Source organism: Corylus avellana, chromosome 2 (assembly GCF_965113065.1).
Source record: "Corylus avellana chromosome 2, dhCorAvel1.hap1.2, whole genome shotgun sequence".
NCBI classification, from domain to species: Eukaryota; Viridiplantae; Streptophyta; class Magnoliopsida; order Fagales; family Betulaceae; genus Corylus; species Corylus avellana.
This window is the reverse complement of record NC_142491.1, coordinates 41984736-42055863: the sequence shown is the minus strand read 5'-3', so window position 1 is coordinate 42055863 and position 71128 is coordinate 41984736. Positions and strand designations below refer to the sequence as shown.

Sequence of the window (71128 nt, the reverse complement as noted above, 5' to 3'; positions counted from 1 at the left end):
TACTTGTATTTATAATAATTACACGATATATAATTGGCTGTGAAATACAAATTACAAATATATATAACTTATGTTTTTTTTTTTGTTTTTTTTGTCAGTTTTTAAAAATTACATTTTGAATCTTAGATATGATATCATCTCATACTTCCTTTGACTTGATCTCCGCCCTTTTCTCTATTTGTTTTCGTTTGTTTGGCAAAAAAAAAACCTTTAATGGCATGATACTATTCTTAAAAAATTTAACTTCTAAACATTTTTATTTTTTATATTACATCAATTATTTTTTATTATTATTTAAATAAAAAATTAATATATTTTTATTACATTTTCTTATCAAACATTTTTATTTATTTATTTATTTTTTTCACTAATCAATTTTTACTACAATAAAATGACCCAAAGCGTTTGCCAAACAGATCCTACGACTTGTTTTATCTTTACCGGGCAAATGTATTTGGTGTATTCAGATATGAAAAAGTAATTCCAATAGGTTTCCACCGACATATTGATCACGGGAAAACAGGATATAGAGACGACGTCCAAATGGAAACAAAGACGTACAGACCTACTACACGATGCATTATTGCTACTTACAAAAAACATTCCTACCCGACAAACATGAATAATGCGCACAGGAAAAGGTCAATCATAATTGTGCAGAAATTTGGCTTTGCTGGGAGTAAAAATACTCAAGTACTTCCAATATATATATTAATTTCTTGTACTATACAAATTAATTAATTGATTTTTTATTTATTTATTTTTTTTCATCTAAAACATGCTTAAACAGTCCTAAAATTGCTTCAAATATGCCTGAAAAGGCCTAAAACGCTACAATAAATTCAAAAGGCCCATACCTAAAAGACAGTTTGGGCTACACTAACCACTGTTATATATTTTAAAACTACTAATTAACCGTCTAAAGCAATGAAATTATAGTTACAAAAATCTGATAATAGCATGTACACCATCTACTAGTCGTTGTTGTATGTACATGTGCAACAATGCAAGATTACATTATAGGCAACAATTTTGTCCCAACATTAATCCTTTTGTTCTCGCTTTTGGTATTGATACAATATTATTATTGCTGCCAAGTGCCAAGTACTTAACGCACAACCACTTTTATGACTTATTAATCTACTAAAACTTGAACTTTTGAGAAACTTAAACGTGATTATTTAATCATAGTTGTGCTGTACAATGTAAATATATATCCAGACACAATTTTGTTATTATCCTAATTCCTATATATCAAAAGAGTTACAAATCAGTGAATAAAAAAAAAAAACATTTTATTGAAGATTGATCAGATGACAACATACCTGTTGATTGGATCCAATCAGAGATACACAAAAAAATAAAAACATTTTATTCAAAGGTTGACCAGATGCCAACACACAAAACATGTCATAAGAGAAATGATAGATACAAACTGAATGATAAAAATCATCACTTATTTCAAAAGTTTAAGGTAAATTAACGTAATCTGAATTTGAATTTAAAACCTTTGATTTTGATACCACGGAGAAGATAAAAAAAAATTGGTTTGAGAATGACAGGAAAGCATATATATATATATATATATATATATGGAATGCATGTGTAGATTAAGGAAAAACCTTAATCTACAATGGTACATAGAATTTTGCCGGTATAGAAAATAATGCAACAGTAACATCAGGACTGTCAATCTTCTCTTTGTCTTTGTGTTGGAAGCCTTCAACGGCTAGGAGCCTAGGTCTTTGTGTTGTATAAAAAAATCAAAAAATTTCTTTTATAGTGATTTTTTTATTTGAATAGTAATAAAAAATGATTGATGTGATGTAAAAAATAAGAATGTTGAGGTTGATTTTGAGAAGAATTTTTTAGATTTTTGGGTCCAATCCGGTTTAGCCTTTTGCCAAACACAGCCATGGATTTCAATATCAGGACCAGTTCTATTTGGGCCAAAAACGTCGTTATTTTTGAGTCATTAAATTGAAGAATTTTTGTAGTGTATATTATATAAGGGTCTATAAATGTAACACGTGATATGTTTTGAGTATCATATAAAGGTATTCACTTGAAGCATATGTTGCGAAGTATACATTCAATCCAAAAACCACAGCAAGCTTCATCACTGAAAGCCTTCCATCAATGGATCTTTACCGTCTTGCTTCACTCGGCAATGCCAACTTCACTCGACTGCTCCCACCTAAGACTCCCATCTCATCATTCGTGAAATCCACAAGTTTTCCTCCTACTTTTCTATGCATGGCCACCACCCAAATCTCAACTCCTTCCAATATTGTTCGGCGATCAGCAAATTACCAACCTCCCATTTGGCACTATGATTACATCCAGTCACTGACGAGTGTATATGTGGTATATTTATATTTTTTACCTATTTATTTATTTTGTCTTAATTAGTAGTGCCCAACTAATGAGAAAATTGAATTGCTAGGGGGAGTCACTTACCAGACGGATTGATAAGCTTAAAGGAGAAGTGAGGATGATGTTTAACAAAGTCGTGGATCCTTTGGAGAAACTAGAGTTGATTGATATCTTGCAAAGACTTGGAATATCTTACCACTTTGATGATGAAATACAGAGGACCTTGGAAGGTATATACAATGCCAATCATGGTGGCAAAATGTGCAACAAGGAGAATATATACGCCACAGCTCTTGAATTTAGATTGCTAAGACAGCATGGATATAGTGTGCCTCAAGGTAAACAACTAATTATAGTAATCAATTCCTTGCGTAGGCTTAATATTTAACCCATCATTTTTAGTCATTGACCGGCGGGCTTTGTTGATTGCAGAGATTTTTAATAATTTCAGGAATGAGATGGGGAACTTCAAGGCATGCGTATGTGATGATATCAAGGGAATGCTATGCTTCTATGAAGCCTCATTCCTTTCGGGAGAAGGAGAAAGTATGTTGGAGGAAGCGAGAGATGTTACAACCAAGCAACTCTCAGAGTACGTCAAGCAAAGCAAAGATCAAAATCTTATTTCTATAGTGAACCATGCCCTAGAGCTTCCTCTACATTGGAGGATGTCAAGATTGGAAGCGAGATGGTTCATTGATGTATATAGAAGCGGAGAAGACATGAACCCTATATTGCTTGATCTTGCAGAATTGGATTTCAACATGGTACAAGCAGCCCACCAAGAAGATCTAAAAGAAGCGTCAAGGTAAAACTTGAGGCACTGCATGCATTACTAAGATCTGATTTTAAAAAATAATGATAGAATTTTTTTTAAAAAAGAAAAAAGACATACCATTTTGAATTGAGGCTTTGCTAAGATCCGGTACGTCAAAGAAGTTTTGCTCAATCTATTTGCTACTCTCTTTGCTCCCATGGAAAAACCATAAATACCATAAACTAAATATAAAAAGAAAAACCTAATATACAGTACTATTACTACAAGAAAAAATTGAACTAGAACCTTGCAATTGGAAGTGTGACGAAGACATAATAATCCTTTATCTGGCAAGACGTTTGCTTTGACAATGTGAGTTTGTTTGTTTGTTTCTCTCTTTATTATATTTTTTCCCTTTTTCCTTTACGTATGACACGTTACAATTTTAAACACTTTATTGGAATGCCATTTTACGCAAATTTTGTAATCTTCATAAATATTTAGCCAAAACATAAAAGATTACTTAGTCAAAAATAAAATATTATGTAGTCCAATTTGTGTATTTGTAAATATGGACTTGGCTTGAACGAAAGAGGAAGAATAAAACAGAGAGAGGGAAAGGGAGATGGAGAAGACAAGCTTTGTGTACCATTAATGACAAGCTTTTACCAAAGTGTTCTCAACTATACATTTTAAGCTAAATATTAGTTATAACAGGGAAGGAGAAGTCTGAATCAAGGAGTAACCTAACCAGAGAGCTTCTCTTTACAAAAGTAGTGCTTTTCTCTAAAACAATTCAAACTCAAGGTGCTCTCCGGTAGCTTTACACTCCAAAAACACAGGTAGCTCCGGTGGAATGGTGAAACGTATCAATGCCCAATTCAATCTCAGCAACCCCTTTCTCAGATCCGAACCCATTTGCATTTTGGACTCCTTTTACCAACAGCCCTCTTATGAGATCTCTCGCCTGGCAGCTGACAATTACTGCTTACGATCACTACCATCTATTCTTTCCGTCGACGTTTCGATGCCATCGGAACCGCCAAGGACACTGCTGGTTACCACCTGTCTTCTCTCCCTCTCCCTCTCCCTCTCCCTATCTCTGTTTTTCTCTACCTCTCTTGTCAAGGGCTTGCTCAGTCAAACTCTCTTTCCTGAGTTTTATTTATATATTTTTACGCTATCTATTGTGAGTTTGTTGGGAGTTAAATCTGGGCCACTAAAATTTCTACCACAAATATGGGTAGTTTTTATTTTATTTTTTATTTTTTTACACGTCTACATAAGGAAGAGGGAGGGGGATTCGAATTAGTGACTTTTGCTTCATGAGATGTGGTCTATAGCTGATTGAGCTACCCCTTAGGAACAATATGGATAATTTTCATGCCGCGTAGAATATTATTGAAGAATAACATAATACTATTTTAATCAAACTTTTGTTCTTTCATAATTACTTACCCAAAAATAAATGATAAACGCATGTTTCACTATAAGGATTTTCTATAAGGATTCAGCTATTATATATATATATATATGATTCTTAGTAGATAACGTATATATTGTGTTTCTTAGTAGATAACGTATATATTGTGTGGACCCTATAAAGGGTAATATATATAGAACTTGTGCCACTGCAGTAATGATGAGCACTAAAATAAAAATCAAATCTGGATGCTATATGAAAAAAGTAAATAATTAATAAATTATAGCCAAAAAATTGAGCTAGTATTTAATTGACTTATATTTAATAGTGAACCCTCTTAATTTGTTTCACATGAAGGTGGTGGAGGAGCACAGGCCTTGGCGAAAAGATGAGCTTTGCTAGGGATAGGCTAATGGAGAGTTTCTTATGGACAGTGGGAAAAACATTTCAGCCTCAGTTTGGATCTTGTAGGAGAATGTTAACAAAAGTCAATATGCTAATAGTAGTGGTCGACGATATTTATGATGTATATGGTACTTTGGATGAGCTCGAGCTCTTCACGGATGCTATTGAGAGGTTCGTATTAATGCCATTACACTTGATCAAATGCTTCATAGATATATGGCTATCTTTGACATAAAGAAACTCTACTCTTTGTTATTCCAGATGGGATACCAATGCAATGGATCAACTCCCATATTATATGAAGTTATGTTTTCTTTCTCTCCACAATTCAATCAATGAAATGGCGTTTGACATTCTTAAAGAAAAAGGATTCCACATCATTCAATACCTTAGAAAAGTGGTATGGATTAGACTTCTAAATTCATCCTTATTTATCTTAACATACTTTTTTGTTTCATAAATATGTGATGTGTTATAAATAATTCCACAAATTCATTGTTCTGCTGCTTTAAACGTTTCAGTGGGTAGATCTATCGAGATCTTACTTGTTGGAAGCAAAGTGGTATTACAGCGGATATACACCAAGCCTTCAAGAATACATTGAAAATGCATGCATTTCAATATCAGCACAAGTTATGCTAGTGCATGTTTATTTTTCTATCACAAATCCAATAACAAAAGAAGCTTTGGATTGCTTGGAAGAGTTCCCCAATATAATCCGTTGGTCAGCAATGGTTTTACGACTTGCAGATGATCTTGGAACATCTAAGGTATGCAAACCAAAGTATATATCCTAAGAGTTTCATCAACAATGCTTTTGAACACTTTACATGTACGAAGCCTAACATCCATAAATTTATATATTTCTATGTTCTGAAACTAACCAGGATGAGTTAGAGAGAGGTGATGTTCCAAAATCAATCCAGTGTTACATGAATGAAACTGGTGCAAGTGAAGAAGATGCCCGTGAGCACATAAGGTCTTTGATTAGTGAAACATGGAACAAGATGAATGAAGAAGCTAGAGCTGCGAGTTCTCCATTCTCTCGAACATTTATTGAAATTGTAATGAACCTTGCAAGGACAGCTCAATGCATTTACTTGCACGGGGATGGTCTTGGTGTTGCAGACCGTGAAACTAAGGAGAGTGTATTATCATTATTTATCCATCCCATTCCTCTACACAGAGATCAACATGAAGCAACTAGAGACTCAACCTTAGCGAAGGTCTAGTGTTTAGAGTTATCTTATTTCTCTAAGGTTTAGCACTTTTTTCTTTCATTAGGGTTAGAAGTCTCAAGGTATGTTAGAAGATAACGTCAGGTTTGTTTAGAAGTTGAATTCTATCTTTATTTATCTTGTGTGTGTGTGTGTGTTTTTCTTCTTAAATTAAAGGTGTTAAGTCTAAATAAAAGGGGACGAGACATATTATTCCCAAGCGATTATCTTTTGCATTGAGGTTATGGTTTAGCTCAACACAAAATATGCATGTTATATGTTGAAACTAATTAAATGTCTTGCAACAAAGATGAATTCTACATGTCATTTAGAAAAAAAATTAAAAGCAAAAGTGAGAAGAACGGTTTTATAAATAATAAATATTTGAGCTAAAAATTAAAATTAATATTTAAATATAAAAAAGCCCCACTTAAATTTGTTGCCTTAAGCCTCATAATGTATCAAGCCACCCTGATTAGTGTTGTCGGCATGACCATTTCAACAACAAGGATATATATGATTCAACGAAAAATTATAATAGAATGAAATAATTGAAGAAATTGAAAGTTGGATACCCTTAATTAAGAGTTTATGAACTTCGAGCGAGTACTTTCGAAACGAGTAAATATTCAAGGGGATTTTATGAAGTTTCCCTTTAAATAAATTATAGCCCAAAAATTAAGCTAGTAATTGAATTATACCTAATTCGAAATTTAAGAAAATGAATTGATGTGATTCCAATGTATCTTTTTTTGGTTCATATAAAGGTGGTGGAGTACTAGCATTGCCCTAAGAGGAAAGTTGAGCTTTGCGAGGGATATGCTGATGGAGAATTTCTTATGGACAGTGGGAGTAATTTTCACTTTTCAATATAAAAGATTTAAAATTTTATACCACATCAATTCACGTCGACTACAATAACAAAGGCAAAAGGATTTGCCCAACACCCTAATTATCTCCTACAGTTACAAACTCAACAGTGGTTGCACCTAGAGATTCTGATAATGTCTAATCTCAATCATGAGAATTACTAATAGATCACGGGATTTGGATCCCCTCCATTTACTAAGAAAATGAGATTCTCATTTTTCCTAATTTCAGCCCTTAGATGATCAATCTAAGGGTCCAAAATATTTCAATATTAAAACTAAAAAATAAATACAACCACACTGGATTATATACCAAATTTAAATTAAAAAATTAATTTTTTAATTTTTTAAAAACAAAATGAAAAAAAAAAAAAAAAAACCCAAGGGTGGTGGCATCCCCATGGTCTGTCTTGTTTCCAGTTAATTAGTTATGCGGCAATCATGCATGCATGCATGGTATGGTATATCTATATATACTCATTCATGTCGCACTTGATTTACATGCGTACGTGTCAGTCCAATTTGTACGAAATCTGGCAGATATATTTCCCAATTTCACGAAAGTATCAAATTTGAAAATCATGGCATATATGATTCCTATACATTAATAACCTCTTAAATTATTTACATCTGGCCTAATAAATATTTAGTTAAATTTTAGCTAGATGAGCATTTTTTTTTAGCTATCCACTTTTTAAAGCATTTACATTCGACTTAACATTTTAGCTATTAACTGACATATATATATATATATATATATAGCTATCAACTTTCAATTTTTTATTTAAAATATTATTTATTTATCTACTTTCTATGTTCTTAAAGAAGAAAGAGAAGAAGATTAGATTTTTTTTTTTTTTTTTTTTAGGTATAGATTGTTGAACTACTCAACAAACTCTTAGTCACTTTGGCTAGTAAGATGTAGGGTCTTTTTTCCTGGCATTTATTATGTGACTCCTAGCATTTAAAATATGTCACAAACACACCCTTTTCGAAAATTTAGGCAAAGATTGAAAAAGAAATTCTTGGTATATGATTTCCGAGAGTGTATGGTTGTGAAAGGTCTAAAATTCTGCTATGGTTATTTGTTTTTGTTTTTGGTTTTTTGTTTTTTTTTCTCTCTTTTTGAGAATTAAAGTCAAAGGTTGGAAAATCCATTTCTGGAATCTTGTTCTCTGAAATTCCTATTGCATTTATGGTTGCTAATTAATTAGCAACCACAGGGAGAAAGACAATCACAATATTGTGGATGCTCTGTTTTTTTCTGCTTTAATAGGGAGAAAGACAATCACAGGGAGCTTTGTAGGGAGCATGAAGGAAACAGAGGAGATGCTTGAGTTCTGCGATGGTTAGTGTTAACAAGCCCTTGAATGGTTGGAGAAGAATGATGTAAGATTAATATTAAGAAGAGTAAGGAAGAACATGACTATTGATTTGACAAGTTTAAGAAATGTTCACTGTTTTTCGATATTTTATAGCTCTGGTACTGTATTTTATAGAGAAACGTTTGTTTTCATTTTTTTTACACATTTTTTGTTCATCTCCGTATAAAAAATGTGTAAATCTATCATTGAATCTGTGTGATTCATATGATGGATCTAAAAAAAAGATGGACAAAAGATGCATAGGAAAATAACATTAAACATGTTTCATTTGCATAAATGTTGTAAGCGACAAAGGGTCCTACAAAACAAAAAGAAGGAGGCAGAAGAGCTTGCCAGAGCGGGCCGGTGGAGGATAACTCTTATGCCTAAGTCAGTATTCTATAAGAGAATGAAGAAAAGAACAAGAGAATGCTTGGAAATAACTAAATTAGAACCCCTTACCTATGCGTCCCCTCTCCCCTTTATACTACTAGGCATTTTGGGGAGATTTGATCCCTTGTTTCCGCAAGTTGTGCGGGGAGACACGTTACACTCCCTTGTACTACATGTGGTCATGGTTAGGAGTGGCCAAAACCCACATAATCAACCACGATCCGCCCCGCCCTGCCCAGTTTTCCTCACAAAAAATACAGATCTAGGTCAAATATTAGGATACCCATGCAAGACAGGGGCGGGGCTGGTAGCAATTTTTAAAAATTTCAAGTACCCGCCCCGTAATAACCATAACCCTAAAAACCTAATACCCACAATAACTCATTCATCATCTTATTCTTTCTTCACTCCGCCTCTTCTTCTTCTTTCTTCATGTTCTTTCTTTCATTTTCTTCTCTCCTCTCTCTCTCTCTCTCTCTCTCTCGTCGATGGTTCTCTCCTCTCTCTGGGTGATATAAACCAACCCAAACCCTCATCACTAGCCCAAACCCGCACCATTCACCCTACACAACCCAAAACCCAGCGGATATTTTTCTTTGTAGCCAGGTTGCGGGTCTAATTTTTGATACCCACAACCTGTGGGGCGGGTACCAAAATGCTTAATACCCAACCCGATTCGACTTGTGCCCACCCCTAGTCATGGTGTGTTAGTCGTGAGACCTCCATGTACCTTTAGGTATGGCATTTTTTTTTTTTTTTGAGAAAAATTAGTCACTTCTATTAATGAATCAGAACAGAAAGAGTTGTAAAAACTCCTGCATTACATCACCCCAATTCAGACCAGGAAACACGGTCACTCCCATTGTCCACTCTCTCCCCACCAGATAACAGGCAGCAGTGAGTGCCACCTTAATGGCTACACAAACTGATGCCCCCGATAGGTTCTTCGAAAGTAGAAGCAGGAGCTGCCACTCAACCATGTACGCCAGAAAATTCAGCTACAGCATCTCGAGCTTGGTGGACCAGCTCATTCGGATGCATGAAAGAACCTTCATGAATGAAAGCGTTTCTGCGAAACCACACACGTCGCACTATCCCCGCAAAAAGCCGAAGTTCCTCAGTGTCACACATCTGGAAGATCGCTTCAGCCACCCGGCCAAACGTCGGACCATGTAGCGAACTCTTATGAAACTTCTTGATACTTCCACTCCACACATCCCTTGCCCAAGGGCAGCCCCACAAGATGTGGAAACACGTCTCCTCCTCAAGAGCACAAATAGGACATAATGCATCCTTAGTGATTTTCCTTCTGTACAGGTTCGCTTTAGGTATGGCATTTGCTCTAGCCATTAAAGAATGTCAGCATTTATGTGACATATATTTTCTCTAAAGTGACATACAATTTTCCTAAAGTTTAAGTGCTCTAAGAATTGAGAATAATTATCCCAGGACCCACTAGCCGACTCTTGTCAATCGATCGAAACAAAAAGAGATCGAGTTGGCAATCGAAACAAGAAGGGAGTTGGCGATATCGATTTCACACAGCTTTTCGTGAACCACATGTTGCGAACCGCAGAGATTAGCAATCTCCAAACCACTTTTGAGGCGGGCCCAAGATCCCAAGGCACGCTCCTCGATAAACAATGGAGTCGCTCGGCCATAAAGACCTAGACTGTGAGTGGGCCGTGGCCGGAAGACTAGCAAGCTCACATCCCAACAAATGTAATGGGAAAAGTTTTAAATCTTTCAGTTATTCCAGCTTGTAAAGTGCTTATTATGATGTGTTTCCACCTTGTAATTAAATATTAGTGTGCTTACTAACGTTTCAAGATGTTTTTATTGAAATTATAATTTGGGAGCGTTATAGTTGGTATTAGATTGAATCAACTACATGTAGATCGACCATGCATGGGTGCACCGCGCGTGTATGTAATGCCCCTATATTTCACCATTTTTTTTTTTATTCTTTTATATGTATCCATGAGGCACTAGTACTACACTTGACTTAAAGAATAGCAGCGCAATTTAATTGATAAAGAAGTCTGAGATTTCCTAAATTATCATATCAAGACAAATTAAGCCTGAAAATTACATTTGAGGACCACATGCGCGCAATAGTGACACAAGGATATGCTCCACATGCAATAATATTTTCTATATGGACGAACGTTTCAGCCCGCATGTACTAATGATGTTGGAGATATTTTCCAAACAAAATATAAACATGCATGCATATGTAACACGTGGTCTGTTATGGGTATTATATAAAGGTATTCATTGGAAGCATATTTTTCCCAAGTATATATCCATCCATTCAATCCAAAAACCACGTACAGCAATTAAGCTTCATCACTGAAAGCCTAGCTTCCATGAATGGATCTTTACCGTCTTGCTTCACTCGGCAATGGCAACTTCACTCCACTACTTAATAATCGTCCTGCTTTTACACTTCTTGCTAATACATCAATTCTCTATAAGGATTCAGCTTTTATAGATCGATATGATTTGTAATTTGGAAGTCAATCAGAAATATATGATTCTTAGTAGATAACATATTGTCTGGACCCTATATAAAGGGTAATAGAGCTAGAACTTGTGGCACTGCAGTAATGATGAGCACTAAAATAAAAATTAAATCTGGATGCTATATGAAAACAGTAAATAATTAATAAATTATAGCCAAAAAATTAATCTAGAAATTGACTTATACCTAATAGTGAACCCTGGCCTCTTAATTTGTTTCACATGAAGGTGGTGGAGGAGCATTGGCCTTGGCGAAAAGTTGAGCTTTGCGAGGGATAGGCTAATGGAGAGTTTCTTATGGACAATGGGAAAAACATTTCAGCCTCAATATGGATCTTGTAGGAGAATGTTAACGAAGGTCAATGTACTAATAATAGCAATCGACGATGTATATGGCACTTTGGATGAGCTCGAGCTCTTCACGGATGCTATTGAGAGGTTCGTATTAATGCCATTACACTTGATCAAATGCTTCATATATATATGGCTATCTTTGACATAAAGAAACTCTACTCTTTGTTATTTCAGATGGGATACCGATGCAATGGATCAGCTCCCATATTATATGAAGTTATGTTTTCTTTCTCTCTCCACAATTCAATCAATGAAATGGCATTTGACATTCTTAAAGAAAAAGGATTCCACATCATTCAACACCTTAGAAAAGTGGTGTGGACTGGACTTCTAAAATCATTATCTTTATTTATCTTTAACATACTTTTTTGTTTCCTAAATACGTGATGTGTTATAAATAATTCCACAAATTCATTGCATGTTCTGCTTTAAATGTTTCAGTGGGCTGATCTATTGAAATCTTACTTGTTGGAAGCAAAGCGGTATTACAACGGATATACTCCAAGCCTTCAAAAATACATTGAGAATGCATGCATTTCAATAGCAGCACAAGTTATGCTAGTGCATGTTTATTTTTCTATCACAAATCCAATAACAAAGGAAGTTTGGATTGCTTGGAAGAGTTCCCCAACATAATCCGTTGGTCAACAGTGGTTTTACGACTTGCAAATGATCTTGGAACATCTAATAAGGTACGCAAACCAAAGTACATATCCTAAGAGTTTCATCAAGAATGCATTTGAACACTTTATACAAACAGAGCTTAACATCCATAATATATATATTTCTATGTTCTGAAACTGACCCGAATGAGTTAGAGAGAGGTGATGTTCCAAAATCAATCCAGTGTTACATGATTACATGAATGAAACTGGTGCAACTGAAGAAGATGTCTGTGAGCACATAAGGTCTTTGATTAGTGAAATATGTAACAAGATGAATGAAGAAGCTGAAGCTGCAAGTTCTCCATTCTCTCGAACATTTATTGAAATTGTAATCAACCTTGTAAGGACAGCTCAATGCATATACCTGCACGGGGATGGTCACGGTGTTGAAGACTGTGAAACTAAGGAGAACGTGTTGTCATTAATTATTCATCTCATTCCTCTACACAGAGATCACAATGAAGCGACTAGTGTTTAGAGTTATCTTATTTATCTAAAACTTAGCATTTTTTTCTTTCATTAGGGTTAGAAATCTTAAGGTATGTTAGAAGATAACGTACGTCAGGTTTGTTTTAGGAGAACTGAAGCTATCTTTATTTATCTTGTCTGTATGTTTTTTTTTCTTCTTAAATTAAAGATGTTGAGTCTGAATAAAAGGGGATGAGACATATTATTCCCAAACTGTTGTCTTTTGCATTGAGCTTTTGGTTTAGCTAAACACAAAATATATGGATGCGATCATATATATGTTAAAACTAATTAAATTTCTCATAGCAAAGATGAATTCTACATATCGTTTGTAAAAATATTAAAAGCAAAAGTGATCGAGAAGAACGGTTTATAAATAAGAAATATTTAAATATAAAAAGACCCCACTTAAATTTGTTGCTTTAGCCTTTAGGCCTCAAATATCAAGCTGGCCTGATTAGTGTTGTTGAAGCCGTTGATTCCAGCTCGAGTTTATTCGCTTACACTAGGAGAGTCTGATCGAGGCAGGATCAGATGTGGTAACATGGATATATAATCCATATCTTTGAATTTAAAGCATCAATGTTATTTGAATTTTTTCTCAAGCACTTTTGCAAAGTTATGTAGATTAGTGGTAGAACTTTCTACCCCTAAAAGTCGATCCGCCAATAGCCAAGCTCCCCGGCCAGTAGCGATCGAGAAACATTAATATTGTCCACTTCAATTATTGTAGTGCTTGGATTTTGGTTTTCTGTAATAGAAGATTTTTGCTGTGGGCATACATTTGAGGCCTATGGTCTTAGCTTTGAAGTGCTAATTAAAGTTTTCTCATATGAGAATCGTTCTCAGCTAGCTAATTAAGCTGAAGCCTGAGATAATAGGTGGTGATGGAGAACAAAACTTTGTTTTACACTGAGTTGGAGAGGAATTTCAGGAGCTGACGATCGAGAATTCTGAGATGAAAAGGATTGAATTGCCATTTGCCAATCCTCCGACTTATATGATGGCGACGAAGAAAAGCTGACGATCGATATTACTGAGCCCCCACCACGAATCTGATAGATAGCGATCAATTATAACATGCAGTTCTGCTAACGCGGTGGGTTTCTAGTTTATACGCAACCAAAACGTACGTGGATATCTACAACATTCAAAAATTGACTCTTGCTGGCCTACTAATTATTTCAACTAAAGCTTGGAAGATGAATTAGACATATCATCGTGATTAAAGCTCTAAAGCTTTAATTTGGGCCCTAAAGCTTGTTTAATTTAATAATTTATTCTAAATTAAACCATGAAAAACATACGCAATTAGGTAAGATCTCAGACTTTAGCAGACAAGCCTATCAATTAGATTTTAGTGCCACACTAGCTAGGACACTGTCCACAATATTTTATGAGCAAATCGTTTTAGCTCGCATATTATGTAGTACTGTTGGAGATATTTTATTTATTTTATTTAAGTTCGTATTCTTGAAAAAGTATTTTTTTCTTTTTTGTATTCTTAATTAGATTAGTTACATTATTATGGTAAGCCCTAAAAGGAAATCAGTCTTACATGGGAAAGAGATAAAGAGGAATATGAAAGAATCTGTAATTGCCCATTTGGATTTAACTATATTAAATTATTAATTGTTTGAAAATAATACTTGGGTGATTCACTTGTATTTCTCTCTCAAAATGTTTTAAACTTAATTACTTCTTCTTTTTTATTTTTTATTTTTTATTTAATACATGTTAGATCGATTTTTCATTTTCTTTTGTAAATTGATAAGGATATATGAACGTTATCTTAAAAAAACAACAACAACCATGTAATGTGGCTTAGAACTACGTCTTCTTCCTTCAAAGATGGCAACTTTGCACCAGCATGCGCACTACTCAAAGTGTCCTATCCTTTGGACCTGACTTTGACTTGGTTGAACAATTAATTTCTCTTCTAAAGCTGAGTGGAATATGTAATTAGATATATATGTAATCAATTTTATTTTATTTTTTGTTCTTTGACTTGGGGATGACATCATTTCAACAGTGAATGACGTTGTCCACTGTTGAAACGACGTTGTCCTGATGGGAGACGTCGTTTCAGTAGGGAACGACACCTCTTAGAGACATCGTTCACTGTTTGAACGACACCTCTTGGTGTCGTTTGTACAAAATGACACCTCTTTGATCTACATGGTCTATAAAAACAGCTACGAGCCTATGGCCAAATCCACTCACACACATGCACGTCTACCACTTAGTATTAAGATAAGGGAAATTGTATATAAAATCCTTAGGTAAACGCGCCTTTATTAAAAACTCCCTGAGTTTTTTTTTTTTCCGGAAATTTAGTCCCTGGGTCACTCGAAACTACTAGAAAACTCCCTACCGTCAATTTTTGTTAACTGCCGTTAGTCCACTCAAAACTCACCGTTTCATCTGATTAAAATATTAATTTTTTATTAATTTAATTTAAAAAAATTAAACTTTAAAAAAAAAAAAAAAGAAAAAAAAATTGAAGGGTGGCCGCAAGCCACCCCAGGGCTGGGTTGACCACCCCTGGGGTGGCTTGCGGCCACCCCTTAGGTGGTTTGGGGTGGCCTGCGGGCCACCCCTCCAAGCTAGGGGTGGCTCGCGGCCACCCCAAACCACCCCTGGGGTGGCCGCGAGCCACCCCTGGCCACCAGGGGTGGCCCGCAGGCCACCCCAAACCACCAGGGGTGGCCCGCAGGCCACCCCAAACCACCTAAGGGGTGGCCGCAAGCCACCCCAGGGGTGGTCAACCCACCCCTGGGGTGGCTTGCGGCCACCCTTAGGGGTTGGGGGGTGGCCAGGGGTGGCACGGCCACCCCTGGCCACCATTCAATTTTTTTTTTTTTTTTTTTTAAAGTTTAATTTTTTTAAATTAAATTAATAAAAAATTAATATTTTAATCAGATGAAACGGTGAGTTTTGAGTGGACTAACGGCAGTTACCAAAAATTAACGGTATGGAGTTTCTAGTAGTTTCGAGTGACCGAAGGACTAAATTTCCGAAAAAAAAAACCCATGGAGTTTTTAATAAAGGCGCGTTTACCTAAGGATTTTAAATATAATTTCCCTTAAGATAATGATATAATTGATGAGTTATATCTCAATTTCTCTACTTTTTAATTAGTCTCATTAATCTTCTTAAAGCAAATTAAAGCCTAAAATAAAAATATTTATTAATAAAATCAAGACCTATAAATTAAATTTCATCAATCAAAATATATTTCCATAAATACCCACGTACATTCTCTAGACACCTCCAAGATTATTATTCTATCTAGCTATAAAATATTCTTAAAATTACGTCTTTAATCATAGATTAAAAATTCAGGTCATTACATCAGGATTTTAGATATTGAGATGACATTTAAAAAAAAAAAAAAAAAAAAAAAAAGGTTTAGCTTAAGTAAAATTTGAGCCTAGCTCATTGCAAAAGACAATCGATTGAGAGTAATACGTCTCATCTCCTTTGATTCAGGCTCAACATCTTTAAATAAAATACAAGATAAATAGAGATAGAATAATATATATCCAACATCTCCTAAACAAACCCGACATTAACTTAAAACATTACAGAAATATAAGATAACTCTAGTGGTCTTCATGTTGTTCTCTATGTAGAGGAATGGGATGAATAAGTAATGATAATACGCGGTCCTTAGTTTCACGGTCTTCAATACCATGCCCATCCCCATGCTGGTACATGCACTGAGCCATTCTTGCAAGGTTCATTGCAATTTCAATGAATGTTTGAGAGAAGGGAGAACTAGCAGCTCCTTCCTTATTCATCTTCTTCCACGTTTCACTAATCAAAGACTTTATGTATTCACGCGCATCTACTTCGCTTGCACCCGTTTCATTCATGTAACATTGGATTGATTTTGGAACATCACCTCTCTCTAATTCATCCTGGTTAGTTTTCAGAACATAGAAATATACAAAGGATGTTAGGCTTCGTTCTTGTAAAGTGCTCAAAAGCATTCTTGATGAAACTCTTAGGATATGTACTTCGGTTTGCATACCTTAGATGTTCCAAGATCATCTGCAAGTCTTAAAATCATTGATGACCAACGGATTATGTCGGGGTACTCTTCCAAGCAATCCAAACCTTCATTTGTTATTGGATTTGTGACTAAAAAATAAGCATGCACTAGTATAACTGGTGCTGATATTGAAATCCATGCGTTCTGAATGTATTCCTGAAGGCTTGGTGTATATCCACTGTGGTACCACTTTGCCTCCAACAAATAAGATCTACATATATCTGCCCACTGAAACATTTATAGTGGAACAGTGAATTTGTGGAATTATATATAACACATCACATATTAATGAAAAAATAAAAGAAAGAATGTTAAAGATAAATAAGGATGAATTTAATTAGAAGTCTAGTCCATACCACTTTTCTAAGGTATGGAATGATGTGGAATCCTTGCTCTTTAAGGATGTCAAAAGCCATTTCATTAATTGAATTGTGGAGAGCAAGAAAACATATCTTCATATAATATGGGAGCCGATCCATTGCATTGGTATCCCATCTGCAAAAGTTCTTGTGTTAGAGACGGACATATAAGAAGCATTTGAAGTATATATATTGCACTTGATACGAACCTCTCAACAGCATCCGTAAAGAGCTCAAGTTCATCCAGAGTGCCATATACATCATAAACATCGTCTATTGTTGTTATTAGTACATTGATCTTTGTTGATATTCTCCTACAATATCCAAACTGAGTCTGAAATATAACTCCCACTGTCCATAAGAAATTCTCCATGAGCCTATCCCTCGCAAAGCTCAACTTTCCTCCAAGGTCAGTGCCCTTCCACCACCTTTATATGAACAAAAAAAATTCAGTCTCTGGTATAGAATCATATTGCATTGAGATTTGATTTTTATTTTAGTGCTCATCAATTCATTATTGCATGCAGTGCCTCAAGATCTACCTTGACATTTCTTTTAGATCTTCTTGGTGGGCTGCTTGTACCATGTTGAAATCCAACTCTGCGAGATCAAGCAAGATAGGCTTCATGTCTTCTCTGCTTCTATATACATCAATGAACCACCTCACTTCCAACCTTAACATCCTCCAATGTAGAGGAAGCTCCAGGGCATGGTTCACTCTAGCAGTAATATTTTGATCTTTGCCTTGCTTGACGTACTCTGAGAGTTGGTTGGTAGCGAAATCTCTTGCTTCCTCCAATATACTTTCGCCTTCTATCGAATAGAATGAGGCTTCGTACAAGCATAGCATTCCCTCGATATCATCACATAGGCATGCCTTGAAGTTCCCCATCTCATTCTTGAAACTATTAAAAATCTCTGCAATCAACAAAGCCCGCCAGTCAATAACTAAAAATGATGGGTTAAATATTAAGCCTCCCCAGGAATGGATTACTATAATTAAGTTGTTTACCTTGAGGCACACTATATCCATGTTGTCTTAGCAATCTAAATTCAAGAGCTGTGGCGTATATATTCTCCTTTTTGCACATTTTGCCACTATGATTAGCATTGTGTATACCTTCCAAGGTCCTCTGTATTTCATCATCAAAGTGGTAAGATATTCCAAGTCTCTGTAAGATATCAATCAACTTAAGTTTCTCTAAAGGATCCACGAGTTTGTGAAACATCATCCTTACTTCTCCTTTGAGCTTATCGATCCGTTTGGTGAATGACTCCCCCTAGCAATTCAATTTTCTCATTAGTTGGCCACTACTAATTAAGACAAAAAAATAAAAAATAAAAAACATAAAAAAAGGAGATATATACCACATAAACACTTGTGAGTGACTGGATGTAATCATAGTGCCAAATGGGAGGTTGGTAATTTGCTGATCGCCGAACAATATTGGAAGGAGTTGAGATTTGGGTGGTGGCCATGCATACGAAAGTAGGAGGAACACTTGTGGATTTCACGAATGATGAGATGGGACTTTTAGATGGGAGCACTAGTGGAGTGAAGTTGGCATTGCCGAGTGAAGCAAGACGGTAAAGATCCATTGATGGAAGGCTTTCAGTGATGAAGCTTGCTGTGGGTTTTGGATTGAATGAATGGATACTTGGGAAAAATATGCTTCCAATGAATACCTTTATATAATACCCATACCAGGGGCGGAACTACATAGGTCCTTGGGGCCCCAAAATAGGTCATAACAAACCACGTGTTACATGCATGCATGTATGTATGTATTTTGTTTTGAAAATAACTCCAACATCATCAGTACATGCATGCGGGCTATCGTCCATAAAATATTATTGCATGTGGAGCATATCCTTTTGTCACTATTGCATGTGTGGTCCTCAAATGTAATTTTCAGGCTTAATTTGTCATGATATGATAATTTAGGAAGATCTCAGACTTTAGCCGACAAGCATATTTTTTTCATGGCGGTTTAGAGTAAAAAAAGCTTCAGGGCCCAAATAAAATATGTACAAATGCGGTACACCTAGTCACCTGCTTTAGTACCATTTTAATATATATGTTATAAAAGTAGTCAAATAGAGTCACCTGCTTTATTGATCTTCTCAGCTCCCTTCTTATTGAAGGTCGATCTTTATGGGTAATTATAATCAACATGGTTTTAAATAATTGATGAATTATGTCACATGGGAATATATATATATATTCCGGACAAGAAAGTCGTGTTTGATTCCATTCCACAATGATAAAGTCATCACCAATTGCATGTTGATATTATTCTGACATGTGAGATGAAGTTGGTAAAGGTCGTTATACGGGTATTTACTATTTGGACATTTACTTGTTGTCTTTAATACAAATCACGTGCGACAATATCTAGCAAGAGTCAATTTTTTAATGTTGTAGATATCCACGTTTTGGTTGCGTATAAACTAGAAACCCACCGCGTTAGCTGCACTGCATGTTATAATTGATTGCTAGCTATCAGATTCCTGGTGGGGGCTCAATAATATCGATCATGAACGTCTACTAGCTCGAACATGGCATAATTAAGTTTGCAGGGAGAACGATTAGATTGTGGGGGTGTACGGTGCGGGATATTTTGGAAATTTTTTTAATAAGTCCGTATAAATAAGGTTTAGGGTTTTTTTTTAAAATTTCTTTTTATGTATAATGTAATCCTGAATCATTAAAAGTAAAAATAAAGTCGCTTTTCTGTGGACGTAAGCAAATTGTCGAACCACGTAAATCTGTATGTCGACTCTCTCTTTCTTAATTTCTCTCTTTTCAATTCTATATTGTTCATCAATTATTATGCATAGTAATAACAATTATATAATAGTAATACCCATAATATATCACGTGTTACACTTAAATAGTTCTTTGCAGATATTGGTAGCAATGAATAAGGTAAATGGGTTGAGAAAAGCCTTGGAGAGGTAAAAGAGGTGAGATCTGATACCTCTTTTTTTATAGTATAGGTCAGACTCTAGGAAAGGCACAAGACCGTGAGGGTTATTAGTGAGCAGAGGGTGTAGGTGCAATTAACCACTGTTTCTTTCATGTGATCTGTTGGTAATTCTGTAATTCAAGGTTCATGATTGAGATTAGACATTATTGGAATCTCTAGGTGCAACCACTGTTGAGTCTGTAACTGTAGGGAATAATTAGGGTGTGTGTGGCAAACTTTTTTGCCTTTGTTATTGTAGTCGACGTGTATTGATGTAATATAAAATTTTTAATTTTTTATACTAAAAAGTGAAAAGTTTTGTTTTGTCGTAATTTTTTAATTTGAATAATCATAAAAAGTAAATAATGTGATATAAAAGGTAAAAAATATAATATAAAAAATAAAAATATTTTAATATTAATTTTTTAAAAAAAGAAAGCGTGAAAAGTGTCGAGCAGAAAGGAAGAGATTGCTTAACGGTGCCTTAGGCTTCTCCACCGCGGTGAAGCAAAGCCTTCGTTGGCAGATGAACCCCCATAATAGAATTAAAAATTCCAACTAATTGATGGAGGATCGACCATATCAATGTTGCATATTTTAATGTTAGATTTAATTGCACCGTGGCATGATTGTAGCAGGTTTGAGCAATAATTACTTCAAGGAAGCACCTAGAGGAAGTGATTCCGAAAGGCAAAGAGAAATGCTACTGTGAAAGTGAAGAAAATAAATCTATGTTGCAATATTTGTGTTAATTTGTTGTAATTTTGTTTTAAATTAGACAAAGGTGTACCTAATTAGGTGACTTGCTTTCTTCATCAACCTTACCGTGGGCCATATCCTCAATAATAATAAAACATTGATCTTTTTCAGTAAGAATACTTTGTCAGAAGATAAGAGAGCAATTTTGGAGGCTTCCGGTCTTCCAAATACCCAAAGATATGACACTTATTTGGGGCTACCTGCATTGGTAGGAAAATCCCGAACTGCCGCTTTCAAGAGGATTATTGATCGAGTGTGGAAAAGGCTCAAAGATTGGAAGCTGAAATTTCTATCATAGGCGGGCAAAGAACTTCTACTTCATGCAGTGATTCAAGCCATACCTGCTTATTGCATGAGTGTTTTTCTTCTTCCACGTGCTCTATGCGCGGAGATAAATTCAAAAATGCGTAAGTTTTGGTGGGGTCATCAAGAAAACTAATCTCTAGTGAACTGAATGAGTTGGGGGCGACTAGGTTTGCCAAAAGAGCATGGAGGAATGGGGTTTCGGGATTTTACTTGTTTTAATAAGGCTCTTTTGGCAAAAAAAAGTTGGAGGCTATGGCATCAACTGAATAGTTTGGTTGCTCAGATTATGAAGGCAAAATATTATCCGGGTAGTTCTATTTTGGAGGCTTGTGTTGGAAGGCGGCCTTCTTTTGCATGGAGAAGCATACAGAGTTCTTGTGATTTACTTAGTGAAGGGTTGAATTGGAGGGTGGGTAATGGTTGTAAAATAAGGATTTGGAAGTGAAAATTCTAAAACGACTCCAAACGACACCTATTCAAATGTCTAGGTGATTCACAAATATTAAGCGGAATAAGATCTGACCTAACAATCAATAATCAACCAAATACAGATATGTAATGAAAATCAAGAACACAGATATTTAGTTACGAAGAGGAAACCATTTAGAAAACTCTCTAAATGTAAAACCTCTCCGGGGCAGCCAAATCCAGGAAATCAATTCACTATAAGAAGAATAAGGAATACAAGAAGAATTATAAAACCTTTGCAATTGACTCTTCCTTGTACACGACAAGCGACCCACTTGACTTCTACCGCAGTAGCCATTTCCAGAACATCTGGCACAATTCTTCTATAAGATTTTCTTTCACCGGAACTCCGATTGGCTTCACGTATTTAATCTTTACTCAATGAAACTAGAACAATATCTCACTCTAAGCTATCTATTTTTGCTCTCAAAATACGTACGTATAATAGGCAAAACATATTGTTTAAATAGAAAATAAACTAACAAATCGGCAGCCATGTCCGGACATGGATAAGTTGGTGTCCGGACATGACTAGGGTTACAAATGCGTAACCTAGTGGTGTCTGGACATCCAACTCTTGTGTCCAGACAGCCCATATAAAAAGACTTGCTGGAAATGGGGTCTGGACCCAGCTTCTGGCGGTCCGTATCTCTTCTTCAAAAAGACGTTTCTGGAAATGGGGTCCGGACCCAGCTTCTGGCTGTCCGGACCTCCCCTTCAAAACATGGTTGCTAGATATGCGGTCCGGACCTGGCTTCTAGCTGTTCGGACCGACCCTTCTAGAATCAATTTTTCTAGACATTTTGAGATGCTTCATTTTCACCAACTTTACATGCAAACCGAATGAGCCAAAACATAACCCAACAGGAAGGATAGATGGGTCTCAATCCCAACTTCTTTCAAAGTCATCTCCCCACTGGCTTTATTAAGCCCGGATGCTACGGTTAGTGAACTTATTGATGCAAACACTAAATGGTGGAACTGTCCTCTATTAGAAGTGTTATTTTTTGAAGAGGAGATATAAAAGATACATGAGATCCCAATTAGTTGCACTAACCAAGCGGATACTCTTATATGGAGGGGTACCAAGAACAAGGTTTTCTCGGTTAGGAGTGCCTATCACTTGCAAAAGGAGAGGGAAATTGATGCCATGGCTTTAGGTTCTAATCCTAAGATGGGAGGTGCAGTTTGGAAGAGGTTATGGGCTTTGCCCATGCCTCATCCTGAATTTTTTTTTTTTTATTATTTTTTTTTATGGAGGGCATGTCACAACATTCTCCCGACTAGGAAAAATCTCTATAAAAGGAAGATTATCTCGGATCCTCTCTGTTCGGTGTGTGGTTTAGAAGTTGAGACGGGGTTCTATTTGTGGTAGTGTACATTAGCTATGGATGTGTGGTCTATGGGGCACATAATATTTCAAAACAGCTCTTTCACTGGGCCTGATTTTCTGCAGGTGGTGTGCTTTTTGTTTGAAAGGTGTTCTCAGGAGGAACTTCGTCAATTTGCTGGTTTGGCATGACGAATATGGCTGAGGAGAAATGACTTTGTTCATGGGGGAACTTTCTCACATCCAAAGTTACTCATGGAACAAACTCAAACTTCTATGCAGGAGTTCAGCTTGGCCCAGGATCGGGGATAACAGTGTGCGTCTTCTCGTGAGGAGCTGCATGCGGTTTGTTGGAAAGCTCCTTCGCCGGGTTGGGTAAAAGCTAATTGGGACACTGCTCTGGACAGGAACTTGGGTTGTATGAAGCTGGGTGTAGTGATCCGAGATTTTCATGGCAACATGTTGGTGGCGAGGTGTGCTGTACAGAGGGGTTGTTTTGCCTCCACTTCGAAGGGGATGCAAAATCAGTCATTGATTCTGTTAACTCGGCGAATGCAGATAGTAGTTGGATGGGGCACGTGATAGAGGATATAAAAGTGGAGATCCAAGCTTTCCATCAGTGGCATATTTCTTTTGTTAGATGAGAAGGGAATAAGGTGGCTTAGCTACTTGCAAAGTATGCTGTGAAACATGTTGAGAATAATTCATGGCTTGTATTGCCTCCTGATTGTATTCGTGATGCTTTCTTATTGGAGCAATTTGCTTCGGTTGCTTGATTTTCTTAATGAGAAGCTTATATTTCTTTAAAAAAAAAAAAAAAAAAAAATACCGTGGGCCATATCTTTTTGACTTACTTCTTCCCACATGTTTATTTGTCTCTTCATTCATTGAGCTTCTAAAAAATGCCTTGTTGTAAAATTGAAGCTACATTTTGTCTTGTTAATTAAAAGGAAAAATAGGCAGCAAATTAAAAGGTAGAAAAGAGAGAGACTTGTGCTGCAGAGTAGCAGAAGGAAACGTCTTTTGCGTGACAGATACACCATTTTTCTTCAGTTTGATCTCATGTTTGGAGCAATGAAAAGCTTAGAAAATTTTATAGAATATTTTTATTTTGGGTAAATTTGGGTGTATTGGAGTTTTAGGGTTTAAGTGATTTTTTTTGGTACCACTCTTTGTATTCCATAATTTTGTTAGTGAATTTCTCCTGAATGGTCTCTGTCAGGCTTGTTAAGCCGAACTACTTAAATTTTGGTGTCTTGTGTAGTTGTGTTATTTTCTATTTTGCACTTTTTTGCAACATATAATTTACCAGTTTGAACTAGACAATAAAAGGAGCAATTTCAAGTCAGACAAAATGATGCATTGAGGGAAGTCAAAACCTATATATATTATGACATTCAAAATCGCACCCCACCATGAATGTTCTAAGAACTGTCCACATGAGCAGAGCGATACTGTTTTACTTCAACAATCCCTCCTTAAACATGACGCTCTCGTGACTCAAACCCACGATCCTAACTCTAATACCAAATTGACACAGTACATAAGAGATTTTCAACAAAATAGATAAAGAACAACATAAAATGATGATAAATATTTTGTTAGTCTGGACAGGACATACCCCCTGTCCAGACAAGTAAATAAAAACGAATGGAAAGCAAAATAACATAAGGGTGTCCGGATGGCTAGAGAGCTTGTCTGAACGGGGTTTCCAGAAACCCCAAGATTGCACCCCTATTCGGACACGCTAGAGGGCATGTCCGGGCAGGATTTCTAGAAACCTTTTGATCTGCATCAATATCGAAGCAAAAAGTAATTTTGTTCCTCAAATTTAAGAAAAATCAAATGGAAGATGTTAGTGCTCTGACGTCAATTGTGTCACTTGGGAAATTTGGTGAAATAAAATAAATTATATATAGATAATATCTAATTTTTTTAGGTAAGGAAATAGTGATGGTGTCTATGTGGGGCAGAATAATTTGAGTAACCCTAAGCCTCAATGCAAAAGACAATCATTTAGGGGTAATACATCTCATATATCTCCTTTGATTCAGGCTCAACATCTTTAAATAAAATACAAGATAAATAGAGATAGAATGCAACATCTCCTAAACAAACCCTAATGAAAGATAAAGTGATAAAACATTAGAAAAATATAAGATAACTCTAAGCACTGGACTTTCACTAAGTTTGCATGAGTCTCTAATAATGGTGTTCGTGTTGATCTCTACGTAGAGGAATGGGATGAATAAGTAATGATAATACGTGATCCTTAGTTTCACCGTCTTCAATACCATGCCCATCCCCGTGCTGGTACATGCATTGAGCCATCCTTGCAAGGTTCATTGCAGTTTCAATAAATGTTTGAGAGAAGGGAGAACTTCTAGCTCCTTCCTTATTCATCTTCTTCCACGTTTCACCAATCAAAAACTTTATGTGATCACGCGCATCTTCTTCGCTTGCACCTGTTTCATTCATGTAACACTGGATTGATTTTGGAACATCACCTCTCTCTAACTCATCCTGAGTTTCGAAAGACACACATATATGAGGATGTCAATTAGGCAACCTTAGTGTAAAGTGTTCAAATGCATTCTTTACGAAACTCTTAGGATATGTACTTTAATATTTGGTTTGCATACCTTAGATGTTCCAAGATCATCTACAAGTCGTAAAATCATTGATGACCAACGAATTATGTTGGGGTACTCTTCCAAGCAATCCAAAGCTTCCTTCGTTATTGGATTTGTGACTAAAAAAAAAGCATGCACTAGTATAACTGGTGCTGATATTGAAATCCATGCGTTCTCAATGTATTCTTGAAGGCTTGGTGTATATCCGCTGCGGTACCACTTTGCCTCCAACAAATAAGATCCACATAAATCTGCCCACTGAAACATTTATGGTAGAATAATTAATTTGAGTAATTATATATAATACATCACATATTTATGAGAAAAAAAAAGGGGGAAAATACATTTTACCTCCCTGAACTATTCACCCATTTGTACTTTTAACCCCAATGTTTTAAAAGTGACACTTTATCCCCCCCCCCCACCCCAAACTTCCAATTTTTTTTATTTTTATTTTTTCTTCTGAAAATGCTCCAATCCCAAGTTAAAAAAAAAAATTAAATTAAATTAAATTAAAAAATTAAAAAAAAAATTAAGGGGTGGCCAACCACCTCAGTTGGGCCTAGAAGCCACCGCTTAATTTTTTTTTATTTTTTTATTTTTTTTAACTTGGGATTGAGGTATTTTGGGGAAAAAAAAAAGAAGAAATCAAAATGGTCGAATTGCAACAATTTGAAAGCTTTTGGGGGAGGGTAAAGTGTCACTTTTTAAATATTGGGGTTAAAAGTGCAAATAGGTAGATAGTTCAGCAGGGTAAAGTGTATTTTCTGCCCAAAAAAAGAATGTTAAATAACAATGAATTTAGAAGTCCAGTCCATATATACCACTTTTCTAAGGTACGGAATGATGTGGAATCCTTGCTCTTTAAGGGTGTCAAAAGCCATTTCATTAATTGAATTGTGGAGAGCAAGAAAACATATCTTCATATAATATGGGAGCCGATCCATTGCATCGGTATCCCACCTGGAATCACAAAGAGCCAAAGAGTAAAAGTTCTTGTGTTAGAGATAGACATATAAGAAGCATTTGAGGTATATACATTGCCACTGATACAAACCTCTCAACAGCATTCGTAAAGAGCTCAAGTTCATCCAGAGTGCCATATACATCATAAACATCATCTATTGTTGTTATTAGTACATTGATCTTTGTTGATATTCTCCTACAATATCCAAACTGAGTCTGAAATATAACTCCCACTGTCCAGAAGAAATTCCCCATCAGCCTATCCCTTGCAAAGCTCAACTTGCCTCCAAGGTCAATGCTCTTCCACTACCTTTATATGAACAAAAAAAGTCAGTATCTGCTATAGAATCATATTGCATTGAGATTTGATTTTTATTTTAGTGCTCATCAATTCATGATTGAATGCAATGCCTCAAGCAAGATAGGGTTCATGTCAAGATAGATCTACCTTGACATTTCTTTTAGATCTTCTTGGTGGGCTGCTTGTACTATGTTGAAATCCAACTCCGCGAGATCAAGCAAGATAGGGTTCATTTCTTTTCTACTTCTATATACATCAATGAACCACCTCGCTTCTAACCTTAACATCCTCCAATGCAGAGGAAGTTCTAGGGCATGGTTCACTCTAGCAGTAATATTTTGATCTTTGCTTTGTTTCATGTACTCTGAGAGTTGCTTGGTAGCGAAATCTCTTGCTTCCTCCAATATACTTTCGCCTTCTACCGAATGGAATGAGGCTTCGTAGAAACAGAGCATTCCCTCGATATCATCACACAGGCATGCCTTGAAGCCCCCTATCTCATTTGTGAAACTATTAAAAATCTCTGCAATCAACAAAGCCCACCCGTCAATAACTAAAAATGATGGGTTAAATATTAAGCCTCCCCAGGAATGGATTACTATAATTAGTTGTTTAGTGTTTACCTTGAGGCACACTATATCCATGTTGTCTTAGCAATCTAAATTCAAGAGCTGCGGCGTATATATTCTCTTTGTTGCACATTTCTCCACCATGACTAGCATTGTATATACATTCCAAGGTCCTCCCTATTTCATCATCAAAGTGGTAAGATATTCCAAGTCTCTGCAAGATATCAATCAGCTCAAGTCTCTCTAAAGGATCCACGACTTTGTTAAACATCATCCTCACTTCTCCTTTCAGCTTATCAATCCGTCCGGTGAATGAATCCCCCTAGCAATTTAATTTTTCTCATTAGTTGGGCACTACTAATTAAGACCAACAAATAAAAAAAAAAAATTTATATATACCACATATACACTTGTGAGTGACTGGATGTAATCATAGTGCCAAATGGGAGGCTGGTAATTTGCTGATCGCCGAACAATATTGGAAGGAGTTGAGATTTGGGTGGTGGCCATGCATACGAATGTAAGAGGAACTCTTCTGGATTTCACGAATGATGAGATGGGAGTCTGAGATGGGAGCAGTAGTGGAGTGAAGTTGCCATTACCGAGTGAAGCAAGACAGTAAAGATCCATTTATGGGAGGCTTTTAATGATGAAGCTTGTTGTGGTTTTTGGATTGAATGGATACTTGGCAACATATATGCTTCAAGTGAATACCTTTATATAATACTCAAAACATATCACGTGTTACATTTATATATAGACCTTTATATAATATATAACCCTTGGGTCTTGGCCGGAGGGCGTCATCTTTGCGATAAAGTATAATAGAGCACACACTTTTAGGATATGGGATAATGTCTTTATACCATCAATTAAGATTTTATTTTATTGATGGGTTCCTCTATGTCCTCTCTCCCCCATCCCCCTCCCCCCTTTTTTGGCTTTTATGCACTTTTTTTTTTTTTTTTTTTTTTTTTTTTTGTTTCCTGTTTTGTCTCCTGTTTTTGGTAACCATCACCAATATCAGCAGCAGCCACGCCACTGTCTCCACCTTGTCAACTCGCCGCCTCATCCGGTCTTCGTTTTTTCCTTTGTTCTGGTCACCTTGGAGATTTTAGATCCGGTCTGATCAAAACTAGATCTGTTCCTTTCGGGCATGTCAAGCCAATGACGCGCCTCTCCTCTACCTTCTCCAGCCTCTCTGCCACCTGTTGATCCATGTTGATCATAAAAATATAATATAATATCGTCATATTTTTACTTTATTAGTAATAGGATGACATCACAGACATAGAAAACATTGCAAAACTTTCATCTGAACCGGAGTTCATAATCCAGCTACAAGCTATGCTGCTTGAAGTCTGCATAGTATCACACCATAGATTTAATATTACTTTTGTTCATGACACACCAAATGGAGAAGAAAAAATTTATGTTTTCACTATGAGGAAGTTGAAAAGTAGTATTTATTGGAACTACATTTGACATCAACGAATCTCGTCACATAAAGAAGACAAACAAAAACATTTTTACTATATAGCGTATTAATTTGTCTTCCTATGTTAGTAGATGAAGAACATAACTATATCTTCTCTTTTCTAGTTAAAATATGTATGCGCCATTAAGATTAACTCTAGAGTGTTTTTTGTTTTTTACTCACTTCATCAAATATATTGAGCTTTTAACATTAAATATTATAAAGATACATTTATTATTATTATTATCAAACACACAAAACCGTGCCTCTCCAACTAGTGTTTAGTACCAATTGATGAATTATGTCAACATGGTTTTAAATAATATATATTTGCTGAATTATGCCACATGGGATACCGGACAAAAAAGTCGTGAGTGCTTCCACTATGACAAATATATGATCTTCCATGTGATTCCGCCATGATAGATTCTGGACAAGAAAGTAGTTGTACGTGATGAATTTGTCGTGATACATATGTCTGTGTGTGAATTTAGGAACATCTCAAGAATGTTTTTTCAAGATTCTGAATAAAAAAAAAAAGCTTCACGGCCCAAATTAAAAGCTTCATAGCTAGCTTTAATATGAAGATCTATTATAAAATTAGTAAAATAAAGCATGCTTTATTATCTTCTCAGCTTTAATAAAAGAAAAACAGTGCTACTAGCGTGATATCAGATTTGTGGTGGGGGCTCAATAATTTCATAGTTGAAGCGAGCCACTTTTGGATAGCTAGCTTCAACTATGAAATTATCCTTTTTTTTTGTAGTGGATCCTTTGATCATTTCATCTCATCTCAGAATTAAGCTTTGTTCTGATTTAGAACACCATCACCACCTATCATCTCAGGCTTAATTTCAGCTTATCCAGCTGAGAAGGACAATAGGTGCACCGGGCATTAGTGCCTCAAAAGGATACCGGCCGACAGCAATTATTTTGTACGTGTCAGAAAACCAAATATCCAAGTAGTCCAATAGGACCTGGCTTCTATGCGGTATCAAGCTAGTAGCGCTGTTTTTCTTTGATTAAAGCTGAGAAGATAATAAAGCATGCTTTATTTTACTACTTTTCTATGCGGTAGTAGTCTACTACCGCATAGATGCGGTTATCCAAAACTGCACCGTTTGGATAAAAACGGTGCAGTTTTGAGAAGTGAAAAATAAAATTTTTTTTTATAAAAATAATAAAAAATTATTTACAAATTTAAAAATATAAAAAGCTAATAATTAAAAACTATCAATATTAAAACAATTAAAAAACTAAAAATTAAAAAAATATATAAAAAAGAAAAAGCAAAGGGGTGGCGCCTTGGCCACAATGGGGTGGCCGGCCACCCCATTTTGGCCAAGGGGGTGGCTGGAGCCACCTCCCATGGCCGGTATGGGGGTGGACCGGCCACCCCAAAAGGCCAAAAGGGGAAAAAAAAAAAAAAAACCCTTGCTTTGCTGGTGTCTCCTTCTCCTTCGCTTCTTCACCTAAAGCTCCACTATTTGCTTCTTCTTGTGCTTCTCTTTCTTGCTCTGACTGTACGGATACTAAGGACGAAGAGGGAAACCTTGCTTCTTGGAAATCTTCTGCTTCTTGTTCTTCATTATATTGTGCTTCAGGTTCACCTTCTTGGATTTGCTCATTCTCTTGAACCAGTTTGGGTATGCTTTGTTCCATCTCTTAGTTCTCTAGATCTACAAAAGCTTCAGGTGAAGAACAGCTCAACGGAATTTCTTCTGCCAGTACTTCAGGGTTCACCCCAAAGGCTATGGAGGTGGCCACCCCCATACAGGCCGTGAGAGGTGGCTCTATCCACCCCCTTGGCCAATATGGGGTGGCCGGCCACCCCATTTTGGCCAAGGAGCCAAGCCTTTGCTTTTTTTTTTTTTTTTTTATTATTATATATTTTTAGTTTTTTTAGTTTTTTAGTTGTTTTAATATCGATAGTTTTTAATTATTAGTTTTTTATTAGTTTTATAAAAAAAATTTATTTTTCACTTTCCAAAATTGCACTGTTTTTATCTAAACGGTGCAGTTTTGGATAACCGCATTTATGCGGTAGTAGGCCACTACCGCATAGAAGCCAGGTCCAGTCCAATAATTTAAGTGGTGTCCTTAGATTTGTCAACTTATTCGGAAAAATGATCATCTCTAGTTCATTTTGGATAGGAGAATATCTAATTAATGGCCATAAATAAGACATCTGTCTCATTAATAAAAAAAATAGGGAAAATGTATGATAAATCCTTGAGTCAGCCCTTCAAAATTTTAATATCCTTAAGTTTTTTTTTTTCGAAAACTTAGTCCCTGGGTCAATTGAAATGACAGTAAAATCCCTGCCGTTAAACTTTTTTAACAGATATTAGGAAAACTCAAAACGCACCGTTTTACTCCATTAAAATATTCATTTTTTTATTAATTTAATTAAAAAAATTAAATCTTAAAAAAAAAAAAAAAAAAAATTTGAAGGAACCGACCCCCTGTAGCCACCCCCTGGGTGGCAACCCACCCCAGGGGTGGCTTGCGGCCACCCCCAGGGGGTGGCTGCAGGGGGTCGGTTCCTTCAATTTTTTTTTATTTTTTATTTTTTAAGATTTAATTTTTTTAATTAAATTAATAAAAAAAATAATATTTTAATGGAGTAAAACGGTGCGTTTTGAGTTTTCCTAACATCTGTTAAAAAATTTTAATGGCAGGGATTTTATTGTCATTTCAATTGACCTAGGGACTAAATTTTCGAAAAAAAAAAAAAACTTAAGGATATTAAAATTTTGAAGGGCTGACTTAAGGATTTATCATACATTTTCCCAAAAAAATAAAATATTATATGTTTTTAGAAAATAATTAAAAAACAAAATAATTAAAAATTAAAAAACATATTAAAAAATAAAGGGGTGACCGGCCACCCCATTGGGGCAGGGGTGGCCAGCCACCCCATTGGGGCTGGGGTGGCTTCGGCCACTCCAAAGGCCAAATCAATATATATATATATATTGATTTGGCCTTTCGGGTTGGTCAATCCACCCCTGAGGGCTGGTATGGGGTGTCCGGAGCCACCCTCATGGCCCTTGGGGGTGGATCGGCCACACCTAAAGGCCAAATCAATATATATATATATATATATTTTTTTGATTTGGCCCTTGGGGGTGGCCGGACCAACCCCAATGGAGGTGGCCGGCCATCCCTTTATTTTTTAATATGTTTTTTAATTATTTTTTTTAAAATATACAATATTTTATTAGTTTTTTTTTTTTTTTTTTAATTAATGGGACAGATATCTCATTTATGACCTCAAGTAGAGAGATCCTGACCATTAACTGAATATTCTCCAGTCCAAAATGGACTTGGATTGAAGATGATCCGGATCCAACTTGTTAGTTCTTGTGTTGGCTTAATTCAGTTCCAAAATGCAGATGTTACTGTTCATGGCTCAAACACTGATATAGAATGCTCAGAATCCAATCTCCACCGTTCATAATGTAGATTCATGTATTATGAACGTCCCTGCAAAATTTCAGCTCAATCGGACCACAAACGCCCATCGATCGGAGCTGTTGATGAAGACTGGACAGGCTATGTCCGGACATGCCTTCCCCGGGTCCGGACCTCATTTCCAGAAACTAAAATCTTGCTCCGCGAAGCCGTGTCCGGACCTCCCATTAACATGTCCGGACACCCCGTACGTTTTAGGCCCAAAAACATGATTTTAAGTGGGTTAGGTCTAGGGTTTTGTCGGGGGTATATATACATCATTATAGAAGAGAGAAGCACGAATTTTCACCCCCAAAGAGTTCGTCGGAGGCTGTGCTAAGAGAGATCATATGTGGTGAGCGTTAAAGTGAATCTCTTAGAGTTTTAATTATTCCTTTGATAAATCTACGGTTGAGAAGTCTATCGGAAGGGTCCGGTAAAGGAGAATCACGTTGAAGAAGATTGTGAGCGCGGAGACGAGTTGTAGGCTTGTCGATCTTACAGAGTCAAGGTCTTGCAAAGGGTTGTAAGTGTTCCTAGTGTCTGTAATCTCTAGATAATCTTTTGATAGTGATTTCCTGGGTTTGGCTGCCCCGGAGAGGTTTTACTTTTAGAACGTTTTCTAAAAGGTTTCCTCTTCGTAACCAAAATATCTGTGTCTGCCTTTTTATTGCTTTATATATTTTGGGTGATTGAATTGTTTATTGCTTCATAATATTAATTCCGCATAAATTGTGATAAACAAGTTTTTGGAGTCGGCATAGCGTATTTCAATTGGTATCAAAGCGGGTTCACTCTGTTTGGATTAAATTCTTGAGTGAGATCTGTTGACTCCTGTTTGCTATGAATACTTCTCAAGGGGAATATGATCTTATAAACTCCTTCAACAATTTGTTGGAAAAATTCACTCTTTTGAGACATCAATACACAAATTGTTTGGGGGATTTTCAAGATCTTAAACATGTGAATGAATCTATTGTTAATGAATTGTCTGAATCACATGCTTTAATTGATTCTTTAAAATCTGAAAATTCTGTTTTAGGTTCTAAAGTTGATTTGTTAGAGAATAAATTAAAAGAGTCAGAAACTCAATTGGAAAAATTCTCTAGCAATTCCCTTGAGAATATGTTACATACTCAGAATTCTGATTGTGATAAATCTGAGTTAAGTTTTGATTGTCATGTTGCTTTGTCTTCTAACAATGATTCTATTTCCGAGATAATATTTGTTAAATCAGAAAAAGTAGAAGACTTTTTGGTTAAAAGAAAAACAGCAACTACCTCGACCTCACAAGGTAAGAAAATTAAGAAAATTCATATTGAACCTTGTGTATCTTACCCCAAATATAGAGTCGTCCATCCTCCTAGGAATCTACCTCCTAAAAGGTTTATCCCTACTTGTCATCATTGTGGAAAAGTTGGTCACATTCGACCCAACTGTTTTAAATTGAAACCTCATGTGCATAAAAATAAAAATTCTGTTTCTAGGAAAGATTATGAGGGTTTGGTAATGATGATGGGAGGTGTGTCTAGAGTAGACAAGTTTGAAAATGTTCACGTCTCTACACCTTCATTCAAGAAGGTTTGGGTTAGGAAGGATTATACCATTCACCCATTGAGGGGGAGTGGTAGTGATCTCACCTAAAGTTGGGTGAGTCAATAACATGCCTAGGATTGATTGTTTTGCTTATTTTTGAATATCCTAGAGCGTGTTATTTTTTTTGCATTGCATTTTTTTTTGTTTTTGCTTTATTGTTTATGCACTGCATTGTTTTTGTTGTTACACTTTCTGTATGAAGAGTATATACATGATTGTTTTGAGATTCATGTTTTGAGGCATATTCATAAAGGATTTTTCAAGAAATTCATATATCATGATCTTTGAAAAGCTTATAGATGAGATGTTGTGTGCGGACCACCAAGATTTTTGTCTACTTGCTAATCAAATGTTCAGGAATGTGTAATGTCTTGTGAAGACCTAGAAGTAGTTATTAAACCAAATCATTATTTTGTAGTGGGACCTATAAGATGTGATGAAAGTTTAATGCTAAAGGACATTCATGTCTTACCTGTTGTAATCTCAATTCAAGCATGTTGTTTTGTTTTGCATTGCATTTTTCTTTGTTTTGCATTTGTTTTTTTTTTTGTGTGCATTTCTTTTGTGAAAAATTTCAAAAAGACAAAAATATGTTACTTTGATTGTTTCCTTTTCTTTCTTTTGTCTTATGCACCTAGATAGTCCATTAATTTCTCATGTTGCTTTTTATGGATTTAATTCCTTACGTCTTGGAATGTTCTTAATATGCATGAGATGAAAATTTGTGTCAATGGACTTGTTTTTGTGGTTACCTAAAGCCTGAACTTATGTGGTACATTTTTCCTATGCTTTATCTTTTGTGCACATTTAAGCTTAAATTAAGGTTTTGTTTCACTTTATTCGTGAGGTCTGTTAGGTAACCATATGAGGTTTTTGACTAGTCATATTTTTCAAATTGACCATATGCTAGTTGAACCTAGGGCTTAAAAATTTCTGCTTTCTCTTTTGTGATAAGCACCAAAAGTTTAAGGACACTTTCTCAAAGAGAAAAATAAACAAAATAGTGAAACAAATAAAATCAAAAGATCATATTCCAAAAGGAATTTATTTCACTGTGTCAAACTTGTGCAAAATATTTTACAAAGAGAAATGTATAGGATGAGAGTGGCTAGGCCCTAGTATGATAAGGTTTGACTTTTGATTTGATATACTTGTCAAAACTTCATGGTGGTGAAACTTTCTCCTCATTTTGTAAATTGAAAATTTTTCTCTTTGGATGGCTTACCCACACACCACACAAGCATAGGTTGAATGGAACATTTTCTTGGCTTGGGTTAAGCAATATGAGTTTCTAGCCATTTCTAGTCTCATGTATATTTTGCATATTTGGAGCATGTTTGGATATTCATTGTGCAATACATGAGTCATTGATGTGTTATCATGTGTGTTCATTTAACTTTTAAGGGGGAGAAACATGTTTTGCATTTCCAGTTTCCTGTTGTTAATTGAGTCATACATTGAGGGGGAGTTTTGCTGATGTTTCTTTATAATCACGCATTATACGTCATTTTTTTTCATGGGTTTTATTTATGTCTTCTTGTTCCACATATGCCTTGATGTATTTTGTGAAGTGTTTCAGGAAACATGAAGACCTTTTGTCATTCTGTGACAAAAAGGGGGAGTAAATATGGGGAGATGATGGGATTGGCTCGACATTTTGGTTTTGTCACTGAATTGCCAAAGGGGGAGTTTGTTAGTTCTTGTGTTGGCTTAATTCAGTTCCAAAATGCAGATGTTACTGTTCATGGCTCAAACACTGATATAGAATGCTCAGAATCCAATCTCCACCGTTCATAATGTAGATTCATGTATTATGAACGTCCCTGCAAAATTTCAGCTCAATCGGACCACAAACGCCCATCGATCGGAGCTGTTGATGAAGACTGGACAGGCTATGTCCGGACATGCCTTCCCCGGGTCCGGACCTCATTTCCAGAAACTAAAATCTTGCTCCGCGAAGCCGTGTCCGGACCTCCCATTAACATGTCCGGACACCCCGTACGTTTTAGGCCCAAAAACATGATTTTAAGTGGGTTAGGTCTAGGGTTTTGTCGGGGGTATATATACATCATTATAGAAGAGAGAAGCACGAATTTTCACCCCCAAAGAGTTCGTCGGAGGCTGTGCTAAGAGAGATCATATGTGGTGAGCGTTAAAGTGAATCTCTTAGAGTTTTAATTATTCCTTTGATAAATCTACGGTTGAGAAGTCTATCGGAAGGGTCCGGTAAAGGAGAATCACGTTGAAGAAGATTGTGAGCGCGGAGACGAGTTGTAGGCTTGTCGATCTTACAGAGTCAAGGTCTTGCAAAGGGTTGTAAGTGTTCCTAGTGTCTGTAATCTCTAGATAATCTTTTGATAGTGATTTCCTGGGTTTGGCTGCCCCGGAGAGGTTTTACTTTTAGAACGTTTTCTAAAAGGTTTCCTCTTCGTAACCAAAATATCTGTGTCTGCCTTTTTATTGCTTTATATATTTTGGGTGATTGAATTGTTTATTGCTTCATAATATTAATTCCGCATAAATTGTGATAAACAAGTTTTTGGAGTCGGCATAGCGTATTTCACAACTTATTCTCGCAAAGGCGCACAACATTATAAAATGTTGTGGCAATTAATTAAATGTGGTAATAAATGGAAACATTGAACAATAGACGAAGAAGTGAGAGAGGCTCTAACCTCTCTCTAGAAAAAATTTTAAAGTTTTTTCTTCTTCCATCTTCCTAGCGAGAGTAGCCGCCTCCTTAGTGAGGTTTCTCCGGGTAGGATATATGGAGTTTTTCTCCATTCTCCTCCCTCTTCTCTGCTTTTATTTTTAGGTTTTGTTGTCTTTTTCTTGTTGTTTTTGTTGTTGTGCACTCCGACCAGAACAGGAGCTCTGGCCTCCTACATCTTCTCCGCTCAGCCTTCACTCTATCGCCGTCCATTTACCATTGTGCAGCGCCGCTCCCTCTTTGAAACTGGTTGGGTTTCTAGTTTTTTCAAAACTAGATCTAGCCTCTTCGGGCATTTTCCCCACTTCATGCGTTAGTACACCACGTTCCTTGGCCTCTCAACTTCCCAACGCTGCCTCCTGCGGCCAGATTTGACCACCACGCGCCGGCGAGTGGATCTCACCTTCCAGTGTGTCTATGTCGCGCGCCTGCTAATGTTCGCCAACCTCCGTTCCCCGGCCGTTGCTATTGTTTTATGGTCTTTTTGTTGCTTTTCTGTTGTATTTCTTATGTACTTTCGTATTTTGTTGCTTTTGTGTTTTGTGGGTTACTGTCTCCTACCTTTTTATTGGTTTGATTCTTTAGTGGAGACTTTTGTAACTGAATTTGTGTTGGTACTTCTCTTTACAACAGTCCTGGTTACGGACTTTAACAGTGTTTTTATCGCTTTAGCCTCATTCTGGCGGTTGTTGCTAGTTACAAGTGGGGGTACAGATAGGTTCCCCTTAATCTGTGCCTCTTTTACTTCTGAAACCGCCTTGTGCGGCCCCTTGAGAGGACCGAGTCACTTGTTTGTCCTATTTCATATGTTTTGTAATTATTTCTACACTGTTTTAGTTTGTTTTTGGTATATTGTTGGGGAGCCCACCCCTTTTTTATTTTTAGGATCATTCCCTCCTTCCTTTCGGATCAGAAGTGGAAATGATTCTTTCCTGTAACCCTTTTCTTATTCATTTAGGGGGAAAAAAAAAAAATTAAAAAAAAGTGGTAATAAATGCATGATAAAGATGTCATCAAACATTTGATTAAAATCTCTAAATAGAATCATGATCATAACAATAAAAGTTTTTATACGTAGGCAAATCCTCGATTTTCGATTTTGTGCTTACTACTAATGAACGTCCGGATGGTAGTCATATATGGTGAGCCAGGGGTGCTCCTTCGCAAGTTGGATATTGAGAAGGTCTATGATTATATATATATATATATATATATATATATATATATATATAGTATTTTGGAGAATCTTTTATATTCATTCATTGAAAAAATATCAAAAGTATAAAAGTTCTTACATCAAAGAGCGTAAAAATCTGAAAAATCATAGTCAAAGCTATGCAATTATAACGCCATAAAGACAAATATAAAAATCTTACAATCAAGTTCTATCTATGATTTCAACATTCGCTAACCCATGTTCAAACTTCAATTATAGAATAGATTTACTCTCGTCATACTTAATCTAATACACAGGTACATAGCTCATATTCCCAACTTTTATTTTCTCGGCCATGAGATTAAAACCCTCACATAAAAACTAATATTCCTCAACCCAAAGGCCAGGATAAAAACTTTCACCCAAAGATTGCTCATGAAAGTAAATCTAAGCAGAAGTCAAACATTTATTATAAAAAACAACAAAAATACAATTAAAAAAAGCCAGCAAATAGCTGCAATAGCCGGGGCGAGAGAGGCGAAGCGCACTGGCCGGTGCGTGGTGGACGAGATAAAGTCGTTTTGCGTTGATGAACAGCTGAAGAGCCGAGGAGTACGGTGGGCCAGTGCGTAGCTGAGTGAAACCAGTTGAAGAGACTAGATTTAGATTTGAAAAACTAGATCTAAAGTCCAACTGATTCCGAGAAGGTGTAGAGTAGTGCAGCATGGTGGCGCGGAGGGTGAACGGAGGCAGTGCAACATAAGTAAAGGGATAGCCGGAGCAACTGAACTGATCGGAAAATCCAAAAAAATAAACTTAAAAAAAAAAAAGACAAAAAAAAAAAAAAGACAAAAAAAAAAAAGAAAGAAAAAAAACAAGAAAAAAAAGGGAAAGAGGGAGAAAAGAAGAGGGGGAGTAGGCGGAAGAGGAGCTCCCTCCTCCCCCACAGGTTTTTTCTCTCAAGGTTTTTTCCTAAAGCCTGCTTTATTTTATGGTGTCACATGCACGGTTGGTCAACATATATGCTCAATTATTTTGAGGTGATGGTCTATTTAATTCAAAAGCTAGAATAAGTTAAATAGAAACAATCGTCAATAAAGGCTTTAGAAGAAAAGAGACCTACTCATCAATTTTTTTGCGTGACATGCTGAAATGGGGACAGCAGTGTTATCCAAATTCCTTATCACCTTCGCAATCTGTATGCTTTATTCGTATGCTTTGAAGCTGTCTCGGATTTGAAGATTAAATTGAAATTGGTTATGAGAGACGCGGACATGTGTTTGAACAGGTCGGACATGTGTCAAGTTCAGGCGTCCACTGTGTACGTATAATAGGACTTGCAAGAAGATGACAACTGCAAGTGAAATTGGAGGAATGATGAAGGGCGCACCGCACACTGTGTGGAGGAATGATGAAGGAGCCACAGTTGCATTGCCCAAGTCGGTGGTCGGTAGGATAGCCTTTTCACTGACTCGGCTGTCTCTTCTAACCAAACAACAAAACTCATGAAAGCTCTCTCGTATATATCTTTCAATCATGTGTCGTTATTAGAATATAAATTATTAAAGGATAAGAGACTACATAAAAATTCAAAGTCTATTACACTTTCAACGGTTTTAACTGTTACTAAAGTTTATTCCACTTCAAGTTCTAATAGTTACAGAAAATTTTGGGGAGGCAAACCCGGGTATCGGACCTCATTGATTTAGAAACATGACAATGGAAGGCCGAACTTGTGTCAGAAATTTTCTTTGAGGAGGAAGCGCAGGTGATTAAAAGTATTCCAATCAGCCCGGTAAAAACCAAAGATAGATTTATTTGGCGATGTACAAAAAATGGCACCTTCTTTGTCCAGAGTGCTTACCACCTTGAGATGGAATCAATGGCAAATAGGCGAAGTGGGGGATCCAAAACAACGAAGAGTTTTGAATGGAATGAATCTGGAATTTGTCGGTTCCAAATGTGGTCAAGATGTTTCTATGGGGAGCCCTTAATAATCTGCTCCCTACAAAGGTTAATTTATATAAAAAGGAGTCGTTAAAAGCCCATTGTGCCCTATTTGTGAAGCTGAAAATGAGACGGTGGAACATATTTTGTGGAGCTGCCTGTCGACATCAGATGTGTGGGTAGTGGTCCGATAAAATTACAAAAAGCTGGCAGAATGAGTGGCAGTATCTCCAATATTTTTGGGAATTTGTTGGAGTGCTGTGATAGGACTAAAATGGAGCTTTTTGCTGTTACTACTCGACGCATTTGGCTGCGAAGGAATGCTGTGGTACATGGAGATCCTTTCCTCCATCCAAACCAGCTCCTGCGAGAGGCACAATTTGCTTTGGAAGAGTACCATCGGGTGAATGATGGCAACTCAGCGCAAAGGACTCATGACTTGGAATGTGCCATTGCTAAGTGGCAACCCCCACCAGCAAACATGGTGAAGATGAACTGGGATGCAGCGGTGAACGTGAAGGAAAAGAGAGTTGGGTTGGGTCTCATTGCAAGGGACTCGACGGGGAAATTTTTGGCTGCACGCAGTATAACCCATGAAGCTATAACAGATCCCATTACAGCAGAATCCATGGCTGCTTTTGCATGCCGTCCTCTTTAGCAAAGAAATGGGTTTTAATAATGTTCTCTTTGAAGGTGATGCCATGCAAGTTATCAAGGCGATTGACTCAAAAGGACCGTGTTTTAGTAGCTATGGACAATTTATAGAAGGTATAAATTTAGAGCTACGTGGTGTAGAGAATGCTAGATTTTTACATGTTTTGAGGGATGCCGATAATGCTGCGCATGTGCTTGCAAAATTGGCTACTATATACCCATGTCATTTTCTCTACTTAGTTGGGGGATACCCCTCCAACCGTTGGTGATATTGTAAGAAGGGAACAATCTCTTGTTCTTGTGTGATCTTCTTTGGATATTTTTGAATCAATAAATATCTATATATTCCTTCAAAAACAAAAAACAAAAAACAAAAAAAAAAACAAAAAAAAAAAAGTTACAGAAAATGAATAGCCTCAATTAATGTAGTTTTATTTAATTGTTATTTAATACACATGTAAGAATGTCTCAATTTTTATTTTTATTTTTTTAAAAAAAGAAATTTGGGATTCTTATTAAAAAAACCTCATTAAACGTTCACTCATAGAGATGGAATAAATTCCTCTCTCCTTACAATACTACAGATACTTGGGGGAATTTCTTTCCTCTAAAAATAATCTATGACATGCTTGGTAGCATCTTGTGCTAACCCGTAAGTGGCGTAATTAGCGTCCCGTCGAGTATGCATTTCGCAAGAATTTCCCATAGTCTGTAGACCAGCCTTAATATCTTCCACAAAATGGCCATAGGTGCTTTTGCATGTGTTCATCGAATTGATTGCGCTTATAATTTGCAGCGCATCAATACCCTTCCAATATAATGCCCTCACCACCAAGTTCTTTCCCCAGCAACATGGCATACAGGTTGGCCATGGCTTCAGCAACGGCAGGTTCCAACATCTGTTGTACCGTGGTACTACAAGTTGCATAGACCTTACCCCTACAATCATAATGCCTTTACTAAAATGAATGGAGAAGTCTCCAATGTAATAAAGTGTGAGAGACAATTGTAATCAGAGTTTGTTCAAATTCTATTAATCGTTAACGCCCAAAACCAAAGCTATCACTCACTAATCCACCGACTCGTCATGCTCTAGCTATCACAGTTAATGTTACTTTTTATGCTCGTTTATCATGGCTGATGTGATATGTTATATGTCACATCAGCCGGTAATTAAGAGTGTGATAACGGAATGTGAAGAGTAACATTACTTTTTTAAAATTCATATCTCATGCAAGATTCTTGTAAGTCATTATAATTATGTCAATTTGGAGACTTCTTATAAAATTGGAAAGAAAAAATGGGCACTCTCGTTTACATCTTTTATTTTGAACTCATATTTGTAAGAATTAAGAAGCATATTTGGCAAATACTTAATTGCCTGTAGCTTATTTAAATCACTGAAATAGTGAAATATAAAGAATAAAGAATAAAGATAAAATTAGATTGTACTTCTCATCCCAATCTATACATCTGCTTAGACATGGACGCATTGTCTTTATACAAATCTTAGAACCATCGTATCAACAATTTGTATAGGGTTATATATATACGAGTTAACCCTATATATGCCTCAGTGAAAAACACAATTGTTTGGGAATAATACGTCTCATCTCCTTTTATTCTGGCCCAATATCTCTAATTAAAGTATATGATAAATAAAGATACAATTCAACTTCTCGTAAAGAAACCAAATGGCCATTTGGTATATATATACCTTATTACCCACCGCTTCAGACTTCTAACCCTAATGAAAGATAAAGTGCTCAACATTAGAGAAATATGAGAAATATATAAGATAACCCCAAACATTAGACTTTGTCTAAGGTTGAGTCTCTAGTGGTCTTCATGTTGATCTTTGTGTGTGGGGGGGAATGGGATGAATAAATAATGATAATATGTTGTCCTTAGTTTCACCATCTTGATGAACACCATGCCCATCCCCGTGTAGGTATATGCACTGAGCCATCCTTACAAGGTTCATTGTGATTTCAATAAAAGTTTGAGAGAAGGGAGAACTCGTTGCTACTTCTCCATTCAACTTCTTCCACATTGCACTAATCAAAGACTTTATGTGCTCACGGGCATCTTCTTCACTTGCACCAGTTTCATTCATGTAACACTGAAGGGATTTAGGAACATCACCTCTCTCTAACTCATCCTGAGTTTCAAAACAGACACACGTATATTAATATGAGAATGCTAGGCTATCTTCGTGTAAAGCATTCAAAAAACATTCTTGATGAAACTCTAGTTAGGATAGTTTGGTTTGCATACCTTAGATGTTTCAAGATCATCTGCAAGTCGTAAATTAGTTGATGACCAACGGATTATGTCGGGGTACTCTTCCAAGCATTCCAAGGCTTCCTTTGTTACGGGATTTGTGACAAAAAAATAAGCATGCCCTAGTATAACTGGTCCTGAGGACGAAATCCGTGCGTTTTGAATATATTCTTGAAGGCTTGGTTTATATCCGCTGTGGTACCACTTTGCCTCCAACAAATAAGATTTACATAAATCTGCCCACTGAAACATTTATAGTGGAACAATGAATTTGTGGAATTATAATCTTATTTATTAAAAAAAAAAATTGTGAAAGATAAATAAGGATGAATTTAGAAGTCCAGTCCATGCATACCACTTTTCTAAGGTACCGAACAACGTGGAATCCTTGTTCTTTAAGGATGTCAAACGCCATTTCATTAATTGAATTGTGGAGAGCAAGAAAACATAACTTCATATAATATGGGAGCTGATCCATTGCATTGATATCCCATCTGGAATCACAAAGAGTATAAGTTCTTATGTTAGAAATGGACATATAAAAAGCATTTGAGCTATAGTAGTGCCATTAATATATACGAACCTCTCAACAGCATCCGTAAAGAGCTCAAGTTCATCCATTGTGCCATATACATCATAAATATCATCTATTATTGTTATTAGTACATTGATCTTTGTTAACATTCTCCTGCAATATCCAAACTGAGGCTGAAATGTAAATCCCACTGTCCATAAGAAGTTCACCATGAGCCTATCCCTCGCAAAGCTCAACTTTCCTCCAAGACCAGTGCTCATCCACCACCTTTATATGAACCAAAAAAAATTAATATTGTTATATTAATATAACTTAAATGATTAAATTTACTATTTTTTATTTGCTTAACATAGTATCAGAGCAAAAGTTCAAATTTAGCATATCTCCTCATTTACCTCCCATTTCAATAGGATTAAATTTATCATTTCATATCCGGTGGACAAGTTGTGATTGAACAAATATCTTGTTTGAAATCATATCAATTCATTTTCTTAACTTTCGAATTGGGTATAAGTCAATTACTAGCTTAATTTTTAGGCTATAATTTATTTAGTTATCTATTTTTTTCATGTAGCATGATATTTGATTTAAATTGTACTGCTCATCATTATTGCATGCAGTGCCTTAAGTTTTACCTCGACACTTCTTTTAGATCTTCTTGGTGGGCTGCTTGTACCATATTGAAATCCAGCTCTGCGAGCTCAAGCAAGATAGGGTTCATGTCTTGTCTGCTACTTCTGTATACATCAATGAACCACCTTGCTTCCAACCTTAACATCCTCCAATGAAGAGGAAGCTCCAGGGCATGGTTCACTATAGCAGTAAGATTTTGATCTTTGCTTTCCCTGACATACTTTGAGAGTTGCTTGGTTGCAAAATCTCTTGCTTCCTCCAAGACACCTTCGCCTTCTACCGAAAGGAACGAGGCTTCGTACAAGCATAACATTCCCTCGATATCATCACATAGGCATGCCTTGAAGTTCCCCATCTCATTCTTGAAACTATTAAAAATCTCTGCAATCAACAAAACCCACCAGTCAATAACTAAAATGATAAGTTAATAAAGTTGTACATGAGGGCAGTTATTAACTGCAACTAACCGTTATGTACATATGCGGACACGGTTAATAATCGCATCCATATACCCTTATATATAACAAATTCATCAACTGCACTTTGTAATTTGTATGTTTGTATTTTTTGAATGTACTCTTCCTGAAATGTTTGTATTTTCTTTGTTATTTTTAAGCTAGAACCTGGAATCAAGATATGAATTTCATCTAAAACACTAGGGCTTAAAAAAACACTAAAACTTGCCCAAAACACTAAAAAGAGACTCAAAATTTTTTAAAATAGTTTAAAATATGCCTTAATAGAGGGTCAAAAAAGGCCTAAAAGACTAAAATAGGCTCAAAATGCAATTCACACCTCTAACATGCAAATAGAGGTTAATAACTAAATTCAATATCCGCACTAACGGCATGAATAACGGTTAGTAATTGCGATGTGTATGGAGTTATTGCCACATATGCATGTAAAGCCTTACAAACCCGAGGATTACTATAAGTTGTTTACCTTGAGGCACACTATACCCATGCTGTCTTAGCAATCTAAATTCAAGAGCTGTGTCGTATATATTCTCCTTGTTGCACAATTCACCACCATGATTAGCATTGTTTATACCTTCCAAGGTCCTCTGTATTTCATCATCAAAGTGGTAAGATATTCCAAGTCTTTGCAAGATATCAATCAGCTCAAGTCTCTCTAAAGGATCCACAACTTTGTTAAACATCATCCTCACTTCTCCCTTCAGCTTATCAATTCGTCCGGTGAATGACTCTCCCTACCAATATTTCAATTTTCTCATTAGCTTGGCACTAAGATGTTTACAACCACCTCAATAAGACTAAAGTAAAAAGAAAAAAAAAAAGGTAAAAAAATAAAAATAAAAATAATAAAAATAATATATATATACCACATATACACTTGTGAGTGACTGGATGTAATCATAGTGCCAAATGGGAGGTTGGTAATTTGCTGATCGCCGAACAATATTGGAAGTAGTTGAGATTTGGGTGGTGGCCATGCATACGAAAGTAGGAGGAACACTTGTGGATTTCACGAATGATGAGATGGGACTTTTAGATGGGAGCAGTTGTGGAGTGAAGTTGCAATTGCCGAGTGAAGCAAGACGGTAAAGATCCATTGATGGAAGCTAGGCTTTCAGTGATGAAGCTTAATTGCTGTGGTTTTTGGATTGAATGGATGGAAACTTGGGAAAAATATGCTTCCAATGAATACCTTTATATAATACCCATAACATACCACGTGTTACATATGCATGCATGATTATATTTTGTTTGGGAAATATCTCCAACATCATCAGTTCATGCGGGCTAAAACGATCGTCCATAAAATATAATTTCATGTGGAGCATATCCTTGTGTCACTAATATTGCATGTGCTCCTCAAATGTAATTTTCAGGCTTAATTTGTTGTGATATAATAATATGTATAAATGCGGTAAACCTAGTCACCTGCTTTAGTACCATTTTAATATATATGTTATAAAAGTAGTCAAATAGAGTCACCTGCTTTATTTATCATCTCAGCTCCCTTCTTATTGAAGGTCGATCTTTATGGGTAATTATAATCAACATGGTTTTAAATAATTGATGAATTATGTCACATGGGATTCCGGGCAAGAAAGTCGTGTTTGATTCCATTCCACAATGGTAGATCGAGTCATCACCAATTGCATGTTGATATTATTCTGACATGTGAGATGAAGTTGGGAAACGTCGTTATAAGGGTATTTGGATATTTACTTGTCGTCTTTAATACAAATCACGTGCGGCAATATCTAGCAAGAAATTTCCACACGAGGAAGCTAAACTTTTGTTTCCATTTTTAGTTACCAACTTTTTTTAAAAAAATACTTACATTTCATTTTTTTATTTTATTTTAATTATTAACTTTCACTATTTTATTTAAATATTCATTTTCTTTCAAAGTGCTTGCAACATTTTAAAGTCATGTACGTACATGTCTTATCAAGAGTTAAAAAAACTTTTTTATTTTATTATATTTTTACTTTTATTGATCGAGCTACAATTGTCACCACAACTCATCAATTTTTGGACTAAAATAGTGAGCCGCGCGAATGCAGTTGCATTTTCACCCAAATTTGAGTCTTGATATATTAGTCAAATTATCCTTTGACCAGCGGGGTGTGAATGCTCCAACAAAAAATCCCAACCTTGTCACGATCTCACTACAAAAAAAGAGAAAATTAACAATGCCCTAAAGAGGCCAAGAGGCGTGCGTTGTTCACTATTTGAATGACGCCTCTAAAAAACGAGGCATCGTTCAAATAGTGAACAAAGCCTTTGGGAGGTGTTGTTCCCTCTTGAAACGACGTCGTCCCATTTCAACAATGGACGATGTCATATCATAGACGTCATTCACTGTTGAAATGATGTCGTCGCAAACTCAAAGAATACACAATATATATATATATATATATATATTTGATTACATATTCCATGCACTCAGCTTTAGAAGAGAAATTAATTGTTCAACCAAGTCAAAGTCAGATCCAAAGGATAGGACACTTTGAGGTTCTTAGAGTCCTCCCAAATGTGATGTGACTTTTAAAATCATCAATAGATCAAAGTTCAATACATCACATCTCAAATTCAACGGTAATTTTAAAAGTCACGTCATATCTTAAATTCAACGGTAATTTTAAAAGTCAAATCACATTTGAGAGGACTCTAGGATAACTATAAGAAGACTTATAACATTACTCCACTTTGAGTAGTGTGCATGCTGGTACGAAGTTGCGGTCTTTGAAGGAAGAAGACGTATTCTAACTTCTAAGGCACTAGGATAACTCTATATATACATCACATCTCAAATTCAACGGTAATTTTAAAAGTCACATCACATTTGGGAGGACTTTAAGATAACTCTATGAAGACTTATAACATTACTCCACTTTGAGTAGTGCGCATGCTGGTGCGAAGTTGTGGTCTTTGAAGGAAGAAGACGTATTCTAACTTCTAAGGCACATTACATGGTTGTTGTTGTTTTTCCGGACGACGTTCATCCTTGTCAATTTTACAAAAAATAAAATAAAATAAAATCTAACATGTATTAAATAAAAATAAATAAATAAAAAGAAAAAGAAGAAGTAAGTTTAAAACATTTTGAGAGAGAAATACAAAAGTGCATCACCCAAGTATTATTTTCAATTACAATTAACAGTTAAATCCAAATGGGGCAATTATAGATTCAATTCTTTGATATTCCTCTTTATCTCTTTCCCATGTAAGACTGATCTCTTTTTAGGGCTTACCATAATAATGTAACTAATCTAAGAATACAAAAAAAAATAATAATAAAATAAAAAAGGAAGTCTTTTTCAAGAATATGTTGACAAGAATACCAACTTAAATAAAATAAAATATCTCCAACAGTACTACATTTGGACTAAAACGATTTGTTCATAAAATATTGTGGACAATATCCTAGTGTGGCCCTAAAATCTAATAGATAGGCTTTATCTTGATATATATGTGAATTTAGGTAAGATCTCAGACTTTAGCAGACAAGCATTTTTTTTTCATGGTTAATTGAGAATAAATTATTAAAAAATAAAAAAATAAAAATAAAAGCTTTAGGGCCCAATTATTAAAGCTTTAGAGCTTTAATCACGATGATCTGTCTAATTCATCTTCCAAGCTTTAGTTGAAATAATTGAAATAATTAGTAGGCAAGAATCAATTATTTATGTTGTAGATATCCACGTTTTGGTTGCGTATAAACTAGAATTAAACCCACCGCGTTAGCTGCACTGCATGTAATAGTGGTGGGGGCTCAATAATATCATAGTTGAAAGGCGCGCGGGTCGCTTTTCTTCGTCACCATCAGTCGGAGATAGGGTTGGCAAATGGCAATTCAAAGTTTTGCTCTCCATCACCACCTATTATCTCAGGCTTCAGCTTAATTAGCCAGCTGAGAAGGATTTTCACATGAGAAAACTATAGCACTAGCTTCAAATCTAAGACCATAGGCCTCAAATGTATGCCCACAGCAAAAATCTTCTATTTAAGTGGAGCTTTTTTATATTTAAATATTAATTTTAATTTTTAGTTCAAATATTTATTATTTATAAAACCGTTCTTCTCACTTCGGCTTTTAATTTGTTTCCAAACGACGTGTAGAATTCATCTTTGTTGTGGGACATTTAGTTTCAACATATATATGACATGCATATATTTTGCATGTGTTGAGCTAAACCAAAACCTCAATGCAAAAGACAATCGTTTGGTAATAATATGTCTCATCTCCTTTTATTCAGACTCAACCATCTTTAATTTAAGAAGAAAAAAAAAACACACAGACAAGATAAATAAAAATAGAATTCAACTTCTCCTAAACAAACCTGACGTCATCTTCTAAGATACCTTAAGACTTCTAACCCTAATGAAAGAAAAAAGTGCTAAACATTATAGAAATAAGATAACTCTACACACTAGACCATTGCTAAGGTTGAGTCTCTAGTAGCTTCATGCATGTTGATCTCTATGTAGAGGAATGGGATGAATAATTAATGATAATACGTTGTCCTTAGTTTCACGGTCTTCAACACCATGACCATCCCCGTGCAGGTATATGCACTGAGCTGTCCTTGCAAGGTTCATTATAATTTCAATAAATGTTCGAGAGAATGGAGAACTTGCAGCTCTAGCTTCTTCATTCATCTTGTTCCATGTTTCACTAATCAAAGACCTTATGTGCTCACGGGCATCTTCTTCACTTGCACCAGTTTCATTCATATAACACTGGATTGATTTTGGAACATCACCTCTCTCTAACTCATCCTGGTCAGTTTTAGAACATGGAAATATATAAAGAATGGTTAGGGAAAAGTATTCTTGATGAAACTCTTAGGATATGTACTTTGGTTTGCATACCTTAGATGTTCCAAGATCATCTGCAAGTCGTAAAACCACTGCTGACCAACGGATTATATTGGGGAACTCTTCCAAGCAATCTAAAGCTTCCTTTGTTATTGGATTTGTGATAGAAAAATAAACATGCACTAGCATAACTTGTGCTGCTATTGAAATGCATGCATTCTCAATGTATTCTTGAAGACTTGGTGTATATCCGCTGTAATACCACTTTGCTTCCAGCAAGTAAGATTTCAATAGATCTACCCACTGAAACGTTTAAAGCAGAACAACGAATTTGTGGAATTATTATAACACATCACATTTTTATGAAACAAAAAAGTATTTTAAAGATAAATAATGATGAATTTAGAAGTCCAGTCCATACCACTTTTCTAAGGTATTGAATGATGTGGAATCCTTTTTCTTTAAGAATGTCAAACGCCATTTCATTGATTGAATTGTGGAGAGAAAGAAAACATAACTTCATATAATATGGGAGCTGATCCATTGCATTGGTATCCCATCTGGAATCACAAAGAGTAGAGTTTCTTTATGTCAAAGATAGCCATATATATATATATGAAGCATTTTGAGGTGTGTACTGGCATTAATACGAACCTCTCAATAGCATCGGTGAAGAGCTCGAGCTCATCCAAAGTACCATATACATCATAAATATCGTCGATTGCTGTTATTAGTACATTGACCTTCGTTAACGTTCTCCTACAAGATCCAAACTGAGGCTGAAATGTTTTTCCCACTGTCCATAAGAAACTCTCCATTAGCCTATCTCTAGCAAAGCTCAACTTTTCGCCAAGGCCAATGCTCCTCCACCACCTTCATGTGAAACAAATTAAGAGGGTTCACTATTAGGTAAAACAAATATTAGAAACAAATATTTCTTTCTAGTAAAACGTGTGTTTATCACTTTTAAGCTCTTTAAGTGAAACATGTGTTTATCATTTATTTTTGGGTAAGTATTTATGAAAGAACAAAAGTTTGCTTAAAATAATTTTCTATTATTCTTTAATAATATTTACAGATACACAAATTGGACTACATAATATTTTATTTTTGACTAAGTATTTATGATTTGATAATCTTTTATGTTTTGGCTAAATATTTATGAAGATTAAAAAATTTGCTTAAAATAGTATTCCAATAAAGTGTTTAAAATTGTGCTTGTCATACATAAAGGAAAAAGAGAAAAAAATAATAATAAAGAGAGAAAGAGAGAAAGAAACTCACATTGTCAAAGAAAATGTCCTCAAACGTCTTGCCAAAGCAATTAAGGATTATTATCTCTTCGTCACACTTCCAATTGCAAGGTTCTTATATCAAAAAAAAAAAAAATGGAAGGTTCTAGTCCAATTTTTTCTTGTTGTAATAGTGTATATTAGGTTTTTCTTTTTATATTTAGTTTATGGTATTTATGGTTTTTCCATGGCAGAAACCTTTTAAGCTCTTTGCACAATTGCACCTTAAGATTTGTCAAAAGAGAGTAGCAAAGAGATTGAGCAAAACTTCTTTGACACTAGATCTTAGGGCCTGTTTAAGGGACTTAAAAATGTGTTTAACATTTAAAAAGTTCATTTGATGAAAAAATTACTCGTTTAGTAAAAAAAATTGAAAGCACTTTTAAGAGTCAAAAAAACAAAAAATATGGTCAAAACGCACTTTTAGCAAAAGCTTAAGAATGAAGTTTTTGCCGAAAAGAATTTTTTGACTTAAAAGCTCTATTTCTCAAATGCAATCCCAAATAGGCTATTAGCAAAACCTTAATTCAAAATGATATGTCTTTTTTCTTTTTTTAAAAAAAATTATATCATTCTTTTTTAAAACCATATCTTAATAATGCATGCAGTGCCTCAAGTTTTACCTTGACGCTTCTTTTAGATCTTCTTGGTGGGCTGCTTGTACCATGTTGAAATCCAATTCTGCGAGCTCAAGCAATATAGGGTTCATGTATTCTCCGCTTCTATATACATCAATGAACCACCTCGCTTCTAACCTTGACATCCTCCAATGCAGAGGAAGCTCTAGGGCATGGTTCACTCTAGCAGTAAGATTTTGATCTTTGCTTTGCTTGACGTACTTCGAAAGTTGCTTGGTTGCAAATTCTCTCGCTTCCTCCATTATACTTTCGTCTTCTACCGAAAGGAATGAGGCTTCATACAAGCATAGCATTCCCTCGATATCATCACATAGGCATGCCTTGAAGTTTCCCATCTCATTCTTGAAACTATTAAAAATCTCTGCAATCAACAAAGCCCGCCAATCAATAACTAAAAATGGTGGGTTAAATATTAAGCCTCCCTAGGAATGGATTACTATAATTAGTTGTTTACCTTGAGGCACACTATATCCATGCTGTCTTAGCAATCTAAATTCAAGAGCTGTGGCGTATATATTCTCCTTGTTGCACATTTCACCACCATGATTAGCATTGTGTATACCTTCCAAGGTCCTCTGTATTTCATCATCAAAGTGGTAAGATATTCCAAGTCTTTGTAAGATATCAATCAGCTCAAATCTCTCTAAAGGATCCACGACTTTGTTAAACATCATCCTCACTTCTCCTTTGAGCTTATCAATCCGTCCGGTGAATGACCCCCCCTAGCAATTCAATTTTCTCATTAACTAGCTGGGCACTTATAAGACTAAAAAAAAACGTAAAAAAATAAATAAATATATATATACCACATATACACTCGTCAGTGACTGGATGTAATCATAGTGCCAAATGGGAGGTTGGTAATTTGCTGATCGTCGAACAATATTGGAAGGAGTTGAGATTTGGGTGGTGGCCATGCATTGGAAAGTAGGAGGAACACTTGTGGATTTCACGAATGATGAGATGGGAGTCTTAGATGGGAGCAGTCGAGTGAAGTTTCCCTTGCCGAGTGAAGCAAGACGGTAAAGATCCATTGATGGAAGTCCTTCAGCGATGAAGCTTGCTGAGGTTTTTGGTTTGAATGGATACTTGGGAAAAACATGCTTCCAATGAAGACCTTTATATAGTATGTAACCCTTAATTGGGAGGCTGTCGACTGTCGGCATGCACACAGGATGACAGGATCTAAAGGTCTATGAGAATCAACATTGTTTTAAATAATTGATAAATTATGTCACATGGGATTCCACACAAGAAAATCGTGTGCAATTCCACTTATGATAGTTTACCTTGATTTGGATGTTATTCTGACATGTGAAATTGAAGTTGGTAATTAATTGAACATTTAATAATGAGAAATGCTACATTTATTCTCATTTTTTTACACAATTTTTTTACATTCATAGGTGGCTTTTAGATCTAATAGTGGTTTGAAAGCCACTTATGAGTATGAAAAAATTATGTAAATAAGTGAGAGTAAGTGTAGCATTTTTCATATACCTATAATCAGTAGCCTATATGGGAAAAAAGAAGACGAGGCCTTTCGGGATTGAGTTGATAAGGATACTTTTTTAACACTGGGCCATCATATAGTATTTTTTTTAAAATGTTATTTTCTTGTGGTATTGCATAAATTAAACTCGACCCATTGTATTTACATGGTGGTAGTGTATGCATAACAGACACTTCTCCCTTAGAGCATCTCAGAGTGGAAAATGGATTTGATTTTCAATTGGAGTTTAGAAAAGTATTATCTTTAAAGGTTGATTTGTGTCTCTATGAGTATTTAACTCGGTCGAATTGAATTCCTTGATACCCAACCTCTCACAATTGGACTATAATACCTACATTCATTAAGATTGCACTTTCAAAAATAAAGACTAACAAAACAACCCTTATTTTTTTTTTTGTGAGATAATTCTTAGAAATTCTTAGAGCAATAGAAGAAAAAAAAAAAAAAAAAAGTAGAAAGAGATGCTATTTGGTAGGATTTATGAAAGAGAATGTTAGCTTACGAAATAAGCTAACATCCCAGCAACAATTATCACATGTGAGAATGTAAAAGGCTAGTGTGAAAAATGTCAAAAGACTACTTGTAGTGTCCCAATGGCTAGTCCAACTTAAAAGGTTATTTTCAAGAGAAATAATTATTCAAAATCTTGGAAATAATTCCAAGGCAAATAAGTGGCCGGGTTGAATAAAATAAAGGACAAATGAACAAGTATCTTCGCCTTTTCTCCCCATCGTGGGTGATGCAGAGAAACAATAAAGAACCCAAAAAATAACATTGGAATGAATAAAATATTAATGCATTTTGCTAAAGCTACACATTAAGAATTACTATAGTAGAAAACGTGTTTTACATTTACTGGAATTTCAAGCCGGCCCTAGGTTCCAACACCCCACCTTTTCAGTTTTTTTTTCTTTTTTTTGGCTTTTTCTGATGTTGCGCTGCCTCTGTCCGCCATCTACAGTGCTGCGCTACTCTTCACCTCTCCGGAATTGGTTGGGCTTTAGATCTAGTTTTTCAAATCTAGATTTAATCTCTTCAATTGATTTCGATTAGCCACGTGCCGGCCCAACGTGGCGCCGGCTAGTGTACTTTTACTCCTATGGCCGAGAAAATAAAAGTTGAAAATATGAATTACCTATGTATTAGAATGAGTCTGTCTAGAACAAATCTATTTTATAACTGAAGTTTGGACATGGGTTAGCGAATGTTGAAGTTATTGATATGACTTGATTGTAAGATGTTTATATTTGTCTCTGTCATGTTGTAACCTCATAGCTTTGGCTATGATTTATCAGAGCTTTATGCTCTCTATGTAAGAGCTTTATGCTCTTAATCTTTTTTCAATAAATGAATATGAAAGATTCACCTAAAAAAAAAAAGATAATATAGTGAAGATAAAAAAGACATCATATTATAAACTCGATATACATAACATCTCCAGCCGCATTGGCTATTTTAACTAATCAAAAAGCATAATTTTATTTATTTATTTTTTTTTACTTACTACTTTTTCGATACAAACTCTAATTGATTTTCTTCTACAATCTCTATTTTTTTTAAAATATTATTTTCACTATTTTTTTTTTTCTTAACACCACCATGGTCTCTCTCTCTCTCTATACGAAACTCAAAAAGAAAGCGATCTTTTAAGAGGACATCCATTAAAATATTAATGCATTTTGCTAAAGCTACACATTAAGAATTACTATAGTAGAAAACGTGTTTTACATTTCCTAAAGATAATATACTGGAATTTCAAGCCGGCCCTAGGTCACCCCCCCCCCCCTCCCCCTCTTTTTTTTTCAGTTTTTTTTTTTTTTTTTTTGGCTTTTCCGATGCTGCGCTGCCTCTGTCCGCCCTCTACCGTGCTGCGCTACTCTTCACCTCCCCGGAATCGGTTGGGCTTTAGATCTAGTTTTTCAAATCTAGATTTAATCTCCTCAACTGATTTCGCTCAGCCATGTGCCGGCCCACCGTGGCGCCGGCTAGTGCACTTTTACTCCTATGGCCAAGAAAATAAAAGTTAAAAATATGGGTTACCTATGTATTAGAATGAGTCTGCCTATAGCAAATCTGTTCTATAACTGAAGTTTGGACATGAGTTAGCGAATGTTGAAGTTATTGATATGACTTGATTGTAACATGTTTATATTTGTCTCTATCATGTTGTAACCTCATAGCTTTGGCTATGATTTATTAGAGCTTTATACTCTCTAATGTAAGAGCTTTATGCTCTTGATCTTTTTTCAATAAATGAATATGAAAGATTCACCTAAAAAATAAATAGATAATATAGTGAAGATAAAAAATACATCATATTATAAACTTGATATACATAACATCTCCAGTAGCATTGGCTATTTTAGTTAATCAACAAGCGTAATTTTATTTATTTATTTATTTTACCTGCTACTTTTTCAATACAAACTCTAATTGATTTTCTTCTACATTCTCTATTTTTTTTAAAATATCATTTTCACTATTTTTTTTTTCTTAACACCACCATGGTCTGTCTCTCTCTCCATACGAAACTCAAAAAGAAAGCGATCTTTTAAGAGGAGAACCACTGCGTACTCGCTTCTGTGCCGATTCAGAGCTCAACCAATCTATATATGGTCTCTTCACGTAGACAAAAGCTTTTCCATTTCGACAAAGGGACTTTGTTCTTGAACGACATTGAAGTGCAACTCAACACTGGTCGCCCCTTCCCACCTTTTTAATTAAAAAAAAAAAAAAAAACACTCTTGCAATGGTGCTTCCAAGGTCAATCTTTTTTAGGAGATCGAATTGTAAGATTTGAGAGTTACATATTCTCCTCATAAATCTTGTGTGATCATTGTAATTTGATTTGTATTATATGACCATACAACTTCTACTACAATTATGACTTGTTACAACTATTGATATTCTATCTAAATATACATATTTTAACATTTTGTATTCAATTTAATCTTCAACTTTGAATGGCTCTTCGGACCTCAATGTCTTCATTGAGATGCTTACCATGATTAATATGAGTTATATCTTTAAGAAAAATGGATAAAATATTCATCTAGTATGCTACATGGAGTGATATTAGCTAAATATAATTAATAAGATAAATTTATTTTGTTGTTGGAGATGCTCTAATACAAAGGTTTTACTCTGAGATATAGCATGTTTAAGGTAGAATGAATATGGCCTCGTTTAGCTAAGCCGCCATGATCTATTAAATGCACCCATTTTAAAACGGAACACAGTTCATTTGAAATGAGTAATATCCAGTTAATTAGATTGGAGGGATATTTTTATCAATATTCATCTAATATAACTAACTCGATATTATCTAGTTCAAATAAACATGATGATCATAATTATTTTAAAACTGCCATACAGATGTTTCTTTGGAAAATTTAATGCACCTGTTTCTATTTCTGATATATTGTTTATATTTATTTATTTATTTATTGATAAATCATCAACATATAAAATATTTTATAGACTTGCAGGCACGTACTGTAGCATCACTTAAGTGAGAAGTCAAAAGTAATTATGCGCACTTAAATAAATAAATAAAAGTAATCATATATGAGTGAGTAGCTGGCCGGTGTGTTGTCATATATCAAGGGTTAGTGGGTTAATTATTATTTATTTTATTGTGGGCGAGGCTTTTTAAAGTTATTGGTTTAAATTAAATTTACATCTTCCAATCAGCTTAACATTTTGAGATAAGTTGTGATTTAACACATACAAATACATCAAGTTTTATGCAATAGCACTAGAAAATCACATAATTCAAAAAAGAAAAAAAAAATTATATGATGGCCTAGTGTAAAATTTAAGCCTGAATAGGAAAAAAGTTTTAACTAAAAAACTATTATTTCTTATTTTGGCTATCTCCTTTTCTAGCTATTAATTACTCCCACTATTTTATATATATATATATATATATATATATATATATATTTTCCTTTTCATATCACCTACATTATAAAATTATGTACATGCTTTATCAAGAGTTTTTTTTTTTAGCTCAACAATTTTTATGCTAAAGTAGCTAGATAGAGGCGACTACATTTTAACTCAAATTTACATAGAAGTTAGCCAAAATAACATTTGACTAATTGGAGGTGAATGCTCTCAACCTTGTCATGATCTATATATTCTCATAAATCCAATTCTTAACAAGAACATCCCAACCTTTTTAAAACGGGGGTATTTTAATCGAATACCCCAAACTCCCCCCACCCTCCCTTCTTTTAATTTCTTTTTAGAAGAAAAAATTTCTTGGTGACCCATAGCCAGCCGTGAGTGTAGACAAACCTACGATGTGGCCGTGGGTGGCTTTTCTTTTTTTTCTTTTATGTTGTTTTACTTCTTTTTAAAATAAAAAATTTAATCAAGGATAAATTTATAAATTTATATTTTTATAAATTTTACGATAGGTTAAAAGACATTTAACCCGTTTGCCATTTAATTTACCACAAAATCTTAATAATAAGAGTGAAATTAAAAGAAACTGAAAAATGAGATTCCCACATTACATAATTTAAGCTAAACTTTGCAAAACTCACGACACATCCGAATTAAGTGAAATTTACCCATTTTATTTTGAAATATCTCCAATAGTAATACATGCGAGTAAAACGGTGGTTCATAAAATATTGTACATGGAGCATATCCTTTTGTGGTCGTCAAATCCAATCGAGTGGTACTACTGTGGTAGGCTTTGTCGTGATCTGGGAATTAGACTTTAGTGGTAGGTTTAGATTAAAAAAAGCTTCGGGGCCCAAATTAAAGCTTCAGAGTTTTAATGATCATGATGATATGTTATAAAATTAGTAAAAAAAAATAGTGCATTTACTAGTGGCGGATTATTGAGATTTATTTATCTTCTTAGCTTATCCCTTCTTACCGACTAAATACACAATAATCACGTTTAACTGCATGTTGTACAATCCACGCATAAGAGTATCTTCAGCAGAGCATGAAAATGACCTGATTTGACTATTATAAGTTATTATTATTATTTTTTTTTGTATTCAACAGATTAGCTACTTTAACGTTGTCTATTTACTATTCATTCTAATATTCTATAAGAAATAAACAATCGAGGAAAATGTCACTATTTATGTTTTATTGTTTTATCTTGTTCCCCCATAAACAATTGTTTTTCTCATAAAATAAACGGTAAAAGCATTTACTACTCTGAAGGTATTTTGTAGCCATGAAAAACGTGGTAGTAATTGAGTGAATGCATTTAGTGAATAATGACCTTGGTCCTTAATGCATTTACTGATAAGTTGAGTGAGTGATTGCATTTAAGATGTTGGTGAATGCATTTTGTTGGGTCATATTTTCCAACAGTAAACAATAAATACAGGATCCTCAGCACTTTCAGCACCATGTCACCTTCCACTAAGGTAAACACTCAGACTCTCAGTAAAAATAGGAAATAATATCGGCTACTTCTAAACCCCTATAAAAGGGGACCTCCACACTACATTCAAGGATGGATTTTTTCACCTCTTCAATCTCTGAATCTCCTTCTTATTTAAACTCTTATTGTGAAACACATCATTGATTTAAGTATCGGAGAGCCTCCGCGACACCCAGCCCGGAGACCCTTTGACGCTTTTATTATTTTATAGGAGCTGAAGATCGGAGACACCGCCAACACCGCCAAGAACGAAGATCACATCATTCGAAGACTGTTGTACAGAGAGCGTGCTTCAACAGTTTGATGCCGTCTGTGAGGACAAGTACGTTCTTGCTAAATCAAAATGTGTTATGATGATGGTCTTCAAGCCAGGCAATATATCAACCAGCCAAAATCAAATCTGTATAGATCCATACCTACAGATCCCAAATCCAGTTCATGACAATCAGCGATGACGGAGGTCATTTTATTTCGAATCAAAATCTTCAAAGAAAAAGAAGATGAAACTGCTCTCAAGGTTTTCTCATGTAAATCCAAACGAGGTGTAGAGCTCAAGAAACTCAAAGAAAAACAAATTCACAGTTAGCTGACATCTTTGCTCTTTCCTAAGCTCCATCGCACCATAAAAGCATGTGGTATTTTTTGGGCTGAAGCAGAGAAAATATCTCTGACATGTCCTTTTCTATATATATATATATATATATATATGTGTGTGTACACACATATATATTAGTTGGGTGGTTATCTTTTACAAAGTCTGAGGAAGCAGACAACAACTTGAGCCATGCATTTCTTTCCGTCTGGCCACACACGTGGACTTGTATCGGCAACGTGGCCAGCAAGCAGCAAATATCTCTGTCTTATGTGACCTTTTGGAAGAAAAAAAACAAAAAAAAACGATTGAATGGTTTCTTGAATTTTTATGGACACGTGGAGGATAAGTTCAAACATGGTGTGCCATGTGGTGTACAGAAAATATTGTTTCTTTGGTTTGTGTGCATTCACACACAACATGCGATATTTTTATTTTTCTCAAAACACTTTGGAGAAAATATATATATATATATATATATATATTTTGACATGTCCACACAAAGAAAGGAGAGGAAGAATTCGAACCAGTGACCTCTACTTTATTAAGCGTAATCCACAGCCGATTGAACTATATTGCCAGAGAAGCAATGCGCAGAATTTTATCAAGTCAAAAGGCAACAAAAAGTGACCCTCGGACGCTCGGTTGCCTAGAGTCCAGAGTTTCTGCACACTGCACCGGCGAGCCAATACACCGGCGACCTCCCTCCAAAGTATTCACAAGCAGCGGCCTTGCCTCAATGCCGAGCCTTCATCGACCATCATCACAAATTGCCGAGCTTTCTTCGGTAAAGGCTCAAAACAACCTCGTCTTCAAGATAGCAAAATTGTCGAACTTCACCGTCGTCAGGCCTCGCTCCTCGGATGCGCAGCAGAAGCGCCGACCAATGCTCGAATTCATTGGGTTTCTTCAGTACCGATTCTCGGTTCACCGAGAGTGAACGTCACCATCTTTGGTTCACCGAGATAGGACCGAGCATTGCTCACGACTGTCTACCGAGTACCATCACTATTGCCACATCGCCGAACTCTACCTTCTTCGGCTGAAATTGCAATAGCCGAGCTTGCCTCGGTGAAATACTGCAACTTGACATGGGTCCGACCAAGAATTCCCGAGAGGAAAGAAGAACTGTAATTCTATCATTATTTCACTTTGGAATGTTTGAGGTGTCTCTTTGGAAACAACTTGGGCTTCAAGAGGCTTTTTGCTCCTGTTTGATGATTCTCCAAGTACTGGAGAATTTAAATTGGAAGTCGAATTGGAGTGGAATCAATATGGTGGGCCTGCGGGGTACGAGCTCGCTAAGCCATCAAGGGGAAGCAACTCAAGGTACATTCCACGCTGCTCTGGTAAGCCAGCGATGCGTCGTCAGTGACGTTTAATGGATATGAACATTCCCGGATAGATACGGAAATCTCCCGTACCAAACTTCCTCCGAAGGAAAGTGAGTCAGCAAGGGCCTTCCTCTAAAGCCCCACATGCCGAGCATATGGCCCAAAAATTGAAAACCTTCTATCCACCTTAATGCCCCGAACTGGGTCACAAACCCACGCTACCAGGCTCGGCGTCCCTTCAAGTTAAAATCTGGACTATGATGTCCTCCGCAAAGGTGTCCTTTGGGAATGCAAAATATGACCTGTCACCTTGGTCCATTAGCGTTCTTCCTGACTGCAAAGCTGTAGTTTTCAATACCGAGTGTCGCCACTACCGAGCATGCCTCGCCAGGCCCTAAGATTGCCAGACTTTGCCGAATGTTCACAAAGAATTACAACGGTGAGTTCTGCAATAGCCTCCATGACGAGCTCTAGACAAACAATCCCGACTTAACCTCGGTGAGTTCCCTCCAGAGGTATCACTCTTATCCCATAAAAATGAAGGTACACATCCTATATGTTTTTTCTGCGGGTATTCAGTTTCAATTATACATGCGTATATAAAAAAAATTCTGAGGAATAAAAATCTCTAAGTTAAAATTTTTGGGAAAAAATCTGAGGAAAGTGTTGGAGCAGTTTTCCGAATGATGACGTGGGAAAAGGACCTGTGCAATACTTGATAACCGAAGGTTAAACTGTGTATGAAAGACAAAGAAAAGGGATAAAAGTTGCCGGCGTTGTCCGGCCGGTGGAAGCTCCGATGCCTAAATTAGTCACAGTGTTTAAGGAAAATATAACTTGCAGATTATGAGTGAGATAAAGTATATGCAAGATATTCAATTGTGGAAGGTAAAAGGGAGATTCAGAGAGTAAAGAGGTTGAAAAACCCATCATGAAAATAGTGTAGAGGTCCCTTTTTATAGGGGTTTAGAAGTAGCAGATATTTTTCACCTTAGTGGAAGGTGACATGGTGCTGAGGGTACCAAGGGTGTTTGGGAAAATATGACCCAACAATTACCCCCCGATTCCCATAGGTTATAAATTAGTTATAATAATGGGAATCTCTTATGTGAATGCATGATTGTGAGAATATTCGGTTTGAATGTAATAGCTTGAGTGTTTGCCTTGGGAAGGCGTTTGGTGTGAAGGCTTGATACTCGATGAATGTTGTAGTTTCAAGGATGTTTATGAACTTCATCATCGGGAAAGTGCCTTAGTGATGTTTAGCCGAAATACGTTCGGGAACTTCTTCAGCTATATTTCTCCGATGTAGAACCTTTAAGTAAAGGTTTAAGTTTGGAAAGCGTTTTGTTTTGCTATATTTATGAATTCTTCCTTGGGAAAGCGCCTTAGTGATGTTTCGCCGAGTTACGCTCGGGAATTCTCAGGCTATGTTTCACCAAAGGGGAACCTTTGAGCAAAAGGTTTAAGTTTTGGAAAGCGCTTTGTTCAGCTATATTTCCAAACTCTTCCTCGGGAAAGCGCCTTAGCGATATTTCACCGAACTAGGCTCGGGAAACTCTCTAGCTATATTTCACCGAAGGGTTGGAAAGTGTTATAAATACTTTTCCAAAAGGTGACTCTCGGAAGAGCGCTTAGTTTTAGCTATATTTTCCGAGTGTAGAATAGAGAATTTTGTTGGCTGCTGAGCTCGGCATGCTCGGAATGCTCGGATGCTCGACATGCTCGGCATGCTCGGATGTTCGGCATGCTCGGCACGCTCGGCATGCTCGATTTTTCAGGGTGTTTGGAGCATGCTTGGTTTTTTCTTCATACAGTTTGCAAAGTCAGCACGTTTTGGATGACAAGGTACATTTTTTGGCAATTTACCTCATGGCCTGCAGAATTCCAGGGGGATTTGGACACCAATTCTCTGGGTGCATTTGGCTTGCTCCTAGCGATCGAAGACTGCAGAGAGCTAGTTGGAAATATGCACTCTTTGAAGTCATCACCCCAGTCCCCAACCTTCCTTTAATGCTCACATAATAATATATCAGGCTAGCGAGGGCTAGAAAAACTATAGTGAATGACCATGAGATTAAGAACATTATCACTATACTTTGTGATGCTCCAAGAAGAGAGAAACTCCAATGGTGAAATTTCCACCGAGGACGCTAGTTGGGAGCATCTAGAAGATCCAGGAGGAAGCAAGATAAGTTCATACCAGCATAACATCTGCAACCCTTAATGTCGAAAAAATGATTCCAATATAGATGATGGCTAGTAAAGGCCAAGCAACTGTAGCTAATGATTCCAATATAGATGATGGCTTGTAAAGGCCAAGCAACTGTAGCTATAAGTAGTCTGTCGGCCAATAGCTTCTTTTGGTTGCAAGGTTTCCAAATAACAACACAGAAACTAGATACATTGCAGTAGTTGTGAGAGTTGCAGCCAGTGTTCCAATGGGAATCGAACGCTGAGTTTCTTTCAGTGAAGCTGATTGATTTGAACCTGGACTCTAGCTTTCTTTGAAAGTTTCGGCATTTCGAGCCAATGATTCCAACTACAAGCATAAGTTATGGGCTAGTAAAGGCCTAGCACAGCTGATCCATGATCCAATAGCTACCCCACAATTTCCTAGTTTGACAAACTATGGAAATTTCATATTTTTGAGAATGGGTCAGCTTTTTACAAGTTCGGCTTTCTGCAAAAAATGAGAAACCAAACAAATGCATGTATCCGAGCAATGAAAATAACTCGGTAAAACATGATTAACAGAGGCAGTTTATAATAATTTGAGCATTAATAAACCTAAAAGACTCGTTGTCATTTTGGTTCTTTGAAGCTTAAGAGTTGGTGCTCTCGAGAGCTGTGTTTCTTGGGATTGTTTTCTTCGGAATTGTGATTCTTGGGATTTTTCCTCTAAATTGTTTCCTTTGGAGTCGTGACTCTTGAGATTTTTCCTCAGAATCGTTCCCTTTGGAGTCGTGACTCTCCGGATTGTTTTTTGGATTTTGTCCCTTTTTTGGAAACTTTCCTCATATTTTTTCCCAAAAATTTTAACTTTAGAGATTATTATTCCTCATAATTTTTTTATATACGTATGTATAACTGAATACATGCAGAAAAAACATATAGGATGTGTACCTTTATTTCTTGAAGATGTGTCAGTGAACTTGAGTATGGGTCTACTGAATCATGAAAAAACTCATCCTCGGTGAACCGAGTATAAGTTTACTGAACCTGTTTTGGAGACATTTAGACGTGAAACTCCTTGGGACCTACTGGGTGTGGAACCTGCTGATGTAGATATAACTTACAGTCTGAGAATGACATAGCTCGGGCTTGTAACCCCGAAGATAACTTCACTGTCTTGGAGAACCGAGCATGGCCAAGCTGGGTCTTGGGTGAACCGAGAATAGTTCAATGGCTTACAGTTCGAACCATGTATAGCCATTGTGATGTTTAACTGAGGCAAGCTCGGCAATGGTTACACTTGGCCGAAACAAGTTCAACAATGGCAATGCTTTACCGAAACAAGCTCGGCAGTTCCAGCAATCCGAAGATGGCAAAGCTAGGTTTTGGGTAAACCGAGAATGATGAAGCTCGGTTTTGAGTGAACCGAGAATGATTCGGCCATGAACAAAATCTTGGTGAACTGAGGATGACTCGGTTTTAGGGAGTTTAAACCCAAGATTTGGTGACTTAACTATAGTGTTTCTGATCATAGAAAAGGATATGTTCATCGGCACTGTGCTGAAATCTTTTGAAGGTTGAAGATTTAGTTTGCCGTAACAGAGTGTCTCGTCCTTGTTTTTTGGCGAGGTCATTCATTGGGAGTGCAGATGCAAATTCATCCTTTTATGATTGTTGAAGCAGTTTTCCGAATGATGACGTGGAAAAAGGGCCAGCACAATATTTGATAACCGAGCGTTGAGCTGAGAATGAAAGATAAGAAAAAGGGATCAAAGCTGCCGGCGTTGTCCGGCCGGTGGAAGCTCCGATGCCTAAATTAGTCACAGTGTTTAAGAAAAAATGAACTTGGAAATTGTGGATCAGAGAGAAGGTATGCAAAGTATTCAGTTTCAGAGGGTGAAAAGAAGTTACCGAAATAGTGAGAGGGGAGCCCCCATTTATAGGCATTGAATTGTTCCTGTTCATCTAACATGGTGGACTTACCGATGGTCCATGTGTTGTCAATATACTAAAACAAGATATTTATTCAGATATGTTCATCATTTCCCGAGGGTAACGCTCGATATCTGCCTTAGGCTTGGCTAACCGAGCCTGATAACCGAGTGTCGATAATATAATCTATATAAACCTAAGTCTGCCGAACATGAGTTTATTTTGAACAATAAAAATGACCGAGTGTGGGGAATAGGCCGGTAGGTTTGAACTGGGCCCAACCCAGCCGAAATATGACCCAACAGTTACCCCCCTAATTTCCTTTTCTAACAGAATAAGGAAATTATATGTAGAAAACCGAGTGGAGGTCAGTTTTCTATAAGCTTGGTCTTGACTTTTGGTAAAATGACGCGAATTGATTGATGATTTTTTTTTTTTTGAAATTCAAATTTTGAATTTTTTGATTTTCAAAAAGATAAAAACTGAAACGTTTGGGATGCTTACCTCCGCCTTTTCACGAGCCACGCGTCAAATTCTTGGTGGTTTTATGCCTGTTGTAGTAGCCACGCGTCAGCTTCTGCACCGAGAAAGAAATGCAGAGATGTCGCTTCGCCGAACCCTAGCTCCAAGGGTATTCAATGCGTCGTTCGGTCTTCTTTCGCAGGTCTTTATAAACCTTCCTTCCCCTTCGTTCATGCTTTACCTTTTACTTCACAGACGCCATTGTTACTCTCTGAGCTTCGTCAATCCTCTCCTTTCTTTTCAACTCGGTCTTTTGTTTTATAAACCTTTGGCTCCGTCCTCCCTCTTCATTTCCTTTCACAATCTTTCGATATCGATACCTGATGGGTTCCAAGGTTCAAAATGTTCCTAAGGGACTGGGTGAATCACACCCAATTATATGGAGATCCAACCTGTAAGCAAAAGATGAACAACAGATACGCAAAGCTTGCCACATTCCTGACTCAGTTCAGTTAAGGTTCGATGATGACAGGGTTGGGGCCGTAGTTGATGTCGACAGCCAAGAAGCTTGCGTTTACATGGACATGTTCCATATTGGTTTGAGGCTGCCTTTCCCGAGGGTAGTTTGGGAGTTGCTAAGCTACGTTCGGATAGCTCCACATCAGTTGGCTCCCAATGCCTAGAGGGTGTTTTTCGCCTCAATGATCGCCTGGCCACTAATACTCGGGGACGACCATCCACTCACAGTGCCGGAATTCCTCACAGTTTACAGACTGACAAAGTGTTCTAGAACCGAGTTCTTGTACACTTTTCAGCCTAGGAAGAAAAAGAAACTGTTCACCTTTAGGCGTACTTATTCAAGCAATCACAGGTGGAAAGAAGAGTTCTTCTTCATCCAAGGTGAATGGCAATTCTCACCTTCAGAAGTGATCAGGGATCCAAGCATTCCTCGGGAAACCACCTCCCCGTCAAACCGAGGTAAGCCGAGTTTCGTTTGTTCTTGTTTTTTTACTTCTCCTTTGCAGTAAAACTAATCTTGATATTTGTTTTCTAGGTCAACAAGAACCTTGCTTAACCCCTGTGGAGCACAAGCGTGTGAAAGATGTTCTGGATCATGCCGAGCGTCGTCCTTTGGAGATGGACTATGACGTCATCATGACCGAAGCGAATAAAGCTCGGTACATATGGACCCCGGCACCTGCAAGGCTGGTAGAAGCTATTGCACCGAGAGCTCCAGCCGCCGAGGTACCAAGGAGACCAACCATGGGGGTTGCTGAGCCCTCCAAGAGGAAAGGAAAGAGGAAAGCCGAAGATGTTCCTTTGAAGGAACACTCGGCGAGGCCACCAGTCGGTGCAAGGGTCTCACTTACAATTTCCGAGGAGCCTGAAGGTCCCAACGTTCCTTCTTTAAAGAAGAGTAAAAAGCGGATGAAAACCACTACAGGAAAAATTAAGAAAAAAGTCAAGGCTGCCGAGCATAGCTCGGAGACAGCCAGGCTTGTTACCGAACCCGCAGCAAAAGGAGTTCCGGGACACTCGGCTTCTGCAACTAAAGAAATGAGAAGTGGGGGTACAATTGATCCAAAAGGCCCCGAGCCGGAGACATTTGCTCCTCATATCAAAGCTTACTCCGAGGTGCTTGTCGGAGTTAGGGAGTTCCTGAGTAGACAGGATAAGTCGGCTCATGATGCCCTTTTTGCCGAGAGGACTCCTCCATCTTCTTCCTTCACACCTGCTGGGGTTGAAGCTCCAATAGGTGAAGCTTTGAAAACCACTCCCCACTCGGCCACTACTCAAATTCCAACCCCTGCCGAGGCTGTACACATAAGCTCCTCTGACTCCGAGGAACAAGAACCAATAGATGCTGGTGAAATCTTCGTCTTCCTGGAGAACAGGACAACTGCCGTAACACCCCTGGCTGTTATCCAAACGGTTCAAACAGAAGAGAAGCCTTTGGTTGGGGAAGTTACAATCAGTGGGCCTGGAGTTGAAGAACCAGTGGCACCTGGTCCCTCGGTCATGGAGACTGCTGACCAAATTCTGATTTTTGTTGAGCCCACGGACACCGAGCAAACTTTTGTTGAAAGGGCTTTCGAAAAGCCTGAAGATGAAAGGTGATTGGATGCAGATCTTGCAGCAACTATGGGTGGAGTTGCTGAGGAAGAAATGGGCTTCAAACTCCCAGCTAGGGGAGTATCACCACATCTCGGGGAATCATCTCAACCCATGAAGAGTGAACCGCCAAGCATGACTACGGAGATTCCTTTCGAGCCTCCAAAAAATACTTTCATGGAGAACCTAGCTGGGTCTTTGAGGGTAGCTGAATCCTCGGCTGAGCGTACGCCTGAATCACTTCTTTGGACATTCGGGGAGCCCCTCACTCGGCTAGGTGACAAATGGCTGGCCGACCCTTTCGTTCTCTTGGCTGGTGCAATCCCGGGCAATAGCCCGGTGGAAGTCAATACTCAGCTCCCAAAGGAAGTGATGGAGCACATGTTGTATCATCAGCTTGAGGTAACCACATTCCCGCACACTCGATTTCTGATAGTAGTATTTATGTTCTAATAAACTTTTTCCATTTGTAGGGTTCGATGAACAGCATGAACTATTACCTTCACTATCGAAAATTTGCTGAGAATCAAGCTCGGGAAGCTGAGAGTACTAAAAAGAAACTTGAAGAGGCCGAAGTCGAGATCCAGCGTCTAGAAGCTCAAAGTGCTGGGGCTATCGCACGGTCTCAAGAGTTGGAGTCCGGGCTTGCTGTCGAGAGGGTAAAATACGAGAGTTTACTAGCTAACTTCTCGACCCTTGAGGAGGGAGCAACCCTACTGATGAAAAACCTCAACGAACTCTCGGCTTTGGAGCCCGAAGGTACCCGAAGGAAACTTGAGGAGGCCGAGCGAAAAGTGGCCGACCTGGAGGTTCAGTGCTCTCAGAACCTCTCTAGGATTCGAAAGCAAGAAGTCCAGGGGATTGCTGAGAGATCCCGAATCAGGCAGCTGCTTCTTGACAACTTGGCCTTGGGGAACAAGGTCGCTTCTTATAAGAAAAAACATACTGAGGCCGCGTTTGAATGTCGCGCTGCCGAGGGTCAGGCTAAACGAATTTCTGAAGAGCTGGAAGCAGCTCAGAAGGAATCGGCCTTTCAAAACTCCAGAGTCGAGGTGGCTGGAGAAAGACTAGTAGCCATCGAAGAGCAGCTTCTGGCTTTAGAGAAAAAATGGAAGTCAGATAAAAAGAAGGCCAAAGCTGCTGTTAAGAGGGCCGAGGGCTTTAAAGGGAAATTCCTGCGAGCAAAGGAACAAGCGTTCAAATATAAGAACAAAGCTCGGGATTTCTACAAGCAGGTCTCCTTTGCTTCCTGGGCCCGAGATTACGGTTGGGGTACGGGCTTCATCTCAGGTTTCGAAACCTTTCGTAGCTGGTCGAAGAATCCTCCCGAGGGTGTCTATCTTAATACCATAAAACATGAAGATGTTCCCCCCACAAAAGAGGCTATTTCTAAAATTGTTGTACTCAGTAAAGAACAGATGCCTGACTGCAAAGGCATCACTCTTTTTGGCTTCAACCTGTTCGCTCGGTGCCCAACTGGAGAATCCTCTGCTGTAGCCGAACATCCCAGTGCTGGAAAATCTCCAAATGTTGATTCGGAAGAATCAATGGCTGTGTCCGATGAAGAATGGGACAACTCGGCGTCTTCCTGATTTTCTTTCTTCTTTTTTTTTTTCGAATGTGAATACCGAGAGAACACCTCACTTTTGTATCTTTTAGATATCTAAACATCTCGATTTGTAAATAAAAGAGAAATTTCTTGCTTATCAACAGATCTCAATAATCTCTTGTAAATGTATTATGTATACCCCCCGATTCTTATAAGTTATAAATGTAATTTATACTTGATGGGAATCGACCGAGTGTTTTAACTTGAATTATTATCGCAACATGTTGCATGTTTGACCGAGAATGTGCTGTTTGTGGGCAAATTATGTTAAACCATGATATTTGCTGTATATTTGCTTAAGGAAACTGCATATTTGCTTAAGGAAACTGCTCGGTATGATGGTTTAATATTCGATGGGTGCTGCAATTGTAAGGATGTTTATGAACTTCATCATCGAGAAAGTGCCTTAGTGATGTTCAGCCGAAATACGTTCGGGAACTTCTCCAGCTATATTTCTCAAATGGAGAACCTTTGAATAAAGGTTAAGTTCGGAAAGCGCTTGGTTCAGCTATATTTCCGAACTCTTTTTTGGGAAAGAGCCTTAGCGATGTATCACCGAGTTAAGCTCGAGAAAATCTCAGGCTGTATTTCACCAAAGGGTTGGAAAGTGTTATAAATACCTTCCAAAAAATGACCCTCTGAAAAGCGCTTAATGCAGCTATATTTCCCAAAGCTTATTAAAAGGTTAGTTATTAAAATGGACATATCTTGACATTCTTCTTCCTCGAGAAAGCGCCTTAGAGAATTTTGTCTAAGCAACTTCTTCGGCTATGTTTCACCGAGTTAGAACCTTTGAATAAAGGTTTGCATTTGGTCTAGTGGAAATGTCTCAATAAGAACATATCGAGTGATACTCGATAATTCTATGACATTTGCTCAGCGAACACATGGTTTTGCTACATACTTAAGATTTCTGTATGATTATAATCTCAGAAGATCCTTCATTAACATGTCTCGATTAACAAAGAAAAGAATATAACAAAAGTGATGCTCTGAGAATCATAATTCTATACAAAATACTTCTTAAGATGTTCGGCATTCCATTGTCTTTGAAGTTGTTTTCCTTCAGATTTTGTAAGATAGTAAGCTCCCGCTTTGCCACATTTGACCACCTGGTATGGTCCTTCCCAATTTGGTTCGAGCTTTCCCTCGGTTGCATCTTTGGTCGCCAGTGTAACTTTTTTCAAAATCAAATCTCCAACTTTGAAACTACGATGCTTCACTCGTCGGTTGAAATACCGAGCTACCCTTTGCTGATATGCTTCCATTGTAACCTAGGCCTGATCTTGTTTTTCTTGTAGTAAATCCAAGTGTAACTTTAGACCTTTGCCGTTGAAATCTGGGCTGAATGTGTCCACTCGGAAACTTCCAGATCCGACCTCGGCAGGGATGACAGCCTCGGTTCCGTAGGCTAAGGCGAAAGGAGTCTCCTCAGTTGGAGTCCTTCTAGTTGTGCGGTATGCCCATAGAACTTCGGGAAGATTCTTTGACCATTCCCCCTTATGCTGACCGAGCTTCTTCTTCAGAATCTTGAATATGGTCTTATTTGTTGCTTCTACTTGTCCATTTGCTTGAGGATGTCCCGGAGATGAAAAGTATTGCCGAACGTGAAGTCTGACACACCAATTTCGAAAGGACTCACAGTCAAATTGCTTACTATTGTCAGTGACAAAGGCATGAGGAATCCCATATCGACAAATAACATTCCTCCAAAGAAATTTCTCGATGTTCTTAGCAGTAATATTCACCAGAGCTTCAGCTTCTGCCCACTTGGTGAAATATTCTACCGCGACCACAACGAACCGAACTCCTCCTTTCCCTGTAGGTAATGGCCCTACTATATCCACCCCCAATTGTGAAAATGGCCATGGTGACGAAACCGAGCTTAGTTCTTCTGGAGGTTGTTTGATAACATTGGCAAAGCGCTGACAGCTATCACAAGTCTTGACCATATTTATGGAGTCCTGGTTCATGCTCGGCCAAAAGAATCCTGCTCTTACTGCTTTGTGAGCCAAGATGCGGGGTCCCGAGTGACTGCCACAGATTCCTTCATGAATCTCTCGAAGAACATAATCACCCTCTTCCTTTGAGACACATTTAAGGAGCGGTAACATAAAACCTCGTTTGAAAAGAGCTCCATTGACCAGTGCAAACCGAGCAGCCTTTCGTTTTAACTGTACAGCCTTTCTCTTTTCCCCTGGCAGAATTCCCCTTTCAAGATAACCAACAATTTCTTCAGCCCAAACAGGCATGACTTCGATAGTTAGAATAAAAACCTTTTTAGCAATGGAAGGCTGTTGCTGAACCTCTATTATCTGATAGAATTCTCCCACCTCACACTCGGTTGAAGAGCCTAAACGGGCCAGATGGTCGGCCTTCTCGTTCTCTTCCCTTGGGATTTTAACAATGCAAAACTTCTTAAAAGATTTTTGCAAACCTTGAATTTTGGACAAGTAGAGTTTCATTTTGGTGCCTTTAGCCTCAAACTCGCCGTGAATATGGCCAACTATAACTTGTGAATCACTCCGAACTTCCACCAACTCTGCCTCTAGCTCTTGAGCTAAACCGAGCCCAGCTATTACAGCTTCATACTCGGCTTCGTTGTTGGTAGTTTTGAATTCTAACCTTAATGAGCTTTTCAACTCTCTTCCATCCGGCGTGATCATTACGACCCCAGCTCCACCGTTTCTTTTGGTAGAAGAACCATCCACACAAATTACCCATGTTCTCTCCTTCGGCCAATCTTCCTGGTCTTGAATGTTGGTGAATTCTACCACA

At 36.9% G+C, this 71128-nt stretch overlaps 5 protein-coding genes and 1 pseudogene across 5 annotated transcripts; 2 read left to right on the top strand and 4 right to left on the bottom strand.

Moving 5' to 3' along the window:
- Positions 1 to 2101: 2101 nt before the first annotated feature.
- LOC132186695 (myrcene synthase, chloroplastic) lies at positions 2102 to 6373 on the top strand. Its single transcript, XM_059600711.2, has 7 exons — positions 2102 to 2367; positions 2447 to 2714; positions 2809 to 3184; positions 4914 to 5132; positions 5223 to 5361; positions 5483 to 5731; positions 5849 to 6373. The coding sequence occupies exons 1-7, from the start codon at positions 2140 to 2142 to the stop codon at positions 6191 to 6193; spliced, it is 1824 nt and encodes a 607-aa protein (XP_059456694.2). The 5' UTR covers positions 2102 to 2139; the 3' UTR covers positions 6194 to 6373.
- A 4804-nt stretch (positions 6374 to 11177) lies between these two features.
- Positions 11178 to 12824, top strand: LOC132171850 (myrcene synthase, chloroplastic-like; annotated as a pseudogene).
- A 3448-nt stretch (positions 12825 to 16272) lies between these two features.
- On the bottom strand, positions 16273 to 18872 carry LOC132164693 (myrcene synthase, chloroplastic). The gene is made up of 7 exons (XM_059575246.2): positions 18599 to 18872; positions 18243 to 18510; positions 17773 to 18148; positions 17440 to 17658; positions 17228 to 17366; positions 16851 to 17099; positions 16273 to 16737 (listed from the first exon to the last, which is right to left on the bottom strand). Exons 1-7 carry the CDS (start codon positions 18827 to 18829, stop codon positions 16420 to 16422), a joined length of 1800 nt encoding a protein of 599 aa, XP_059431229.2. The 5' UTR covers positions 18830 to 18872; the 3' UTR covers positions 16273 to 16419.
- A 6392-nt stretch (positions 18873 to 25264) lies between these two features.
- On the bottom strand, positions 25265 to 28161 carry LOC132171949 (myrcene synthase, chloroplastic-like). The gene is made up of 7 exons (XM_088512799.1): positions 27931 to 28161; positions 27586 to 27853; positions 27110 to 27485; positions 26753 to 26920; positions 26520 to 26658; positions 25705 to 25953; positions 25265 to 25585 (listed from the first exon to the last, which is right to left on the bottom strand). The coding sequence occupies exons 1-7, from the start codon at positions 28159 to 28161 to the stop codon at positions 25265 to 25267; spliced, it is 1752 nt and encodes a 583-aa protein (XP_088368925.1).
- A 14044-nt stretch (positions 28162 to 42205) lies between these two features.
- Positions 42206 to 45594, bottom strand: LOC132166905 (myrcene synthase, chloroplastic). Its single transcript, XM_059577761.2, has 7 exons — positions 45321 to 45594; positions 44921 to 45188; positions 43981 to 44359; positions 43394 to 43612; positions 43166 to 43304; positions 42805 to 43053; positions 42206 to 42688 (listed from the first exon to the last, which is right to left on the bottom strand). Exons 1-7 carry the CDS (start codon positions 45549 to 45551, stop codon positions 42374 to 42376), a joined length of 1800 nt encoding a protein of 599 aa, XP_059433744.2. The 5' UTR covers positions 45552 to 45594; the 3' UTR covers positions 42206 to 42373.
- Positions 45595 to 48918: 3324 nt separating this feature from the next.
- On the bottom strand, positions 48919 to 52251 carry LOC132167254 (myrcene synthase, chloroplastic-like). The gene is made up of 7 exons (XM_059578165.2): positions 52009 to 52251; positions 51657 to 51924; positions 51188 to 51563; positions 49927 to 50145; positions 49694 to 49832; positions 49327 to 49575; positions 48919 to 49233 (listed from the first exon to the last, which is right to left on the bottom strand). Exons 1-7 carry the CDS (start codon positions 52234 to 52236, stop codon positions 48919 to 48921), a joined length of 1794 nt encoding a protein of 597 aa, XP_059434148.2. The 5' UTR covers positions 52237 to 52251.
- Between the last annotated feature and the right edge of the window lie 18877 nt (positions 52252 to 71128).

What these genes read in the sequence shown, in the direction of transcription:
- LOC132186695 (XM_059600711.2), top strand. Translation starts at nt 2,140, where the DNA reads ATGGATCTTTACCGTCTTGCTTCACTCGGCAATGCCAACTTCACTCGA. An exon ending in TGGATATAGTGTGCCTCAAG is followed by an intron (nt 2,715 to 2,808) that starts GTAAACAACTAA and finishes TGTTGATTGCAG; the next exon opens with AGATTTTTAATAATTTCAGG. An exon ending in GATCTAAAAGAAGCGTCAAG is followed by an intron (nt 3,185 to 4,913) that starts GTAAAACTTGAG and finishes TTTCACATGAAG; the next exon opens with GTGGTGGAGGAGCACAGGCC.
- LOC132166905 (XM_059577761.2), bottom strand. Translation starts at nt 45,551, where the DNA reads ATGGATCTTTACCGTCTTGCTTCACTCGGCAATTGCAACTTCACTCCA. An exon ending in GATCTAAAAGAAGTGTCGAG is followed by an intron (nt 43,613 to 43,980) that starts GTAAAACTTAAG and finishes GTTCATATAAAG; the next exon opens with GTGGTGGATGAGCACTGGTC. An exon ending in TTTACGGATGCTGTTGAGAG is followed by an intron (nt 43,305 to 43,393) that starts GTTCGTATATAT and finishes TTGTGATTCCAG; the next exon opens with ATGGGATATCAATGCAATGG.
- LOC132171949 (XM_088512799.1), bottom strand. Translation starts at nt 28,161, where the DNA reads ATGGATCTTTACTGTCTTGCTTCACTCGGTAATGGCAACTTCACTCCA. An exon ending in TTTACGAATGCTGTTGAGAG is followed by an intron (nt 26,659 to 26,752) that starts GTTTGTATCAGT and finishes TTGTGATTCCAG; the next exon opens with GTGGGATACCGATGCAATGG. An exon ending in TTCCGTACCTTAGAAAAGTG is followed by an intron (nt 25,954 to 26,519) that starts GTATATATGGAC and finishes TAAATGTTTCAG; the next exon opens with TGGGCAGATTTATGTGGATC.
- LOC132164693 (XM_059575246.2), bottom strand. Translation starts at nt 18,829, where the DNA reads ATGGATCTTTACCGTCTTGCTTCACTCGGCAATGCCAACTTCACTCCA. An exon ending in TGGATATAGTGTGCCTCAAG is followed by an intron (nt 18,149 to 18,242) that starts GTAAACAACTTA and finishes TGTTGATTGCAG; the next exon opens with AGATTTTTAATAGTTTCAAG. An exon ending in TTTACGGATGCTGTTGAGAG is followed by an intron (nt 17,367 to 17,439) that starts GTTCGTATCAAG and finishes GAACTTTTGCAG; the next exon opens with ATGGGATACCAATGCAATGG.
- LOC132167254 (XM_059578165.2), bottom strand. Translation starts at nt 52,236, where the DNA reads ATGGATCTTTACCGTCTTGCTTCACTCGGCAAGGGAAACTTCACTCGA. An exon ending in GATCTAAAAGAAGCGTCAAG is followed by an intron (nt 50,146 to 51,187) that starts GTAAAACTTGAG and finishes TTTCACATGAAG; the next exon opens with GTGGTGGAGGAGCATTGGCC. An exon ending in TTCAATACCTTAGAAAAGTG is followed by an intron (nt 49,576 to 49,693) that starts GTATGGACTGGA and finishes TAAACGTTTCAG; the next exon opens with TGGGTAGATCTATTGAAATC.